General features: G+C 37.4%; 1 protein-coding gene and 1 pseudogene across 2 annotated transcripts; one reads left to right on the top strand and one right to left on the bottom strand.

Moving 5' to 3' along the window:
* The first annotated feature begins 8,512 nt into the window (after positions 1–8,512).
* Positions 8,513–11,836, top strand: LOC133798408 (long chain acyl-CoA synthetase 8-like; annotated as a pseudogene).
* Positions 11,837–40,088: 28,252 nt separating this feature from the next.
* On the bottom strand, positions 40,089–54,431 carry LOC133798407 (AP3-complex subunit beta-A). 2 transcript variants are annotated; one of them, XM_062236678.1, is made up of 11 exons: positions 54,001–54,431; positions 53,798–53,874; positions 53,339–53,588; positions 52,323–52,940; positions 51,534–51,707; positions 49,720–49,846; positions 49,528–49,637; positions 48,897–49,097; positions 42,580–43,565; positions 41,608–41,877; positions 40,089–40,703 (listed from the first exon to the last, which is right to left on the bottom strand). In XM_062236678.1, the coding sequence occupies exons 1-11, from the start codon at positions 54,214–54,216 to the stop codon at positions 40,334–40,336; spliced, it is 3,399 nt and encodes a 1,132-aa protein (XP_062092662.1). In that variant the 5' UTR covers positions 54,217–54,431; the 3' UTR covers positions 40,089–40,333. The 2 variants fall into 2 exon arrangements, with proteins under 2 accessions (XP_062092662.1, XP_062092663.1); XM_062236679.1 differs by having other exon boundaries at positions 53,779–53,874; positions 54,001–54,072.
* Positions 54,432–72,089: the final 17,658 nt, after the last annotated feature.

Raw genomic sequence — 72,089 nt, 5'->3', positions numbered from 1 at the left:
TATGTAGGAAGACTCAGAACTCTTCCACTAAGCACATGTAATATCCTACCCGTCGAAGGAAACTCCTGCCCTCTGAGGCATTCTTTGACCTTGGTAAATCTCCAACTGAGAGTATACCACAATACCGTCGATCAAGATGATCACAAATCCAATTCAGATAATCTTTGAATACTATGTTCATCTAATCCATTAAAACAACTCGACATTAATCAACTCCACAAAACATAACTCAGCACTCCCATTGCCCTTATCTGATATAAAAGTACTCTTCTGCATATCCTTCTCCCTGATTTTCAGCTTGTAATAACCAGATCAAAGATCCATCTTAATGAATATCGCCTTACTCAAACATTGAACCTTTATTTCTTACAACTCTGCTGAAGGCGTGCAATACAGTGCCCTAGACTGGTTCTATCCCCGGCACCAACCTAATCACCATTTTATTTCATTATGTAAAGGAAATCCTGACAAATCCCCTGGAAACACATCCAGAAACTCAAAGACTAGTCTAGTCTGTCCTGGTCTCACTGGCACGAACTAAGTGGTATCCACCACACTAGCTAAGAGTATGCATCCTGCTGCAATAGGATTCTACCTCTAAATACATATGTCATAAGCACATAAGGTCAATGCATAGTGCCAACAAATACAAGGATTTTTCACCCTCAAACCCAAGGATTACTATCCTTTCCTTACAATCTATCATTGCCCCATGCTTGGCTAACCAATCCATATCCAGGATCATATTGAAGTCAATCATAACCAACCCCATCAAATCGACTAATGAGTCCTTTCTCACCGCAACCTAACTGTAACGACCACAAATTTTCTAATAAGGCTTAAGGGCCTTGATTAGCGTGCCAGGAGGGCATAATTGGTATATGTGTGATGTAAATGTTTAGATGCATGATTTTTTGGCATGTATGATTATATGGATATGTGAAATACATGTTTATGAGTATTAAACATGCATGTGGGCCCTGTCTTGCTTATAAGGGCATATTTGTAAGACCACATTATTATGTGGATATATTCGCATTATATGGCTCGAGACGGTCCTAGTGAGTGAATTGACGAAATAGTCATAATGGGGATTAATACACAGCTCGCGAGGGGCCTAGAGGTATTTTTGGGAATTTAGGGAATATATAGGGGATTATTAGGTATTGAATAAATAATTGGTAATTAATTGGATGATTAGATTAATTGGGTAATATTAGGAGCATTTGAGGAATTAGTGGGAACTAGGGGGAAAATGACTAATTTACCCTTAGAATAATTAAAGGATTTAATATAGCATGAGAGCAAAATAGTATTTTGTCTATCAAGTGATATACTCAGTTTATACTTAGGAATCAAGTTAGAAAGTGGTAGAAACCTCAGTACACTCCCTCATCTCTCTCTCACAGTTTACTCATCTCTTTCAAACTCTTTCATCTGTTTTGAGGCTAAGGACGGAAATGGAAGGGAAAGGTTGGTTCTAGCCTGGGAAGGCATGAGGAATTGAGGCTACTCACCTAGAAAATTCAGCTTAGGAGCTTGGGGACTTAAGCTCAAGGACAAGGATTGGAAGCTAGTGGGAAATTCAGCCATAGCAGAGGTAAATTCTTGTCCATAGTTATGTTAAGAACATTCTGATTATTTGGATGATTTAGACTTGGTTTGGGTAGAGAATTTGCTGCTAAATTGGAGTACTAACTTTAGTAATATAGTGTAATTTTTTTGTTTGAATTGGGGGTATTGATTCTTGGGTAATTGTTAGGAATTGTGTTTTTAAAGTATGTGACTTAGTCTTGAATTTGCAGCTAGTTTGGTATTGAATTAAGGTGGTTTCCTAGGGAAATTCAGGGTTGAAATATTGTTGTGCTTGGTTGGGAAGAAGGAGGAGAAAACCTAGATTTTTTGGGTTTGAAGGGGGCGCACCGCGACCCAACCTAGGGGCGCCGCGATGCGTGTGGCCTTTTGGCCTGGGGATGCTCTCTGAGATATGGGCGCACCGCGACTCACTAGGCCAAGTCGCGACCCGCCTCACCCTTTGGCTTGGGTGTTTGCTCTTTGACTTGGGGGTAAGTCGCGACGCGCCTCGGAATTTTAGCCTTAGAATTGTTTCTAGAATTGGTAAGGCTCGGGGGTTCGAACCTAGGCACTCGGGACAATTTCTACTACCCGGTTTTGTAGAAATTGAGGTCCCAGAGCTAGTTTATGTCTCCTAGGTATTTATTTGGATTGGAAGTTAACAATTACCCATTGGACACTGTGACTAAGTTTATCGCCAAAGCTTGGGGTTGAGGATCATGCTCGGAACCATTTTATTTTCTCCACCCGGAATTAAAGGTAAGAAAACTACACCCTTTTGTGGTTGTTTTGGGACTGAGGTTCCCTATATCTGAATATAAATGTTGTACGATTATAATATGCCATCTAATCATGGAATAAACAGCCTAAGAGATCCGAGGCTGATAATTTGCGCACAGGACGCAACTCAGCCACTAGAGCTGGGGTCAGCTAGATAAACACTGGACTCGGCCTAAGCGAGTCGGAGTCAGTGGGTTAAATAGAGGGAGTGGCCTAAGGGCATCGACCCTGATTATTGTATGATGATTGTGATAAACTGTAGAGTACAAATTTTCTTACTATTGTTAATCTGATGCTTATAGCTTATTAAATACCAAAGTGATTGGCTTGTGATTCATTGACTGCCATCACTGATTATGTGTCTGCTATGGCCTGCAGAATATCCAGTTATCTATCTTGTGAATTATTTGATTATCATTATTGATTATGCTATGATGCTATGGTTTTCTTGTTGAGCCTTGGCTCATAGGTACTATGTGGTGCAGGTAAAGGCAAGCGTAAGATGGACCAACCATGAGTTGGAGAGCTCTGGGGCGGGGTGTATATTGTCAGTTGCTCATCCGCCACGATCAAGGGATTTGTACAGGGACAGAAAACCTAAAATGTGTATTTTTCCATTAGAGTGGCGTTTGGATTGTATATGACTTTTGGAATTTTGTAAATTTATCCTTTAAACCCTGTTTTTTGGATCCCATGTTCTAAACATTTATTTAAATGAAAATTATCTGTTTATGACCAAAATATTTTAACCCTAACTTGTTTATGACTTTAGGATCACACTTTTATTCAGATGACTTGATTAACAAGTCTTGCCTTATTTTAAACACACAGTGTAACGGTCTTGGTTATCCAAGGTGTTACAACTTGGTATCAGAGCAGTCTAGGTTTAAGGGTTCCTACAGATTGGCTGGACATGTACACACGCTGCTAAAGACAAGCTCGACTTAGGGTTTGGTAATTTTATACATGAGATTGTATGCTCAAGTGCGTGAATGAAATGTGAATGCTTTACTATATAGGTAGCATGAGATACTGATAGGGCCTGGCCCTTGACTGTTGTGTGATGATATCGAGGCATGCTTATTAGCATTGCTATTGCGTGTGAATGAATATTTGAATGATTATTTGCATATTGATTGCATGTGGATGAATATTTGGATAATTTTTTATATCTTGATTGCTTGTGGTTGATTGAGTTTCAACGATGGATCATGGAAAGATTGTTACCCTGTCATCATAGTCTGACCTTCGAGTCGTTGACTACACATAAACTTGGATAGTTATGCATCCAAGGCGATCCATACAACCAGCCGGTATTGGATCTAAGGCTAGAGACGATGATCAGGGTTTAAACCCTCCGCCAGCCCCTGAGAACTGGCAGTAGATACTTACAGACATGCAAGCTCAATTGTAGAGTCGGGAAAAGCATATTCGTTTATTGAGACAACAAGCTCTGTCAGGGAGTGCTGCTCCTTCTGTGCCATCTTTTATGGCACCAGCCATTCAGGCACCTGAGATTGGGAACAGGTAGGAGCCACTGTATGAACGGTTTAGGAGGCAGCATCCTCTGATCTTTGAGGGAGGACCAGATCCACTGATGGTCGAACAGTGGATGAGTATGATTAATTCAATCCTAGATTTCATGAGGGTAGAAGGTAATGACAAGGTGGCCTGTGCCACCTATATGCTGAGAGAGGATGGCCGCATTTGGTGGGAAGTGGCATCACAGACCAGGGATGTGTCTGCTTTGAGTTGGGATGGGTTCAGAGACTTGTTCAGCCAGAAGTACTATAATGTTTCCGTCAGGGCAGCAAAGGTTAATGAATTTGTGGGATTAGTACAGGGCAACATGATAGCTATAGAATATGCCCAGAAGTTTGACAAGCTTGCAAAGTTTGCACCAGACATAATGCCTACTGACGCAGCTAGGTAGGACATAGTTATTAGAGAGCTTAATGCTATGATATCCCGGGATGTGAGGATTACAATAGTACCTGGGGGGATGACTTATGCCTAGGCTGTTGAGAAGGCCCTTACCGCGAAGGAGGCGAAGAATAAGATTTGGAGGGAGAACGCTGCGATACGGGAGGTTCGCAGGGCGGTGCCTCCATATTCAGGGTCTGGTGGGGGTGGAGGCCCCAGTGATTTGAAGAGGAAGGCCCTTGACACTTCGACCACTACTAGTCCTGGTAGGAGGGGTCAGGGTTCTTAGTGTGGTCGCCTAGGAGGCGGTGATACATGGAGAAGCTACCTAGAGTGCACAAGGTGCAAAAGACACCATCCAGGAAAATTTCGGGCAAAGGCCTGATATGTGTGCTGGGTGGTGGGACACCTCAAGAAGGACTTCCCAACAGTGAAGAAAGAGGAAGCAAGGAAGGGCTCCAACTTGAGTGTTCACCTTGATGCAGGCAGAGGCCGAGGCTAGTCCCTCGGTGGTGACAGGTCAACTTGCTAGCGCTGGCTCTCCTTTTACTGTATTGATTGACTCTGGTGCTACGCAATCATTTGTTTCAAGTAAGGTGATCGATATATTATGTAGACCTAGTGAGTATTTTATGGCGGGGTTCGGGACTATATTTCCTACAGGGGAACTGGTGGTTTCTAGAAGATGGATTAGTGCACTGCCAATGATGGTTGATGGTAGGGAGCTATCAGTAGACTTGATTGATTTAGGTATGGAGGATTTTTGACATGATTTTGGGGATGGATTGGATGGTCAGATATGGGGCTACCATTGATTGCAGGAAGAAGATGGTGACTTTTGAGCCTAAGGGAGAGGATCCCTTTGTTTTTGTAGGTGCGGTATGTGGACCCTGCATACCCATGATATTCGCTTTGAAAACTAGAGACCTACTATAGGGAGGTTGTGTAGGTTTCCTAGCTAGTGTGGTGGATACTACCAGAGTTTTGCCAGCAGGACCGGGAGAGACTAGACTAGTTCGTGAGTTCTTGGATGTGTGCCCTGAGGATTTACTAGGGCTGTCGCCGCACAGGGAGATTCAGATCGTCATCGAGTTAGCGCCGAGAACTGAGCCAGTGTCTGGGGCACCATATAGAATGGCTCCAGGAAAGCTGACAGAATTGAAGATAGAGTTACAGGAACTTTTGGATTTTAGGTTTATCAGGCCTAGTTACTCGCCATGGGGTGCTCTGGTTTTGTTTGTGAAGAAGAAGGATGGCACTTTAAGGATGTGCATAGACTATAGGGAGTTAAACAATTTGACCATCAAGAATAAATACCCTTTACCAAGGATCGATGACCTGTTTGATCAGCTGTAGGAAGAGACGATGTTCTCGAAGATTGATCTTCGATCTGGTTATCACCAGTTGAGGATCAAGGACGAGGATGTACTGAAGATGGCTTTCTGAATGAGGTATGGGCATTATGAGTTTCTGGTCATGTCGTTTGATTTGACCAATGCCCTAGCAGCATTCATGGACCTAATGAATAGGGTGTTCAAGGACTTCTTGGATCAATTTGTGATTGTCTTCATCGACGACATCCTAGTATACTTCAGTTCAGAGACTGAGCATGAACAGCATCTCCGACACGTCTTGCAGAGGTTGAGAGAGCATCGGTTGTATGCCAAATTTAAGAAGTGTGAGTCTTGGCTACCTGAAGTGACATTTCTTGGACATATCATTAGTAAGGATGGGATTATGGTGGATCCATCTAAGGTAGAGGCAGTGAGATATTGGCCGAGGCCAAGGAATACCTCAGAGGTTAGGAGCTTCCTTGGGTTAGCAGGATATTACAGGGGGAATGTGGAAGGGTTCTCGAAGATTGCTGCATCGATGACAAAATTGACACGGAAGAATCTGAGGTTTGTCAAGTTAGATAGGTGTGAGAAAAACTTTTAGGAATTGAAGCGACGACTGATTACAGCACCTTTATTGAGTCTTCCTTCATAGGGAGGAAAGTTTGTGGTATATTATGACACATCAAGACTGGGACTAGGTTGTGTGTTGGTGCAAAATGAGAAAGTTATAGCTTATGCATCACGATAGTTGAAGGAGTATGAGCAGCGGTACCCTACCCATGATCTGGAGTTGGCAGTAGTGGTATTCGCACTAAAAGTATGGCGACATTATCTGTATGGAGAGAAGTGCGAGATATACATCGATCACAAGAGTTTGAAGTACTTCTTCACCCATAAGGACCTGAACATGAGGCTGAGACGTTGGCTAGAGTTGGTAAAGTACTATGATTATGACATTCTTTACCACCTAGGGAAAGCTAATGTAGTGGCGGATGCACTGAGCTAAAGAGGACGGGGACAGTTGTTTAGTTCTACTAAGATATCGAGAGAATTGGCTGAGGAGATGTCCAGACACTACAACAATTTTTAGTATATATTACATTAAAAAATAGCATTTATTTAGAAGTGCTATTATTGGTGGGGATTAAAAACACACGGAACATATTTTGGCGCCATATGAATAAACCTCAGGCGCCAAAATGAAATTTTTTTTTTAGTCTCATCTACTAAATTCCCTAAATCTAAGTTACCCGAAAGGTTTCTCTCAGCCTCCATCTCTCACTCTCGTCTCGTCTCTCCGCCTCACGAAGTCTCTCTCTCGTCTCGTCTCTCCGCCGTCTCTCCGCCCTCTCCGCCTCATGAAGTCTCTATCTCGTCTCGTCTCTCCGCCTCACGAAGTCTTCTCAACTCATCTCTGCCTCACGAAGACACGCTCCAGAGTGGAGCTCTTTCTCCGCCTCACGAAGTCATGCTCCAAAGTGGAGCTTCTCTGCCTCACAAGTTCTTTCTCTACCTCAAGAAGTCACGCCTCACGAAGTCACGCCTTCCAGAGATCTATCTCTGCCTCACGCCCACTATCTCAGGTTCGTTTCTCTCATCCCTGATAATACAAATTGTTGGCTGAATGTTGTAGTTGATTTGCTTACTTTTGCTCCTATCCTTTTCTTTTTCATAGCTGTAGTTGATTTGATAAAAAACCCATCTTTGATAGAAACTAGATTTATATGAAATTTTACAATATTTTAAGTCAAGAGAAACAGCTATGAAGATTATAAGATATCTTTGGCTGACGAGTATAAAATATTTTTTTTATGAAGCTGAGAGAATTTAGTCTGGTAGCAATATGATATATACATGATACGATTCAATTCTTTATTGACAGGTAGAGTGACACCAGAAAGTGTGGTTTACAGCTTTGGAATGTTGTTGCTGGATCTTCTGAGTGGAAAACATATACCCCTAGTCATGTGAGTTCACACTTTATTCTTACTACTACTAGTAAATATATGTACATCAGTTCATAAGCACATATCTCTGGTTTTAACTGGATAATAAGTTGGATCAACATTGTTGGTTTATATTGTTTGCAGGCACTTGATCTAATTCGTGGCAAGAATTTTCTGATGTTTATGGGTTATGCTCTAGAGGGTAATCTGCACTTGATCTTATTTATTCTTGTTTTTCTGTTTTTCTATCTGGGTTCAGGAGATTATAGCTAATTGTTTCTGTTTTGTTTTGAATATTATATGTTGTAGCTTTGCGATGGTGGGATTTAACTGATCAAAGTACTAGGGTCTTTATTTCACGAGTGAAGTGCATGTAGGACAAGCGAAAACCAAGTCTTAAAAGCCCAACTTCATTTGGAGTAAGTTTTGTTGGAGCTCAATTCTTTTCTTCTTCATTCATGTTCTGCTTTTGTAATTTATCTATTAAGAAAACAAAAGGTGGGCAACCAAAGATCAATATTTTCTATATTTTTATTATGTATATGTGTATATATAAAATGACAACAAGGGGTTTAATTTGTGTGTCTGTTCTTCCTCTTTTTTAATAAATAATTTATTTCGTTTGCCGTTGTTGTTGTAAGTGATATAACATTGGATTTTGTTTTCTTCCCACGATTCCAGTAAATATTTATACAGAACCAAAATGATTTGTGAGCTACAAGTTATAGGAAATTTAATTTCGATAGATCTATGTTACAAAGACAAAAGAGTTGAGTCTCATTTAATAGTGACTTAATATAAGTGTCAAGTTGTAATATTTCGTTGCAATGTATTGCCAGTTGATTTTGTTTTTGCTGGGGGTACACACACCTTAAGCAATATCTAGCTACATTCTACAAATTGAAATTTTCGCTGCTATGTAAAAAGACTTTGCCTTGAAATTCGATCTATTTCCTTATAAAGCTGCAAAGAAATTTTAGTTTCGGATAACATTACTGATCAACTATAATGGGACTGGGTAATCATTTGTTTGTCAATAGGTACTTTATGTTAATACTTTGCGATGAAACTCTATCTAGATTTCTCATTTGAAGCTTAAGAGAGGCTTTAGTTTTTGACAAAATAATAGTCGAACCACACTGGATAACAATTTGTGTGCCTAGACGCACTTTATGCTATACTTCATTGTGAATTGTATGTCGCGGACAATATGACTATTTACTCATAACTGCTATATTCAGAAAGGATCTACTCTTTCACTATACGAGCATTCAGAAATGGGGAACTCAAAGGGATGTTTTATTGAATATTTTAATTCTGGTGATTATTCATCACTTTGGAAAAGCCATGGAGCATATGGCATTGTCGGTGCTGCTGTTGTTGGGATACTTATACCTGTATTTATTTCCTCTTTCTTCATTGGAAAGAAAAAGGGAAAACAAGGAGGAGTTCATGTAGATGTTGGTGGGGATTCCGCCTATACCGTACGCAATAGTCGTGTAACTGAATTGGTTGAAGTACCATGGGAAGGAGCCACAACCATGGCAGCTATGTTTGAGCAATCTTGTAAAAAGAATTCACACAATCAATTTCTTGGAACAAGGAAGCCTATCGACAAGGACATTGTTACGGCTAGTGATGGTAGGAAGTTTGAGAAGCTTCACTTCGGAGAATATGAATAGCAAACTTATGGTGAAGCATTTGATCGTGCTTGTAACTTTGCATCGGGTCTTATTAAATTAGGCCACAACGTGGATACTCGTGCTGCATTATTTTCTGAAACCAGGGCAGATTGGTTAATAGCATTCCAGGTTAGCTACTTGATGCATTTCTACATTCAATTCTTCTTGCCGTATTTGCTTTTTGTATTAGTTTACTTTAATCTTCTCAAAACTCAAGACAGCACTAATATTTCTCGGATTTCAGGGATGCTTCCGACAGAATATTACTGTTGTTACTATTTATGCAACTCTAGGGGAGGAGGCGCTAATCCATGCACTTAATGAGGTATGTTTGAATGACATAGCAGTGTGTGTATATTTTAGGAAAGTTAGCATAAGCTAGGGGATGGAGGATTCATGGCTACAAGCTCATGTATTTGTTAGAATACATAAATAATATACAAATGTGGACACATTGAATGGTCCCCATGATTGTTAATAGCCCTAAAGGAAAAAGAAAATGGTTCTCATCTTAGAAATTTGACATTTGAACAGACTTCAACTTCGACCTTGATATGCGATTCAAAGCAGCTGAAGAAGCTGGCTGCTATAAGCACAAGCCTCAAAACGATTCAGAATGTTATTTATTTTGAAGAAGATGGAACTTCAAAAGAAACTGGATATTCTGAAAGCATGAGCGGCTGAACAGTTGTGTCCTTTTGTTAAGTTGAGAAACTTGGTAAAGCATGTCCCGTTCCACCAAGCCTACCCTCTAAGAATGAAGTTGCTGTTGTTATGTACACAAGTGGCAGTATAGGTCTGCCAAAGGTTGGTTTCCTGCTATTTGTTTCTTTTGTTTTGTTTCCTGTTCTTTTGCATGAGCAATAGTTAGTACTGATCCAAATTTATATTAAATGTTAGATTGTACAAATACATTGTATCTTAGTGCAACATGCATATTAATATTAATTTGTCTATGTGTGTGAATAAATATCTATCTAAATATATAGGGAGCTAGTTCGGTAGGGGTGTTTTCCCTATTGGCAGGGGTCAATTTTTTGTATGAAAAATGGTATTTGTTATTTATTTGACATTGATGCTTTATCGATAAAGTGATTTATTATGACTGCTAGATTTAAATAAAATGGTCAAAATTGGTTTTCCTATTAATAGTGATAAAATAAAATTTCAATATGTAATGATTCCATATGTTTGTCTTTATTCATTGAAGAAGGCTTCTTTTGAGAAACTTGGTTGGAAGTGAATAATTACTGTACATTTTAGTTCAAGTAAAAATGTAATTTGGAGTTCTTCTTTACAAGTATATATTCTGAATTGAATACTTGTTCAATCATCTTCTGAAAGTATTGAAACTTGAGCAATTAATTTGTAATGTCCAAGATTGCATGATGACATTTATTGGTGTGACTGTCTAGGGTGTTATGATAACACATGGAAACATTGTAGCCACTACTATAGCAGTTATAACAGTCATTCCAAAACTAAATTGCAAAGATGTCTACTTGGCGTACTTGCCCCTGGCTCACATTTTTGAATTGGCAGCTGAGGTACCCACATATGTTCTTTTACTTGTGCATGTTAGACACTAAAATTTGTTGTAACACACTCGTTACTTTCCATTCTGTCATGGTGGCTATGGGATGTAGAATTGGTTATGGTTCCCCCATTGACTTTAACAGACATATCAAACAAAATTAAGAAGGGAACCAAGGGAGATGCTTCTGAATTAAAGCCAACTCTCATGGCAGCAGTTCCTGCTATACTGGATCGTGTTCGAGATGGAGTACTGAAAAAGGTGCTTATTGGTTGTATAATTCTTTCCCTCCTAGCTTTGTGGTGATTTCGGGTGCATGTACTCAATGGAATATGTTTTTATTTATTAATTAATTATGTCCATAAATATCAGGTTGAGGATACTGGGGGTCTAGCGAAGACTCTTTTTACATTTGCATATACATGTCGACTGGCAGCTGTAGAAGGAAGTTGGTTTGGGGCTTGGGGACTGGAAAAAATGTTGTGGGATTTAATCATCTTTAAGAAAATACGCTCTGTACTTGGAGGAGATATTAGATTTATGCTCTGTGGTGGAGCTCCTTTATCTGCGGATTCACAACGCTTCATCAATATCTGCATGGGGTAATTATTTCATATTCTTGAGATTTACAATAATTGAATTTGAGGTTTAACCTTGTTATTTAATACAATTAAAAGGTTAAATTATTGGATTGCAAACTCTACTAGATTAGTGTGTCCACGTGTGAAGTTATATGTCATACTTATATGCACGCAATCACTTGTCCAAATTCATTTAGATGCTTATACTTCCATATTTAGTTCCATGCTAGACTAACTATGCACTGTGAAATTCTTGCAATGGGTCGTGTTATTTTTCATTTCATGTGTATCTATTGCTTATTATTGCATACTTTTCTTTTTGGTTGATTATGCTTAAATAGGGCTCCTATTGGCCAAGGATATGGCTTGACAGAAACTTTTGCTGGAGCTGCTTTTTCTGAGGCAGATGACACAGCAGTGGGCCGTGTAGGGCCACCCCTTCCTTGTTGCTACATTAAGGTATATTAAGAGTTGATCATTTATGCGTTAATTTCATCTAATATAAATATTCAATTGATTGCTTTTTGACATAGTGGTTATATAATAATTTGTATTGATTGCTTTTAGCCAGGTCTTAATGAGAAATTAAAATGCATGAAGCAACATGCTTTTAGATCAGTTCACTTAATATTATTGACTTCGATTTAAAAGGAATGGTTTCTTTTTTCTTATTACTTTTAAAATAGATTTTGGGAGATGAAAAGAGTGGAAATGGATTATGCAAACAATGATATTCTTGAAAAAACATTTGAGAAGAGTCTTAGCATCATTCTAGCAAGTGAGTTTTATTTAAAGATGCGTGTTAGATTTAAAATTGTTCAAAAATCTTATTATTTGCATAGATTGATATGGTAAATAACTTAAATGTATTGAAAACTATATTTTATGTTATAATAGAATTTGAAAACTAATATTGGTGGGGCTTTAGTATGATTTATGCTTACTTAGTTGTGGTAGAGGAATTGGTTCGTAGTAATTAGTTGGAGGATGCCAATAGGGTTCTCTTGTGGGGTGGTGGTTTATTCTTGTCCCATGTGCCTTTTTTTTTATTTTTTTATGGAATATACGTGTACAAGTAATGTTAGCATTTTCTTTTTTATAAGTTGATGCAATGTCTTGAGATTATTCCTTTTAAGGTTGAGGACTTCAGCTGTAGTTGTCTGAGTTATGATTGATGTTTACAATAGTGATTGTATATAATTGCTGCATATATAACATGTTCAGTTACGTTTTAATTGTAGTCATAAGGTTTCTTGTTCTACTGATTTTCTGTATTGATTAAGATAATATATAATGTATTTTCTTAGCTATGCATATACATGAACTGTTCTAATAGGTGATAATAAATAAAGCAATCTACATTTGTTTTGATATGAGTTTTTGCTGCTAAACCATCTAAGGGCTTCTCTTTTCTTCACTCCATCCCACTCTTGTTGAATTTGATTGTTGGTCTGTTTAATCAAAGAGGTGTTCTCTGCATTTTCTTTTCTACTTGGCTATTATTAGTATTCATTGAAAGGCTTATATGGGAATAAAATTGGTCTCAAGAGTCAAGACAGTCCATGGTGGTAAAGCAACTGTACATGAACCTATCATTTTTAATATCTATTTCCACTGAACCATTGATAATGAACCAATATCACTCTTCTTTGTTGTTCTTTTTATTTTGTGAGCTCTAGTTTCCAAGGACTCTATAGTGGGTTTGGATAGTTTCTTGGTTGTAATAGTTGTCATTTTTTTTAATGATGACACCTAATTAAAGGTCGAATGATGTTGATAGTTTATTAATTGGTATGTAATTTTGCTTTTATTTTAGTGGCTTCATTGGATTTCAAATTGGAGGGAACTTTATTTGCAGCAGTTTGCAAGAGGTATGTTTTCTTTTATTTTTGTTAAAATACTTTGTAAATGTTAGAGGAGTTTGAATATCTTAGATATTCATCCATAGTGAAATAAGTTCTGAGATTATTATTATTGTGTGCTGCGGTGATAACGGAAGGTTGAGAACTTGTGTGTGTTAGTGAAGTAGGTTCTGAGAAATTTGTGTGCTGCGGGGAGATAATGATTGATGGTTGATTAATAAATATGGTTGGAATGTTTTCTGATTTTCTGTTAGTTATTTGATGTATATCTAATAAACTTCAAAAGATTAGTATCCCTTTTGTATACACCTATAAAAGATTAGAGGATCAATATTATTACCCTATATTAATTATCCATTTTCTTAAACCTCTGTAAACATGAAAGATTTAATGTAATATGCTTCATAAGATGTAATGTAATAACCAATATTCACGAGTTCATGAGTAGGTGACAAGCCAAAAACATCAAACAGTGCAAATAAATCTTCTAAAGTACCTGTATACGTAGTTTATCAACTTCAATCATTAACAGAGATCCTAAATTCCCAGTGAGAATATCCAAAGCATCCACATACTTTGCTTGTTGCTCCAATATAGAAATGTATACCATCAGAGCTGCACTAATTCAAGGTTTTAGCATATAATCAATTGACAATAGAACAAAAAAAATATATTTGGTGATATATTAATAAAGAGAATATTAAAGCATGTATGGATGGAAGAAGATGATATATAAAATTGTTTTAGTACAATATCGTTGTATGAATATACACAGATCAAGCTAGCTAGCTAGCTCTAGTCTTCCCGTTCACACATAAAATTGGGAATTTGTTTTTTGTCTGTTCTAGCAGCTAGTGCCTTTTGAGTTTAATTAAAGAACAATGGTTAATTTATTAAAAAAAAAAGAGAATAAGAATTCATGCCTATAATGTCTGAAGTGATTAGGGCACCCCCTAGAGGTTTTTATGACATGGAAAATTATGATGAGCAAGAATTCATGCCTATAATGTCTGAAGTTACTGAATCTAGGTTAGATAATGTAGTGGAAGATGAACAATATGTTAGAGATGATTGTGAGGGTATATTAGTTTGATTATTGTTGTGTTTTTTGTAAATTGTAGAAGATGTTGCACTTGACATTTAAAGTTGTAATCAATGGAAATTTCAGTTTATACTTCAGCTCATTAATTGGTTGTTTCTTATTTGTGTATTTTTAGTGAAGAACTCTTGAAAACATATGTCTTTTATTTATTTACTTAGTTTTTGCTGGCAGTGGCTAGACTGTAATACGGATGATTTCCCATCATCTCTTTGTAATATAATTTGGTTTCTTATAACAAAAAATAAATCTTAATAAATACCTAACAGTATACACTCAACATCATAGCAGCCAAATAATAGAAAAAATAATAGTACCATAAATCAACAAAAACGATTGAATTTAATTCAGCGATAAATTCTAGATCAGTTCTCAACACAAACACCTAAACTTGCAAGAATTAGCTGACCAATTAGCAGTAGACATCAAAATTGCCAAAGCCCTCAAGCTTAAACTGCTGGTACATATTCTTCTCTATTTTTTGTAAAAGCAATGTATGATCTCCCTCATTCTACAACTATTTCGTTAATCAATAAATGTTGTGTTTGTGTCCTAGGTAGGCATGTTCATTCCTCAAATACATATTGCTGGATACATGCATATATGGACTTTGTGTTGAAAACATATACCCACAAATACAAATACTTTACATTTATAGCACATTCCTAAAGGTGTTTGATATAATATTTATTACTATTTCTCTCTATCTTTTGGGAAGTTGAAAACAATATCTTCTATCCATAGCAATGGAGTTTTGTTTTTCTTATTTTTGGAAGGCTCCCAAACATAGTTTTTGCCTTTCTTATAAGCTGCAATTTATAGTATCCAGGCATGTTTCTATTTATAATTATGTTACCAAGCAAGAAGGCCTAAAAAGTGCAGTCATTTGAAAACAGTTTAAGCTGGAATGTGTATGAAAACAAACTTTCAAAAACAAAACAAAATTATACATGCATGATAGCAGCCAAATAAAGAAATGATACGCTTCTATAAAATATTGAACAGTTAACAGAAAAGTTGCCAAAATAAAAGTCTTAACCAAGCCTACCCAAAAGAGTATTCTGAACCTTTGAATCATTATCAACCACCTCTTGTTCCTCTTCAATTTCTTCATCAAAATTTTCATCATCAAATACAGATACAGTAGGTTTCAAAGTAGCCAATGAATTAGAAATGCATGCCTTTTTGGGCAAAAGATAGTCCTCCTCAGTGGCCACTTGAACCTCTTGTCCTTCATATTGCTCATCAAAGTCTTCATAATCAACAACATCTTCAACCTTCTCATCATAATCTATGTGTGAGAGAAACACAATGAACATAATCAGAAAGTTTGACAAAATGAAATGAGCTAAACCATAGACTTTAGAAAACATATTATTTATACATTATTTTATTTTGTTTAATAAGAACTAGACCCTACTATTGTCAAAGACAAAATATAAAGGAGATGAAAAGTCCACTGAGATGCCAATTTTAGCCCAAATAATATCAATCTCTTTTTCAATATTAAAAAATTTATCTTGTCCCTTTCTAAATACAATGACCAACAAATAGCCATCACAGCAGAATCCCACAGCTACTTTCTATTTTCGTTACCCACTCCTAAAAATTGAAACTTAACAAATTTACAGAGTACTGTAAAGTAATCCAAAAAGCCTCCAACTATAAATAGTTTTACATTTATCCACAATCTTTCAGAAAAAGGCAATGAATAAATAAATGATTGACTGTCTCATTGCTGGTTTTGTGCAAAACACCAGCTCTGAGACAGAGCAGAATGATCCTTTCCAATAGACATAGTGAGTTCCATTCATGTAGAAAGTAAACAGCTAAAATCTTAGAATTTAAAGTTGTCCTTTAAAAGTACTTCCTCAATTTCACAATCGTCCCAAAATCCAAGTCTTTCTTCTATTTCTACCTTAACCCTCACCTGAATATGCAAATATTGTACAGTGAAGAATCATGTTGCTTCTAGGTTCTCCAAGCAAGAGTTTTCTATGATAGCTATTGTGATGTAATACTAGTGATCTACTTATGGGTTCAAATCAAACTATTACACTAAAGAAACTGAGAAATGCCAGGGTCCTCCAAAAGTATAAAGAAACTCTTCAAGAGGAGTATAGCAATTTGGCATTCTATACTTGTCAGATATACACTTATAGGAACCAAAAATTCTACAAAGAAGTACATAGGATATGTAAAGCTACCTCACATATATATATTCTCTTAGTCACTAAGTAGACTAAGTGTTGGCACTAAGAATATTCTCTTAGTCAACATATGTCTTTTATTTATTTATTTTTTGCTGGCAGTGGCTACTAAAACAGTCGTATGTAATGTAAAAATTCTACATTTTTATGGAGTGGAAAAAGTAAATATAAAATAATATGAGGATAAAAGTGGCAAAAATGGACCAAGAGATGCTTATCCGCTCTTTTACTATTAGTATGACACTTTGAATTTTTATTTCTTTGATGCCAAGAATGACTGTTTATTTCTTTCTTTCTGACTTTTATTATAAGTTTTTTTTTGTGATAATTGATAATATGTTGTTATATATGACTTTTGTAACTCATCAAAATTCGTACTAATTATAGAAACGGTTGATCAGAAACTAGTCAAAGAGTTTGCCAAGTACAAGATATGTCACCTCCATCTACAAAAGGAAAGAGGTCAAAACACATACCTATTGAAGGATGATGAATTGAAGGATGGAGCAAGTTTCACGCATGGTTTACTTTTGTGTATCTTGTAATGTTTCTATTTTTCATTTTTGAAGTAAAAATTGTTCAAGATTATAAAACTTTATTATGTTATGCTTTCAAACTTAAGTTAGAACTAAGATCTCATGAAGTAGACACATTCATGGTTTGAATTAGTTATTGTTTAATGTAATACTTATGGTTTATCAATCTATTGAGAATTGCATTTTATGATTAATTTTGAATTTTTTTTTATCAAAATACAATAATGAAAATCTTTTAATTAAAAAAAACCATATAAGTATACTTATCAAAATAAAATTTAAAATTTTATTACTATATGTTATGATTTAAAAACATATTATAAGCGTAAAAAATCGTTATGGTTTATATAATATAACAAACTAAAAATGTTATCAAAATAATCAAATGTAATAATTGAAAAGTGTTATGAAAAAAGTACAAGATTAAACTTCAAATTTATAACCAAAAACTCTATCTAAATGTTATTATTTGAATATTATAGCACCTAAAAATGTGTTATTGAATAGTTTAAGATAACACCGAACATAACATTCAAAAACTGTTATAGAAAAGATTGGACTTTTAATAACAGGGGCTATGTTAGCATTTTCAGAAGTGTTATCAATAGTCCCGGTTAGCAGTTTTTAAGTGTTATGAATACTGTTTTTTTCTTGTAGTGAGAGCAAGGATAGAGTTGGTTGTGGGGAGGTTAGCTAACATTACTTTACAGTTGACTCTGCTATATCAGATTAAGGAGGGTCAGTGGGTAGATGCACAGTTGCAAGAGGTGAGAGGAAAGGGTCTTAGCTGGAGTAGCTAAGGACTATTCTATTTGAGAGACTGGATTATTGCGATATAAGGGTCGGATCTATGTTCCGAGTGATATGGGGATTAGACGTGAGATACTAGATGAATCCCATACTACATCGTACTCAGTCCATCTAGGCACCATGAAGATGCATCAGGATCTATGGACGTTGTATTGGTGGCCCAGGATGAAGAAAGATGTGGTGGAGTATGTGGCCAGGTGGTTGACTTGTTAACAGGTAAAGGCTGAGCATCAGTGACCAGCGGGGTTGCTACAGCCTTTGGGTATTCCTGGGTGGAAATGGGAGGATATTACGATAGATTTTGTGGGAGGCTTACCCAGGATAGTGGAGCTACATGACTTGGTGTGGGTGATAGTAGACAGATACACCAAGTCAGCTCACTTTTTGCCAGTGAAGACGACTTATACTGTGATTCAATATGCGGAGTTGTATGTGAGGGAGATTGTATGTCTCCATGGGGTTCCCAAGTCTATAGTGTCAGACTGAGATCCTATATTTACCCCAAACTTTGGGGTGGATTGCAGAAGGCTATGGGGACTCAGTTGAAGTTCAGCACGACCTTTCATCCTTATACTGATGGACAGTCCGAGAGAACGATTCAGGTATTAGAAGACATGCTCAAAGCATGCGTGATATACTTTGAGGGGTCTTGGAGTAAGTATCTCCCGTTGATTTAGTTTTCGTACAAAAACAGTCACCAATCAACTATTGGAGTAGCTCCATATGAAATGTTATACGGGAGGAAGTGTAGATCACCCATTTATTGGGATGAGATGGGTGAGAGAAAGTATTTGGGACCGGACATGGTTCAAAAAACCAATGAGGCTATCGAGAAGATCCGAGCTTGAATGCTTGCTCACAGAGAAGACAGAAAAGCTACGCTGATCCTAAGCGTCGGACGTGGAGTTCCAGGAAGGGGACCACGTGTTTATTCGAGTCTCACCACTGCGAGGGGTGAGAAGGTTTGGGAAGAAGGGTAAGTTGAGCCCTAGATTCATTGGAGCTTTCGAGATCCTAGAGAGGATTGGGTAGGTGGCTTATAGATTAGCACTACCATCGTCATTGTCAGGAGTTCATAATGTATTCCCTATTTCTATGCTTCGGAAGTACGTTTCAGATACAACTCATGTGTTGAAGTATGAGGACATGGAATTGCAAATAGATTTGTCTAATGAGGAGCGACCGGTTCAGGTCTTAGACAGGAAAGACAAGGTTCTACGAAACAAAGATGACCCCTCTAGTTAAAGTGTTACTCCCAGCGCTACTTGAGCTGGTTGGAGGGATAGCTCTCTTCGGCAGGCTGCTCTCTAGAGTGTAGTCTGTCAAGCGTTCGGCAGCAGCTTGAGCGATGGCTAGGTCAGACACGCGCTGTCTCTGAAGTTCTTGTTTGGCCCACGATTTCAATCCCTCGAGGAAGCCGAAGAGCCTGTCTACTTCGTACATGTCCTTTATATCGAGCATCAGTCCCGAAAACTTCTTCACATATTCTCGGGCTATATCGACTTGTTTAAGCTCTCTCAACTGGCGTCGAGCCATGTCTCTGACATTTTCTAGCAGAAATTGTGTCTTAAGTTCTCTCTTCAAGTCTCCCCATGATGTGATGGTTCATCTACCATTCTCAATATCGTCATACTTTGTCCTCCACCACACCTTGGCATCCCCAGAAAAGAACATGGTATCCATAGCAACCTTTCCTTCTTCAGAATCGGCCCGCATGGCTCTAAAATAGTGTTCCATGTCGAAGAGAAAATTTTCCAAGTCCTTTGTGTCTCTAGCCCCGTTATAGGGCCTCGGCTTAGGCACTTTAACTCGGCCATATTCCATACCTATCAGCCCCGTTGCAGGTGCATTCCCAACCACTCGCATAGTTAGGTTTACCTTTGCAGTTAACTCATGTAATGCCCTGGATAATCAAGGACTGTTACACTATGTGTTTGAAATAGTGCAAGACTTGCTAATCAAGTCATTTAAATAAAAATGTGAATCTAGAGACATAAACAGGTTAGGTTTAAAAAAAATTTGTTATAAGCGAATAACTTTCATTAAAATAAATGTTTGGCACATGGGATCCCAAATCAGGGTTAAAATAACATAATTTCATAATTTCCAAATCTTATAAATAATCAAGCCACTCTAATAGCAAAATACACGTTTTAGGTTTTCGTCCTTATACAAACCCTCGACCGTGGTGGCCAAGTAGCTGACAATGTACACCTCACCCCTAGAGCTCTCCAACCCATGGTCAACTCATCATACACTTGCCTTTACCTGCACTACGTAGCACTCATGAGCCAAGGCCCGGCAAGAAAACTATAACATCATAGCACAATCAATATCAATAATCAAATAGATCACAGAGCATAACCAAATGATTTACAAGACATTAATCAATTAACCAGCAAGCCATAGCATTCACTTAATCAAGGACATCAGTCAATAACCAATGATCTAGTTCCCAGATATTCAACATATCATATACATCAAATTAACAATAGTATACATGTCAAAAAACAACTAGGGTCGACGCCCTTAGGTCGCACCCTCTATTTAATCCACTGTCTATGGCTCACTTAGGCCAAGCCCAGTGTCCAACCCACTAACTCCAGCCTACTTAAACCAAGCTCAGTGATTATTAAGCTGTCCTCAGCTACTAGTGGCTGAGCCGCGCCCTGTGCACAAGTATTGATTCCGGCACTCTTAGGTCATTTATCACATGTCCCCATGGCATAACACCACCTCATGACAGTCATACAATTATAGGGAGCCCTTAGTCCCAACATATTCACATGGTTAATCACAATCATATAACAGTGCACGAATATTGGGAACACTTAGTCCCATCTTATCCACATAAACGAGTGCAGTTTTCTTACTTGTGTCCCGAGCTTTTTGAGCACCGAAATCCCGAGCATAGTCCTCTATCCCGAGCCTTGCCAAAAACCTAGTCACAACACATACATAGCACTTTCATTACTAACCAATTCATAATCATCTCCCGGAACAAACCCCGTGCTCTCGGGACCTCCCGTTTCCCCACACAAGGTAGCAGAAGTGTCCCCTGAGCCCCCTCAGCCAAAACCCTAAAAACTCAATTTTTCCCTTTCCTGAAATTAGCCTAGCTCTGCGGCACAGCCCTATGGGGGTCGTGGCGCCCAGAATGATCCCCATCTCCTAATTCAACCTAGTGTCGCGGCACAAAAGAATAGGTTTGCAGCGCTCATATGCGAACCCAGAAAACTAGGTTTTTCCCAGCATTTTTCCTGAACCAAAACTCTTCCAAATCAATACCAAGGTACACCCAAGTCCCCAATTCGACCTAGAACTTCGTATAAACAGTATAACAACTTATGAATACCAGAAACACACCCAAACACTCCTCCAAAATCAGAATCACAAAGTGGTTTCAAACTTTATGAAACTTAAACCACAAACCAGAAAACTTAAACCACACCAGCTAATAACTTCAAAGATGCATAGAACCCTTACCTTGAGTAGAAGTTCATCCCTGAGCCTCTTTCAAATTCAACTCCAAGCCCAAATCCTCTAATCCCCAACTAAACCTTGCCAAGTCTTCACTCCAATGATCCATAAAATAAACCTAATTCATCTCACACCCATAACATATCTCAACATAATTTAATCCAGAAACTGAATTAGAACTTACCTTAGAACCTAGCTCAGTCTCCCAAATCCAAGCCTTGAATTCCTTCCTTGATCTCAAGGACAACTAACTCCTCCTCTCCTTTTAGCTTCTTGGTTCTCTAATCTTTCAGCAAAACTATAGAATAATCCTAAGTGTAGAAAAACGTAAATGACTTCCTCTCAGCCAAGGTTATCCTCTCCTAAAGCCAGATTACCAATTTTCCCTTTCCCTTAATAAAATCCTTATACAACCTCAAGGGCAATTCCGTCATTTCACCCAAAAATTCGCTAAGTCATCAAGTACTCCTATAAATCCACATTTAATCCCGACATACCAAATTATTAATAAGCTACTAATCATTACTCAATAATTCTCGAACACATTATAATATTCCCAAAATACCCTTAAGCTCCTCCTGAGTCAGGTATTCGACCCTGTTTTGACTTTCTAGCTAAACGGCTCCCTAGGACCGTCTCAAGTCAAATGCTGCAAATATAATTATATCCACTTAATAATGTGATCTCAACAGTTTATCACATTTATGCCCTAATGGCCAAAATTACAGTTATGCCCTTACAGACTAGACAGGGCCCGCATGCTTATGTAATACTCATAAACATGCATTTCACATATCCATATAATCGTAGGATCATGCATATCACATAATCATGCATTTTCACCATTAATTCACATAACTTCCAATTATGCCCTCTCGACACACTAATCAAGGCCCTTAAGCCTTATTAGTAATTTTGGGTCGTTACAGCTCAGTCATTTCTTCTCTGAGCACACCAACTGCCTCCCTGCAGTCTTCCGTGGTGTCATTTATGGAGACTTGTTGTTCCTTCAGCATTCGCTCCATCGTCACAATGCGTTCTTCCAACCAAGGGGTAGCATAAGTACTTGTTGGAGTGTTTATTTGCTCCAACGCAATTATTCTAGATAGCAGAACATCATTTTCCTTCTCTAGCGTAGCTATGCAATTGCTTGCATCTAACGATCCAGAGTTACGAATTACAGAGGAAAGATCCCTGACCCTCTCATCCAGGCCATCTAGTTCCCCCACACGCTTCTCAAGCGCTTCGATCCTCTAAGTGTTGCTCACCATTTGTGTGTTCTGCCAAGCTTTCTCTAACCTGGCTCTAATACCAACTATCACGGGCCGGCTATTTGGGTACTCCAAGTAGACGGAACGTGCGGCACTTGCAGACACTCCAAGCTAGTAAGTCAATCTACAACACACACATGCGAGCAAGCAAACTCAGTGGTTAGCCACAAACACATCTCATACATGCAACGGGCAACAACGAAGTATGAGGAAGCACAAAGCAAGTCATTCCTTGGAACGTCCACACAACACAAATCACACAACAAGGCAAGTGGCATGTGATGGTCCAACGAAGATGACAAAAAAGTAATACATAGGCAATAAGGAAGCATACAAGGGCAAGTATGGATAAACAGCGTTACATTAATATATAGCCTTGATAGGGCAAGGGAGTACACAGCTTTGGCCCCTATTTGCTGGTGGCCATGGTACTTCCCTAAGTCATCAGGTCACCTCCCCCTAAGGAGCTTTCTAGGGATACAAGATCTTCCCAGTAACATATATGATTTTTGTCTGGGAGACATATGCATAATTACAAAATTGCCACTACCCTACCCCATGAGGTTGCTTAATGCAAGACTTGACTAATGATCAAGCACCAAGGCATGTTCACTTACAAAATGGCCCCATGTGGGTGTTCCAAAGGGGCAGCATGCCACAAGTCGCAGCGCATGTGGCCTTTTGGCTTGGGGATGCTCTTTGAGATGGGGGTGCGCCCGCGACTTACTAGGCCAAGTCGCGACCCACCTCCCCCTTTGGCTTGGGTGTTTGCTCTCTGACTTGGGGGAAAGTCGCGACCCACTAAGCCAAGTAGCGACTCGCCTGGGAATTTTAGCCTTATAATTGTTTCTAGAATTGGTAAGGCTTGGGGGTTCAAACCTAGTCTCTCAGGACAATTTCTACTACCCAGTTTAGTAGAAATTGAGGTCTCGGAGCTAGTTTCTGTCTCCTAGGTATTTATTTGGATTGGAAGTTAACAATTACCCATTGGACACTGTGACTAGGTTTATCGCTAAAGCTCGGGGTTGAGGATCGTGCTCGGAACCCTTTCATTTTCTCCACCCAAAATTAAAGGTAAGAAAACTGGACCCTTTTGTGGCTGTGTTGGGACTAAGGCTCCCTATATCTGAATACAAATGTTGTATGATTATGATATGCCATGTGAGCATGGAATAAACGGACTAAGAGAGTTGAGGCTGATAATTTGTGCATAGGACGTGGCTCGGCCACTGAGAGCTGGGGTTAGCTAGATAAACACTGGACTCGGCCTAAGAGAACCGAAGTCAGTGGGTTAAACAGAGGGAGCGGCCTAAGGGTGTCGACCCTGGGTATTGTATGATGATTGTGATAAACTGTTGAGGATAAATATGCTTACTATTGTTAATCTGATGCTTATGGCTTATTAAATACCAAAGTGATTGGCTTGTGATTCATTAACTGTCATCATTGATTATGTGTCTGCTATTGCGTGCAGAATATCTGGTTATCTATCTTGTGAATTATTTGATTATCATTATTGATTATGCTATGTTGTTATGGTTTTCTTGTTGGGCCTTGGTTCACGGGTGCTATGTGGTGCAGGTAAAGGCAAGGGTAAGATGGACCAACCATGAGTTGGAGAGCTCTAGGGGCGGGGTTTACATTGTCAGCTGCTCGTCCGCCACGGGCTAGGGATTTGTACAGGGACAGAAAACCTAAAATGCGTATTTTACCATTATAGTGGCATTTGGATTGTATATGACTTCTGGAATTTTGTAAATTTATCCTTTGAACCCTGTTTTTGGAATCCTATGTTTTAAACATTTATTTTAATGAAAACTGTCTGTTTATGACCAAAATATTTTAACCCTAACTTGTTTATTACTTTAGGATCACATTTTTATTCAAATGACTTAATTAGCAAGTCTTGCATTATTTTAAACACACAGTGTAACAGTCTTGGTTATCCAGAGCATTACACTAACCTATCTCTTAAAATTACCAATAGAGTATCACATTCTCATCACAACATAACCATGTAATATGCATATCAAATCTATGCCATTCTAAATGCAACAAGCAAAGAACAATCTGGCACCAAAACTAGTGAGCATGATACAAAAATCAAAACTAGAAAGTTGACCTGTCACTACTGAGGAACCAGCCTCAGTCTTAGTCTCAGTCTCTAACTCTGACTACATTGGAGCGAACACTCGAGCTGGAGTTGAGCTGTCCGCCCCTTTTTCCTCATTTTTCCTCCACCCTGGGAAATCCTTAATGAGGTTCCCAACCATCTTACAAAAGAAGCATGCCTTCACTCGGCATTCCTTCAGATGATGCCTCTTGCCCCGATGGCGTATTGCAGCACTTCGGAACCCCTTTCCTAAACCAGAGGTATCAGATACCTTGATAACTCTTCTTTCCTAATCACTGGATCTCTGCCCCTTCTTGATCCCTCAAACAATGGTATCACTACATGAGCACTACGCTCTCCAGCACTCTCCTTCATAATCTTATTTCCTGTGCTCTCAACAGCAAGAGCCTTCCCTACCACCTGAGCATAGGTAAAGATTTCATGCACTGAGGCGACTCTAATGCCTTAAGCTATTCTGCAATTCAATCCCTAGATAAACCTTTCCTTTCAAGCCACATCCGTGGGTACCATATCAAAAGCAAACTTGGCCAACCCATCGAATCTATTAACATACTCTGTTACTATTGCACTTCCCTGAACAAGGTTCAGAAACTCATTCCTCTTAGCAGTCTTGGTTGCATCACAATAATATCTTTCATTAAACAGCTGCCTAAATTCTTTCCAGTCCATCACAGCTATATCTCGTGTCTGGGATACTACTTCCCACCATGTCCAGGCATTATCCCACAATACATATGTAGCACAGATCACCTTATCGTGACCTACCACCTCCATACTGTCGAGGATGGAACTGATCATGCCCATCCATTGCTCAACTCTGAATGGCTCTAGGCCTCCCTCAAAGACTGGAGGGTAGCATTCCTAGAATCTTACACAAAGAAATTCCCACCTGTTCTCAACCCTAGGTTGAGCCAATAGTGGTGCCACTCCTAGCATAACAAAGGAAGAGTTGTTCCCTAACAGAACCTGCTGTTGTTTCAAACACCTAATCTTTTCCTCTTGCCTCTACGATTTTAATTACATATCTATAAACACCTGCTGCAAACTCTGGGGGGCAGGTGAAGAACTCAAACCCTGGCTGTAATTCCTAGCCTCGGTATAACCACCGCCAGGTCTCATTAACTGCCTTGGATACATAACCTCTAATTGAATCTGTAGTCAATAACTTGATCCATTACACATGATGAGCATATTCAAAAGCCTTACCCACGGGAACAATCACACAACACCACACTCACATACCATAAACCACTGCGGTACCAAAATACATGCCCACCACATTCATACATCAATTCATAACCCGACTCTTCCAACATACATACCATGCTCTCAACTCCAACATGCAAATAACACATTTAAATATTCAAGGGCTAAGCCCTAACAGAATCTCATGCTCCCTAATAAGATGTGCAGGCAAAGCATTTACATTCTATTAAAGCAGTTAAGCAAATAACCACCAAAAAAGTTACCATGCCCTGAGTGAAGCTTGTCTTTAGTGACGAGTGTACATGCCCAGCTTGTCTATAGGAACCTTTAACCTTGGCTCGCTCTGATACCAAGTTGTAACGCCTACTACCCAGGGATTGTTACGCTGTGTATTTTAAACAGTGATAAACTCGCTAACCGAGTCATTTGGCCATAATCGTGTAAATAAGTATGATTAACAGTCTAGGATTAAAAATTTTGGTCAAAGATACAACGTTTCACTAAAACGTTTATTGTATACATTGGGATCCCAAAATATATTTTAAAGGTTAATTACAATAAAAGATTTATAACTTGCCGACGTAAGCGGCAAAATAGGGTTTAACCCTAGTTCATCTTTAAACGCTCAGTCGTGGTGGTCGAGCAGCCACATATGTACACATCGTCACCTAAGCTCTCCAACTCAAGGATGGTCCAACTTTCTTTTACCTTTACCTACACCACATAGCACCCGTGAGACGAGGCTTAGCAAGAAAACTTAAACATGCTTATAAACAGTTAACAACAATTCACCAAATCATATCATGCATGCCTAGCAATAATAACCCTACTCATGCATGTGAACAAATACCAATGAATAATTGTGGAGTTCTGCACTCTAAGTAGATGACTAATAAGTCTCTCTCTCTCTAAGGTAGATAACTAATAAGTCTCTCTCTAAAATAGACGACTAATAAGTCTCTCTCTGAGGTAGACGACTAATAAGACTCTATCTGAATAGATGACTAATAAGTCTCTCTGGGTAGATGACTAATAAGTCTATCTCTGAATAGATGACTACTAAGTCTCTCTGGGTAGATGACTAATAAGTCTCTCTCTGTATAGATGACTAATAAGTCTCTCTGGGGTAAACGACTAATAAGTCTCTCTCTGGGGTAGATGACTAATAAGTCTCTCTGAGTCCCACGCCCCAAGCCATGTGACGTTTCAGTCACCTAAGCCTTTTAGCCCTGGCTCTAAGTAACTAGCCTTTAGACTAGACAAGCGTTTTAGTTTTCTTTGACCAATAGGTCGGTCAAGCATTTAATGCTCATGTTAATTAGATTTAATCGTTTCGGCATGTGTTAAGCACGCTAATACTGCTCTTGACGCATATGCCAATACCATACGACCAGTGCTCAGTACTGCTGTCAATCTTGGCTGATAAGTCATAGCTTCACAACTAATACTAAACACCAATATCGTTCCCTGACTAATAAGTTAGTGTCATTCACAAGTAAACCATGCTGCCAGACATATGTAATGAAATCAATGTCCATTTATAGAGCACTTAACATGCCTAATCAACATTCATCAGCATAATTATAATCATGCACATTCAAACATCCAGATATAAGTCATTCAACCTGCTTAACCAATAATCACAAGCATAATCATAGTCATGCACAATTACAGAGACTCAAGCTCTGGTCAATTCCATATTCAACATTTATGCCATGCCATAACTACATGCATCACATACTGGGTGTAGTTTTCTTACTTTAGGCTTGAGCATAAAATACGTTAAGAACGACCCTTGAGAACGATCCTCACCTTACGCCCTTAGTTTTAACCTAATCATAACCAAATACAATAACCTCATAAGATTCAATCCTTAAAAACAAACTCCGGGACCATTCTCGTGCTCTCGGGACTTCCAATCCACCCAACGGGGTGGTGGAACCATCCCCCGAGTCCCCAAAGTCCTCCCAAGCCCTAAAAATGGGTCTTGCTAAAATAGGCATAGCGCTGGGGCACCCATGGGTAGCATTGGGGCGCTACCCCAAGTCAGAGAGCACCCATGTTCTCCCCTGCCTAGCGCTAGGGTGCTAGTTCGACAAACCAGAATTTTCTAGTTCTTTCCCCTGCATTTTCCCCTAAATTCCAAACTTCAAAACTGACCTAAACACCATCCAAACTTATAATTTAACCCCAAAACTTCATCAATACCTCAACCTCATCAAAACCCAAGTCCAAACACAATCAAAACACCATTAAAACTCAAAATCACTACTTTAGTTTTGAAACACAAGAACAGCCCAAGAACACCACCAGAAAACTCTGAAAAACCATGAATCAAAGGTTAAAATCATTACCTTAATAGTTGTAATGGCCTCCTAGCTTCACCCTAACAAGTTTTTGGCTCAAATCCTTCAAAAACCCAAACTTTCAATCAAAGCTTCCAAGAGATAGAGAGATGGAGAGATAGCCGAGAAAGAGAGAGAGGAAACACTCTGTGTTTTTTTTTTTTTTTTTCTGCTGTGAGATTTCCTTCAGCTGAGGGTTTTAATGACTAAGTCACTATATTAGTCTAAAAGTTCAATTTTCCCCTAGGGCCATAACACTCTCCCAAAGGCCTTCAAGGGCAGTTTTGTCATTTGCCACTTACCCCGTTAATCATAATTAACGTCTCACAATTCTCGTTAATTCCAATATCCTCAAATAATTTCTCTCATTACCCGATCCCAGTAATGTACTAAATTACCAAATTACCCCTAGGCTTGCCCCGAACCCGGTATTTGACCCCGTTATGACCAAACCGCTAACTTGCTTCCTAGGATCGTCTCATGCCGAAAATCCCAACATATCCACATAATAATGTGGTCTCACCCATATATCACATACATGTGCATAAATATACAATTATGCTCTCAATAGCCAAAATTACGAAAATGTCTTTCTAATAAGAAGTGGGCTCACATGCATGCAAATATCATTATATAATAATATAATTCACATAATCATGCATATAATCACATAATCATATATTAAATCAGTTATGGCCCTCTTAGCCCCTTAATCAAGGCCCTAAGCCTTATTAGAAAATTTGAAACATTACATATTAGCTGTCCCCGCAAAATCCATGTCTGTCGGATCAAAATCAACTAAAAAGGAAAAATCTTCATTAATCAAGAATATCTTAAAATACTCTTTACTTTTATTAGGAGATTATTTCTCAGCCTTTCTGAGCACGAAATAGTCTCTATAAATAGGCTTCTTGAGTCTTGAGAAAAAGTGAACTCTTTGGTACATAGTTTGTGAGTGAATTGTAATATTTGTGAGAGTTCATTGATTGTATTCAAGATCATTGTATTCATGTGAACTTGTAGTAAAATGAGTGTTTAGTTTTGTGGTGAGTTTATACCACTTTCATTAGTGAATACAAGTTGTAATTTGAACACAATTCTTATAGTCTTCGAGAGAAGATTTTTACAAGCCTTGTGTCGGGAGGATGCAAGCACTCGCTGACCATTGAAGGGAGTTCAAGTGGTTGAGCGTTTCAATCAGAATCAGATTAGTGAAGAGAAGTATAACAAAGTTGCAGCAAATCTCAAGAAAGAGTATCGTTTTGTTTAAGTCAATATTTTGCACTTGTGATTCTTTATTATTGGTTTTATTCTCTAGGCGTGGCTCCAAAGAGTAGGTTATCCAAAAGGGTTTTTGAACCTTGTAAAAATTTGGTGTGTTCTTTATTGTTTTTGCACTGTCTTTTTATTATGTTCAGCTTCTGTCGTGACAAGTTCTTATTATGTTTCGACAGATCTGAAATCTGTTTCAACATTTAATTACCATTCCACACCTTAATTAATTCACCCGATTTAATTAATTTGGTAATTACTAAAAATGTAATTTCAAATAGGGTCATCCGTGCCCTCATGTGGGGATCCGAGAATATCTCTTGTAAGCAAAACACTACTGAACTTGCTGAAAACCTCAATTGTCAAAATTCTCTAAAGTCTAATACTAGTGACTCATGGACTAAGCTCTTTAACGCCTCAACCACGTAAAAACTGTGATCTTGTTTATTTCTTAGTCTTTCTTTCTAGCTCTTACGAAAAACTCGATAAACAGACTTGATGAAAGAAGAGCAAATTTTAAAATTTTCTTTTTTTCATTATTAATTATGCATTAATTGTGACCCTTAGATTTCATTTGATCTAAGGGTGTGAAATTGATGTAAAAAATAATGTATAAAATGATGTACATGGAGCGTGTCCCAAATTAAAATAGATAAATGACATTATTGTGTGTTAGTCCTCTCATTTAGCACAGTGGTATCCTACCCCTTATTTTTTTTAGTGTTCAAGTACCTGACATATTTTATATTCTTTTATATATTTAGTCCTTGATTCTTTTTCTATAGAAATGTCAAAAAAAAAACCTTGACTGGCAGATCACTATGAGACATCGTCCCGTTAAGTTAGATTTGCAACACTGAGAAGAGTGATAACCCCCCGTTGAGTTAGATCTGGTGGAGAGAAATTTCATGTCCCTTCTCTCTGTCCTAATTATTGTCCCACCACTTAAAAATTAACACATTGTTTAATATGCCAACTAGAAAATTAACATAGTGAACTTTTTGATGAATCGTTTTCCTTTTTTATTTTAAGTAAAAAATGTTTGATATTCTTTCTCCTCACTTTGAAAAAAAAAACAAAAATATTCATTTTATTTCATCCTCTACACTTTTGCGCAAGAAGAACAATCATTTACATGCTTATTTAGAGCACTCCCAATAAATGAGGTAAAATACTTTATTCTCCAAAATATAAAGATAAAATGATTAAAGTAGTCTTCCAATGAGTGAGGTCAATTTGAGCTAATTTACATTTTTTTTTTACCAAAATAGATAGTGCTTCTCCATATGTAGACAATCACTATTCATTAAGTTATAAATATTTTATTAGTTTTTTCATAAACTTTTGTATAGTGTGTGTGATACTATTATATTTAATTATTTTATTTTTTTACATGAATAAAATATATTAAAAAATATATAATATAAAGTAGATAATCCATTAAAAGTTTAGATGATGTTATTAACCAAATAGAGAAACTGATGTATACTGAATTGTAAAAATTGAAGGTAAAGTAGAAAAAAATGTGTTTTGGTGAAGTATTTTAAAATATAGAGTAGATAATCCATTAAAAGTGCTTTAAAACAAAGTAACTAATTAAAATTTACTGCAAAAAGATTTCTCCTTTTTTGTATATTGAATAACGTAATATCTTTTATATATAAATATATATATATTGAATAACATAATATTATATCTGATATTTGTAGTCATCGAATATTTTTTTTTTTTTAAATAAAGTATTGGACTTTATTAATAACTTTCTTGGAGTAGAATATCCAATACATTAGAGGATAAGTCCTCTATGGACAATACACGATCAGCCACGGTAGAAGAAGCTCGTGCCATAACATGAGCTGCTCCATTGGCAGAGCGTTTTACAAAGAAAATTGAGGCAGAACCCAGCTCCTTCCAGAGGAGTTTACATTCATCAATAAGGCACCCAAAATAGGATTCCATAGAAATATTGCTTCTCAAAGCTTGCACAGCTGGGAGACTATCAGTTTCAATCACTATGTTCACCTATTGTTTCCTCTTAACCCAGCTTAAAAGTCATCGAATATTAGTAAACTGGGTTACTAAAAAAATTTATTTAAAGAAACTATTGGTTGGGTGAAGCCAAGTAAGTACAAGTTTGCTTTTTATTTTTCATTTAATTTAAAAATATTATATATAAAAATATTAAAGATTTGAAACATTAGCAATTTTAGCTTTAAAAGTGGATTCTGTATTTTCATTTATATATATATATATATAAAAGCATAAATACTTTAAATTTTTGGAGTAATTCTTATATCTTTTATTGTAATGTGTTTATTATATTCAGTTGTGATTGTTTTATTTAATCTTTTGAGTTATTATGATAGTTTTTTTCCATTATTTTGCTTTGGTGATCTGTCGATTGACTTTATAATTAGTATTAATTCTTTTATAAATTATAATTTCATTTTCTTTTCATTGAAGATATATAATGGATGATACTATTTTGTTGATAAAGATTTGCAATCACAATAAAAAATAGATTTTGAATGTGGAGATAGGATGTTGTCTCCGAATACTAATATGGAGTCAAAAGTTGAGATTGAAAGTGAAAGAAAAAAAACATACAATGTGTTCATTCTAAAATCTCTAATGATGCAATACCAAAAGTTGGTATTGAGTTTGACACAGGAGAAGAAGCTTATAATTTCTATAATGCTTATGCTTACAAGATATGTTCCAGCATTTGAAGAAGTAAAATGCATAAAGATTTAGAAGAACGGATAACAAATAGAATATTTTGTTGTTCATGTGAATGTTATTATGAAAAAGATAAATGAGATGTCACGGTGATATTTCATCGTGCTGAAATAAGATTTGGTTGTTTAGCACGAATGAAAATTTATCATCAAAATGGTGAATATCGTGTGGTTGAGTTTATTATTGAGCATACACATATGACATCAAGTCCTAGTAAATGTCATTTACATGTATCTCAAAGTAAATTGACTCTTGCTCAAAAAGCTGAAATTGATTTAGCTGACATCTCAGGGATTCCTCCCAAGGAAAGTTATGACTTGATGGCTAGGTGAGTAGGTGGGTGTGAGAACCTTGGATATGCCATTGATGATTGTAGAAATTATTTGTAGACCAAACGAACAATTCGAATGAAATCAAGAGATACTGGTGGTACTCTTGAATATCTTCAAGGTATGTAATTAGAAGATCCTGCTTTTGTTAATGTCATACAAGCTGACGAGGATGATATGAGAACCAATATATTTTGGGCAGATGGAAAAATGATGGCAGATTATTTTCATTTTGGTGATGTTATATCTTTTGATACGACTTACAAAAAAAAATAAAAAAGAAGGGCAACCATTTGTTATGTTTCTTGGAGTAAATCATCACAAGGAAACTATTATCTTTGGAGCTGCACTATTATATGATGAAACTACGCAAACCTTTATTTGGTTATTTGACACATTTGTTAAGGTAATGTCAGGAAAAAGTTAAATACTATTCTCACAGACTAAGATGTAGCAATGACAAAAGCTTTATCTTCTCAATGGCCAGAAACAACTCATCGCCTATTCATTTGGCATATATATCAAAATGCTGCAAAAACATCTTAGTGGAGTTTTTGAACATTTTCGAGAATTTACTAAGGATTTTAGTAGTTGTATCTATGACTATGAAGAAAAGGATGAATTCTTTGAAGCTTGGAATAATATGCTTGAGAAATATGATTTTAGCAATAACAAATGGTTGCAAGATATGTTTGATTTAAAGGAAAAATTGGCATTGGTATATGAAAGAGAGACATTTTGTGCAGATATGACAACCACTCAGCGTAGTGAAAGTATGAATAATGTGATTAAGAATTATGTTAGCTATAAGTATGACATTCAGATATTTTTTCAGCATTTTCAAAGGTTAGTTGAGGATTGTTGACATGATGAATTGAAAGCTGATTTTAAAGCAACACAGCATGCATTGTCATTATCTTTGCCAATAGAAATATTGAAGTATGCATCCATTTTTACACTCTCGTTGTATTTAGAATGTTTGAAAGAGAATTGTGCAAAGCTTATGATTGTGCTATGAACATTCGGAACAGTGATAGAGTGTAAAACTACCCACCATGGAAAACATTTAAAACATTCTGTTAAATATGATTCTTTCAATGGAACAGTGACATGTAGTTGCAAGAAAATTGATTTTGTAGGAATTTTGTGTGTGCATATTTTGAAAGTACATTCATCTAGAAATGTCAAAAGAATTCCTTCTCAATATATTTTGAAAATGTGGACAAAGTATTCGAAAACAAGAAATTTTGCAACTGAGCAAGGTGAGAGTATGTCCGTTGGGGATGCAAAAAAAGATATATGAGAAGACGTTATAAGGAATTGTGCATAATGCAAACTCATATAACAACAAAAGCTGCAGAAGATGAAGAAGAGTACAAGAAGGGTCTTTCTAAGTTTGATGAGGTCGTAGAATATTTGAATGGACATTTTAGAACTCATGGGAAAAAAATTTCTACTATCATATGTAAGGACATTGTGAACAAGAATGCTAATGGAGGTTGTAAAAAATTTAAAGGAATCAAAACTAAAGCAAAAGCACACAGGGGATCGAGAAGAATAAAAAGAACTATTGAGAGAGCACTAAAAAAGAAAAAAGTTATTATTCAAAATTATCCTTCAGAAGAGGTAATACTTCCAACTTTTTTTATAATCTTTTTCTTTTTCTTGCAAGTGCTTTTATTTATTTATTATTATTATTTAGTGTAGGTATTTCATAAACAAAACCTGAATCATTAAAGAAATAGTGGAATGTCTTTTCAAGAGAATGTGTCATCTTCTTCAGCAAATGTGGCATCATTGTGGCCTGGAAAAGTATTTTTAATGTTATATATGACTTTTTTTTCTTCTAATTTCTTATTCATTAAACTATTTCTAGACAATTATTCTTACAATAATTTTATGCAAAATTTCATTTGTAGGTTCCTTCATATGCTCATAATCATAATACGTATGTCTAAAAGAGAAAATGAGTATGGTTGAACTATTACAACAGATAATTTATATATATATATATAAATATTGTTTTGTAGTTTTAGTTTGGGTGTCGCATTATTCTATTTATATATATATATATATATTTATATAGTTTTTAATTTGGTGTGACATTGTTTTGTTGTTCTTATTTACAGACTATGCCAAATTCTACCACATTCCAACTTTTAATAGAATATTTTGTCATCAGTGTAGGGATACATATTGATTGAATACACTATTTTGATGCACTTTCATGGATGCACAATGTACTTTATATTTATCCAATATGCATCAATTAGGAAATTCAAGCTTGCGTTCAAGATGTCACTACAACAAAATAGACATTTAATGGCTATATAGAGGAGACATTGTAGACATTTAATGTCTCCCCCTAGGGGAGACGTTGTTGCAGGAGCCATCTAAAGTGGCCCTATGACGTCTCCCAGGGGGAGACGTTGGAAGTCTACAAAGTCTCCCCATGGGAGACGTCATAGGTACCTACAACGTCTCCCATGGGGAGACTTTGTAGACTTTCAACGTCTCCCCCTGGGAGACGTCATTGGTTTTTGTAATTTTTTTTTAAAAATAATTAAATAATTATTTTCAGTATATTAATTAATATAATTAAATATATTAATTTTTTTTGAAATAGAATTAAATATATTAATTAAAAAATCTAAATTATTTGCAAATTTAAATTGTGAATTTTCATTAATAAAACCGAAATGTGTATATAATATGTTTTTGCTAGCTAAATATACAAAATTGTAATATTTGTTGTTAAACATACAAAATTAATAAATATTACTCTAGCTAGCAAGACATATGGTAAGAAATAAAATGTAAAAAAAAACCTAATATGTGGGACGATGACTTTGAATTATCGGTAGCATATGGTTCGCCCAGTGTTGTCGCAGTTCATTAATCTGTGCTGGTGTATATGGCGTAGTGTTTAGCTACAAAAAAATACAAAATAAAATATATTAGTTCATTATTATTTAATTATATATACTTTAATAATAAATAAATTGTTAACTTTATATAAATTTATATATACATACATCTTTCTTCAAGTAATGTCTAGGTCGTGGATGTTCAATGTAATCCTTCAACATCCTCATCACATAATATCCAAATGTCACTTGTCTGGTTGGTGTGGACACTAATATTTAACTAAAAATACTTAATATAAAGAATATTAGTAAAATTCAACTATAAATTGTCAAAATAATTGAAATTGTAGTTAGTTACTTTAGGTTACACAATTTATATTTAATTTGGAATCTCGGGATGTTTTGGTAGACTGGTCAGAAAAAGGTTGGCCCCGTTTTTATATTCCACGGATAACCTATTCGTTGACATCAATTTTCTATCCATATCATCTCCTATGTCTATGAAAAATTAAACTAAAAAAAATACTAATTGGGCAGCATTTCCCCTATATTAGTAACCTAACCATCTGTCAATCTAATCAAATCCAATCGAATAAGCACAACACAATACAAATATAATAATAGAATAATAAAATACATAATTCTAGACAAAATCGAGCAGCATTTCCCCTATAATAGTGATCTAACCATCTGTGAACAACAAGTCAAAAAATTTAAATAACACACAATAAATTTCTTCCTTATAGCTCCGCAGCACACAAACAAATTTTCCAGAACCTACTTTACTAAAACACATAGTTCTCAACCTTTTGTTATCACCGAAACACACAATTTTAATCTCAGAACCTACTTCACTATGAATGAATATTTAAGATATTTAAACCCCTCTAACAAAAGTTTAATAATACTAAAACAAGAAAGAAGATAATGTATGTACCACTTGCAATTAATAGTCCTTGCTAACAAATTTACTTCACTTTGCAAAGAGCGCACTTTGTTATTAAATTCGCAACCTACAAAATTAAATTAATTAATAAATAAAATATTAATAAACAAACTTCATTAAATAATTAGATTAACAATAATTTATTATTGAAATTTTAGAAACTTAAAAACCTCAAATGTGTGCTTGAAATCGTAAATTTGAGGCAAAAATCTCAGTTAAAACCACAACTTAAAAATTCAAATTAATTAATTAATAAAATATTACTAAATCAATAAAATAACATAACGATATATAAATAACCTAGTTAAATTTTAATAAAGATTACAAATATATATATATATATATAATTTTCTAATTAAATAATAATATAAATTTAAAAAAATTATAAACATTATAAACTCGAATTACTATTTTTTTTATGTAAAATTAAAATTAAATTATTTTTCTTATTTTAGACAATTATTAAATACATTTTAGCAAACACATATTTACATATATATGCTTAACAAATATTAAAAATTAATTAAAAAATGTATAATTTTCGGATTAAATAGTGATAAAAGTTTTAAAATAGTAAATAATGTGGTATCATCTTAAAATTAAACAATATAATATCTCAAATATACATAAAAATTATTTTTCATACTTTAAACTAATATTTCTAATAAAACCCACAAATCATATAAAAAAATGCACAAAAATAATTTTTTTCTACCATTCTAACTATAATACATTGTTTAATCTTGAAATCCTATCTCAAATATGCTTTAAATCCACTTTGTTGAGCCAAAAATCACCAAAAACCGCAACTCATAAACCCTAAAATCTCAATATCAATTCCTTAATAACTAGAGACAATAAGCATGAAAATTATCCTAACTATTATACAACACTTATAAATAATAAAAACTTACCTCAAATGAGACTTTATAGCCTAAAATCGGCCAAAATCGTCAAAAGAATGGCCCTGAAATCGCCCAGAAAATCGCCCTTCTCTGCCTCTCGTTCGTGCGCTCGGGGAAGAAGAAAGAAAGGCTGAATATATATATTAGGCCAAACATTTAACATCTCCCCTGGGGAGATGTCCCATGTGGCACGTCTCCCCAGGAGAGGCGTTAGATGTCTGGCACATCTTCCTAGGGGAGACGTCAGATGCTCTTACAAGTTTGATATTTTATAAATAAATAATTTTATATTCATATTTTTCAATTAACGTCTTCCACCACTTTTAATGACTTACCTTAGTAGTCATCAACAATAACTTTTAATGACTTACACCATTAGACTTTAAATATCCCTGAATATTTTTAATGACTTACACCATTGGTGTAAGTCATTATAGAGAGTCATTAAAAGTGAAAATTGTTGTAGTGTGTAAGAGATTTCGCTGGTCATTTGTTTTGTTTTTATTTGGTTATTGAACTTCCTGATTTTTTTTAATTTTGTTGCTCTATAGCTTACTGGGTATTATTTTATTTTCACTATGGTGTTATTGATTAGAGTACTCTACCTTTTGCAGTTGTGAATGATATCATATTTAATTTACTTAGACTTTCCCTCTTTCGAGACCTAATGAATTTCAACGACTTCAAACAAAAAAAAAGTATGGATCTATTTTGATACTTATCAAATGTGATTTTTATTGATATCATTGATCTCCTTTTTTGTGTATAAGAGAGATCATATTATGATGATGCTATTACTAATTTCATATTGACTGTAGAGAGAAAACAAATCAAAAGCTAACCAATATAAACACTTGTATAATTAGACAAGTGTGCAGTTTTTCATTTATTCACGTTCTATACATCATATTTAGTCCTTTCCTGTATATCACATCAAGCATATTTGGCCTAAACTCCCATCACAATACACAAATTGCCACTAAAATATGACAAAAAAAAGACTTTTTATAAGGCCATAAAAATATGTTACCAGATAGATTTAAGTATTGGAGCCAACATCAACAATTTATATATCATTCAATGATATTTTACTTTTAAATCTAAAACAAGCAACCACCGTATCAATCTAGAAGAATCACCTACTAAATTTTACAATATTAGTCTATTGAAACATTTTCACAAACACTTGGTTTGCATTAAAAAAAAAAATAATCTAATTAATACAATAGTATACATATATATTTATACTAGATACAAACAACGTACAATGCACATTTGCTTAACTTTATTTATAAAATATTTATTAATTATTTTTATTAAATTTGTATATTGGCTTATAAATTTCAAATAAATAAATAATATTACATATAAAAAATGACATAAACATATTAAAAGAAAAATTAAACCAAAACATTACTTATTGTTTTTTTAAATATATATATAATATGTTAATATTTTTAAATATAAATGATGATGTCTTTAATAAAAATTAGCATTATGTATTATATATTATTGTCGTAATGATATTTTATAATATTTAAATTTATATTAATATAGGTATTAAATATCTAGTTTTGTATTTAATATTATTATAATAATAATATTTGAATTCATATTTATATAGTTATTAAATATTTATTTTTGCATTATATATTATTATAATTATAATATTTTATAACATTTGAATTTATATTAATATAATTAATAAATATATATTTCTATTAATTTTCAAGATATATTCTATTAAATATTTAAAATATTTTATTAAATTTAACAAAACCAACAATTTTAATTATCTACGCATTTTTTTTATATAGAAGAGACATATACATGTAACATATTAGAGAAATAAATCAAATCAACAAATGACTCAACATTTAAACTAAACAAAGAATAGCTTGTCCTAAATTCGTGGACTTAGAAGTTGGAGAGGATAAAGAAAAATTACACTTTTTTGTTTTTTGTTCGGAAAGTGATGGAAAATTATTTTTCACTTAATAAAAAATAAAAAAAATAAAAAATTGTTCATCAACTCACTGTTAATTATGAATTTAACTCTGTTAATTGTCTAGTTTGTATTTTAAATGATGTGTTAATTTTTAAGTGATGGGACATGAAATTTCTCTCCGTTCCTGGTGGGTAAAACTCAGTTGAAAAACAAATTGAGAGGAGAATGAAAAACAAATCGAAACATATTTAAATTAATTGGGAAAAAGCCGAAAAGATTTGGATTTTTATTTTCTGTATACACAACTTTTTCACAAAACTTTCTCAGCTTTCTCACAAATATTTTAAAGAGTTCTGTGCATACAGATTCATCCCAAATGATTTAAAGAGTATCAACTTTCTCCCAAAATGATTTAAATAAAAGTTGTACACACAACTTCATTAATTTTTTTAAAAAAAATGGAAGAAAGCTAATATTTATTTGCTATGCATTTACAAAATTGGTGTACGCTTGAGGTTGAATAAATCTTCAACAATCAGGAAAGCAAAGTCTTTAGGATGAAAGGAACATAGGACAGAAGAATATCATTTTCGTTGCTTTATTAATGTTTTTTTTCCCCTGCAATGAATTAGTACATCCTTCTCTTTTTTTAGCACTTATAAGTCCAAACAGACACAAATATCCTCCCAAGAATCAATTAATTAGAACACCACTGGTCTCGTGCAGCTATAAACAAAGCTCAGGAAAACTATAAGACAAAAACTCCAGTAAAAAAAAAAATACAAACTAATAATATACAAATCGACTACAGAAGAGTTCAGTCAATATTTAAACTCAGGCCCAGAGCAACCTCACAAGTTAATCTTCAAATATGCCTTACTCTTGCTTCTGTACAATACAGGGACAAAAAACAACTGGACATTCAGGATCTCAGTTTGGAATAAACAGCATACAATCACACTTGGGTCAATAAGTCACGTTCTTCCTCTTCCTTTTTCATAATCAATTATTACAAATCACAAGTTGGTATGAGATGGCTCAACCAAGAAATTGACGACCCTGTTCAACAAATTCAAGCCGAATACAGTTTCTTCACAATTCACTTTAATGAAAATGTTCAGTGGTTCCGTGCATTTACCATTGACAGTAATTGTAATTAAGCATGGTTTCAAGGTGCTTAAGATCTCACTGCTGAACCGTAAGCACAAACCTGATGCATCGTCGAGGTTTGCAGCAATCGGCATATCGACAGATACAAGAAAAATGTTCGCATTGCTTAGCATTTTCGATGCCAGACTTCTGCATATTTCAAGGAATTTGTCTGTCACTACCGAGCCGTCAATTTTGTCGTTATTTAACCCTCCAATGTGATCGCTGAAGGTGCAACTGTTGAATATAATCAAAGATAAACAATTTTAAAATACCAACAAAAATAAAACACAAGGGGAATATCAGCAGAGAAAGATGATTTCTTCCTACTTTAATCTGATGCCGTAATCAGAGAACATGTTAATATGATATTACATGATACAATCAGAAACTAATCCGTATGTACTTGTAAACTTGGTTTCTTCAATGTGGCACAAAACAGTTTCAATATATTCAAAATGAAACTTTTCTCGTTTATTCAAAAGGGAGCTAAATTGGAGCCATGACTTAATTCTCCCACATACTACCTCCCCCTTCATTTTTTCAGATCACTATAACCATCCCCAATCACTATCTACACCACCCCAAATAACAATAATTGTGCCTAGACAGTAAACAACACACCATTAAGGAATACATAAGCAATAGAATAGATTTGTATATACGACCAGCCAGAAGTCAGATCATCTGTACAAAGTGAAAGAATAGGTTGTAGGAGATGCAAACAATCCCTCTAAAAAAACTATTAATCAAATAGAAAAAGTATATGCCAAAGTTTGAGTTCCTCATGCACTTGGTTGGGGTTTACCATATTGCAATGGTGTTCCACAGTTTTAGAAATAAATCAAATGAAGAAATAAAAATATGGATTGGTTCAAATATTGTGGTGACAATCTTGATGAAGCGTCCTGAAAAGTTCTTCCCTCAATGAATTTACTTGATTGTGTCAAGAAGCCAAAAAAATTATTTTCTAGGCAAGTTATAAATGTGACTTCATCAATAGAATATGTAGTTGTGCTTGTGCATATATTTCTGCATGCTTCTGTGCATCCGGTCCGTGTTCACAGGGAAGCGAAGGTGAGTGTGTGTGAGAGAGAGAGAGATTTCTTACATATTAATTAAGAAAATATGAGTAAATTACCTTCTCGTGTATTCAAACATTCCTTTAAGATGAGACTCCTTATTGATGAAGGTGTCTACATCCAGGGGAACAGCTTTTATAAAGTATCCAATATCTGGCCATAATTTAACAGGATGCCTTGTTCCATTACAATGTAAAGCTAGCTTAAGAGGCAAGAGGTGGTGATGGAAACGAACTTGGAGGATTCTTCTCACTGTCTGATCAGGTTCCAAAGAGGTGACCCCCTCCATAGGCACTAAGGTTGGCACCTCATCTTGAGATGGCATGGAGCTGTCATATCAAGTGGGATGCAAATCAGAATTCACTAAAGCCATGATTATGCGACATTGAAAAAATAACAATTATGACCACAGATTCGAAATATTTATGCTGATTTCGATGAATAGGTGAACCTAGACATCTATGGACCTTAGTGTGACTGATGGTTTCCAGAAAAACGACTAAAATTACAAAGAAAAAAAAAGTAGCAGTTAATTTAAGAGAAATGCAATCTAATTTAATTCAATAACTTTCACACTTACAAAAACAATGCAAGAGGAAGATACAAATAAGGAAAACAACAGAAATTTGCCAAGTTGCCTCAAAACCTGACACAACATTAAAACTTTAGCCGGACAAAACTATGCATGTGAGACTGCACATGATATCAAGTTATTTAAGCATCAGCACAAAAAAAAAATAGTCAAAAGTATGGTTGAGTAGTTTCAACCTTAACATTGGTAAGGAGATATGACTCTTAGCTCAAAGTATCCATGAATGTTAATAACTTATATAACCGTCTTATTTCATGACTAAAGATTACTAGGCCATCAACATTGCCACTTTTTGTGTGCGTTACAGGCATAAACATGAAGAACTCCCACTAAACAAAAATTTAGGAAATAAGGCAATGCCTTCCTTGGACAATTATGATTCAGCATTCTCACTTGTTGCAGTGAAATTATCATTTCTTAAGCAATTTTAGTTTGTCACCTGTCAGATGCGGTCGAAGCTTGATCTGCACTATCCAAGGCATTGCCAGATTCTTCATCAACTAAAGTTATACTTGACATAGGCTCTGTTGAACAGTTCTTGAAGAAAACTTCTATACAAACAAGTATAGTTGAGATGCTTGAAGTCTCAGATGAAAAGGAATAGTCCACCTTTAGGCCATTTCCATTAACAGGATCCAAGAGCACATAGCTTTTACGTTTTATTTTCCCTCTAATATCCCCAATGGAGATTCTTGCTGAAGATCCGTTTCTTGGACTTGGTTCATTAGTGTTCACATTTGACAAACCAGGCTGCTCATCCAGCCACGACTCTAGATCTCTCTTTGACATCAATTCCTCAAAATCAGCAGAACCTGACTGAGAAGCATGATTTTGGGCTTTGTAAGCATTGCCAGCATCTGAAAACTGAATCAATGGGTCGGTGTTTTCGCCATTTTCACTTGCAGAACCAGTTTCATCGCTTTCACGACCACCATTTGAGCCAGTACTGGAGTGCTGAGAACTATAATCTGAAGCAGTTTCTTCATCCAATGATCCAGATACTGAGAGATCATCCGTTACTGAGGGATCACTAGTGGCTTGATTACCAGATTCATTTGTTTCATGAACGTCAATGGTTAAACTACAAGGCTTTGGCAGAGGTTCATAACCTGGAGCAGCATGAAGTACTATTTGAGATAAAGAACCAGGAAGATAAATTCGATGATTATTTGGCTGGGGAAGTGCTGATTTTGTTTGTCCTGCAAATAAGGATTTTGCAAGTAAGCATGACAAGTCTCTATTCTTATATAGGCAACCTGGTTCTGCATCTACACCTTGGTGATCTACGTACGATGATAGAAGTTTCTTCAGAAAACAAGCTCTATCACGAACATCATAATTCAAATCACATTTGGCCAATTCAAGCAAATAGCTTAAAACTTTTTCAAATGTCATAATGTCTTCTCCACTTGCACACAATAAAACCTGCAGAAAAGACCAGTTGAATAAGTAAAGTTCATGAAATATACCAAAAACATGATATCAACCCAATCTTAGGAGTAAGGGTACGATTGGTTGGGAGTAATGAAAACAGAGAAATAAGAATGAGAATGGTAATGGTAATAAGAATAAGAATGGAATGAAATAAAATTTTATATGAAAATAAAATTGATAAAAAATATTATTAATTTCTTTTTTCATTGTGCATTAGAATGGTCTTTCCTCCCACTTTTGAAAGGAATGGCTATTCCACCAAAATGATGACAATGTCATTCCATCGGAATAGCATTCCAATGCTTCAAATTGTAACTAAACAAAGGAATGGAATGAAAATTAATTCCATTCCATTCCTTTCTATTACTCCCAACCAAACATACCCTTAGAGGAATGGATATAAGATATAGCACTACTTTCAGAACATTTCTGTAGAAATAGTGATAGCATATGTGTAAATACCTAAGGTGTGTTGTACAGATATGTGTAAATACCTAAGGTGTGTTGTACAGCTAAGCATAGGCTAAGGTGTGTTGTACAGCTAAGCATAGGTTGTAATATTTATTTCTTTCTTTTTTAGCTATCTTGTATATTGTAATTTGCCTATATATTGGCCTTTCTATTCTTCAATAAAATCATATTAGAAGAATTAATCCCAAAATCCTACACAGTATCAGAGCCTATCTTTCCAATTTTTTTTTTTTTTGCCATTTCTTTTTAAAAAATTTTGGGTTTAGTTCTTTGAGGCTCAAACTTAGAAATTACTTTTAGAGTTGTCTCCTAATCTCACCTCCTACCCAGAAAGCTTGCCCGACCTCCGATCGGCAAAACCCCAACGTTCGGTGTCCAGAGGAGTGGTGCGTGAGTCACACGCGCCGCCACACTCCCCGGCGTCTTCTCCCACGCGCGCGCGCATGTAGGCGCGTGGCAGCGCCGCTGGCGACCTTTCTCCAGCATCTTTCTCCTCGGCACTTCCTGCTTCGGCTGTGACTCTTCATCTTGGGTTCTCCCACCATTTCATCATAGAGTTGCATTTTTGTGCTAAGTTTTTTCCATTTATCTTGAGTTCATCAACATCTTTCTTTTCCCGCCGCCCATTTTATTGCGCTGCCCATTCATACACCCTTCTGCAACCCATTCATCATGAAAATCCAATCTCAAAATTCCATGGCTGCTTAATCTCATAAATTTATTTCAACTTTATGGGAGCCGTCTACCAACTAACTATCACAAAGTCAGCCACATCTCAATTGAATAAAGTTTGCCACCTCTCAAAATACCTCTGAACCCTCTTCGACATTTTATGCAGCAGCCACGACCACATACAATTGAGGCAAATGTCTGTATAATGTGTCATCAAGGTTCTTCATCTCACACACTCACTACATCTGCCAACAAAGGTCTTTGGATAGTGGATTCAGAGGCTTTTGACCACAAGACGGGTGATTTACAAGTCTTCACCACCTTCAAACAATGTGCTCATTGCCCCACCATCAGAATTGCCAATGGCTACCTCTCAAAAGTGATAGGGATTGGTTCTGGAATATTATCAATTGGTCTTCTCCTTTCATCTATTTTATTTGTCCCTAAATTAAGTTGCAATCTTCTCTCAATAAGAAAACTCACAAGAGACTTGAATTGTGTGACTAAATTCTATCCAAATCTTTGTGAATTTCAGGTTGTGGGCTCGTCAAAAGTGATTGGCAGTGCTGAAATGCATGGGACTCTATATTCTCAAGAATTCTCCTAAAAGTAAACAAGTTCACCAATCAAGTTGCGGTAACCATTTCAATTTTGTTTCTCATTCTGTATCTGTTTTGAATGACAACCTTATCATGTTGTGACATTTTCCTTTGGACATCCAAATTTTGGTTATCTTGAAAAACTCTTTCCTCACCTAAAACAATCAAAATTTCTTCATTGTAAAGCCTGTCAACTTGCTAAACACACTCGAAACTCTTATCCCAATTTTTCTTACAAACTTTTTTCAATGATACACAATGATATTTGGGGACCCTCACGGGTAACAAATATCAATGGATCTAGATGGTTCGTATTCTTTATCGATGTTCACAGTAGGATAACATGGACTTTTCTCATGAAAGAAAAATCAGAAACTGCTTCTATCTTTAAGAATTTCCATTCCATAATTCAAAATCAAGTCAACCAAAAAATCCAAAATTTGAAACTAACAATGGGAAGGAATATTTTAACTCCATTCTTGGTCCATACTTGTTAGAACAAGGGATTGTTCATATTAGTTCATGTGTTGATACTCCACAACAACATGGGCTGGCTGAGAGAAAAAAAGACATCTTGAAGTTTCTAGATACATCATGTTTTCAAATCATATTCCTAAACAGTTTTGAGGGGAAGTCGTACACACAACCACCTATCTCATAAATCGTATGCCTAGCCGAGTATTACAATTCAAAACCCCAAGAAATTTGTTACTTGCAAAATTCCCTATATCTCAACTTTCTCCTCAAATCTTCCGCTCAAAGTCTTAGGTGTACTGCTTTTGTCCATATTTATGGTCACAAAAGAACAAAATTTGATCCAAAGTCTCACAAATGTCTCTTCATCGGCTATTCCAACACTCAAAAGGGATACAAATATTACTCCCTAGTTACAGATGGTTTATAATACTATGGATGTCACCTTTTTTGAACACCAATCTTTCTTTCCCAAATCTAGTATTCAGGAAAGCATTCAAAGGAATATCAGTTTTGGGAAACTCTTCAAGATCATCAGGCTGCATTTCTTCAACCCAATGTATTGACACATAAACATCATCAAATTGCTCAACCCTTACATGTGTTGTCACTCAACTGGTTCTCCCTTGCCTTCTTCTTTGCCTATCCAACCAGATCTCAGCCCAGAAAACACATCCAACCCGTCCTCACTTCCTATAGTCAATTCGACCTCATTTTCCTCCTATGAAAATCCAAACACTATCTCAAACATACTACCACTTCAAACTCAAGCACAATTTGATATAAGTAACAAAGAACTTCGTGTTTGTAGCAGGATAAAAGCTGGGAACATAGAGGTCAACATGCAAAACAAGGACTATTCAAATACTCATTCGAGCTCTCGCGACCTTGAAAATCATGAAGGTAAGGATTCTATGACTCATGAGTTAGCTTCTCCTACTATTGATGACATTGACCTGCCTATTGCTCTTCAAAAGAGTGTTAGAACTTGTACTAATCACCCAATAGAGAAATATGTTGCTTATGGGAAACTAACACCTATGTAACCAACCTTTGTCTCTTCTCTTGATCTTATTCAGATTCCTACAGACATTTATGAGACCTTGAAAGATCCTAAATGGAAGATTGCAGTCGATGAAGAAATCAATGCTCTTGAGAAAAATGATACTTGGGTTTTCACTGAGTTACCTCAAGGAAAGCGGACATTTGGTTGTAAGTGGATTTTCACCGTCAAGTATAACTCAAATGGAAGTATCAACAGATTCAAGGCTCAGTTGGTCGCGAAAGGGTTCACTCAACCATATGGTATTGACTATCAGGAGACCTTTGCTCCAGTCGCCAAGCTTAATACTGTAAGAGTTTTGTTATCACTTGCTATAAATTGTGATTGGGCCTTATATCAGTTAGATGTAAAAAATGTCTTCTTAAAATGGGGAACTCGAAGAAGTCTATATGGAAATTCCACCAAGGATGAAAAAATACTCTAGTGGTCAAGCAGTGTGCAAACTTCTCAAATCTCTTTATGGCATGAAACAGTCACCTTGGACATGGTTTGATAGATTTGCAAAGTCAGTTATTAAACATGGAAATACTCAAAGTCAGGCTGATCATACCCTGTTTGTTAAGTTCTCTTCAATAGGGAGGCTGGCAATTCTCATTGTCTATGTGGATGACATAATACTAGCTAGAGACGATTCATGCAAAATTTAGAGTTTAAAATCAAAGATTTAGGAACCTTCAAATACTTTCTTGGAATGGAAGTAGCCCGATCCAAAGATGGAATTGTTATATCTCAACGAAAGAATATCCTAGACCTTTTAAAAGAAACTAGAATGATTGGGAGTAAGCATGTTGACACTCCAATGGATCCAAACTTGAAAGCAATTCGAAGTGAGGTTTCAACTCCAATAGAGAAGGGGAGTTATCAAAGATTAGCAGGGAAACTAATCTATCTCTCTCGTACTAGACCTGATATCGCTTTCTTAGCCAGCGTGATAAGCCAACATATGCACAATCCTTTCGAGGAGCACTTGGAAGCAGTTCGCCGTATACTACGATATTTGAAAATGACACCAGGTCTCAGTTTGCACTTCAAAAAACACAACAATCGAGATTTAGAAGTCTACACAGATTTTAGTTGAGCTGGAGAGCTGACCGACAGACGATCAACCAATGGTTATTGCACCTATGTATGGGGTAATTTAGTCACTTGGCGTAGCAAAAAACAGTCTGTGGTCTCAAGGAGTAGTGTAGAGTGAGAATATCGTACTTTGGCATTAGGTATATGTGAAGGAATGTGGCTCAAAAGGCTAATGAATGAGTTGAGAATCGACTCTCTTGAGTCATTTAAGATGTACAGTGATAGTCAAGCTGCAATCAACATTGCTAAGAGTCTGATTCACTATGATAGAACTAAACATGTAGAAATAGACCGACACTTCATTTTTGAGAAAGTAAATTCAAAGGTCATTGAGCTCAACTACATTCCCACAAAGAAATAGATTGCTGACATCCTAACAAAAGCCCTACCAAGAGCGACTTTTGAAGAATTTAATTCCAAACTGGGTTTGTATAACATATACAACTCACCTTGAGGGGAGTGTAGAAATAGTGATAGCATATGTGTAAATACCTAGGGTGTGTTGTACAGCTAAACATAGGTTGTAATATTTATTTCTTTCCTTTTAGCTATCTTGTACATTGTAATTTGTCTATATATTGGTCTTTCTATTCTTCAATAAAATCATATTAGAAGAATTAATCCCAAAAACCTACAATGGTAAAAAAAAATGACAATAAGATAAGAAAGATGGTTCCAAAAAGATTTTGCTTACTTTGGAAATAAATAATTTCTCCCGTTCAGATGCAAATGACCTTAAACATGAAAATGCATCCTTTTCCTATTTATGGTAGGATTCAAAACCTCAAAGAAGCACAGAAATGAGTTTTAAAGTAATTCAGGCCACAAAAATAATGCTTAATTTATAAGCAGTCTGTTTTGGTTTGGCGTGCATAATAAACCATCAGAAAAACAGTCTGCTTCAAAATCTTATCAACTATATATAATAATAAATAAATCTGACAGCAAATATAGTTTCTAAAGTACCTTGACAGTAGTATTAAGAATCTGAAGCTTTGACTCTAAAGCTTCAGAAGGGAAACACCATGCAAGATATTTGAGTACTGTGGTTAACATTCTTGGAACTAGCTCCCCTAAAGAGCTGTACTCCCCCACCATCCAGATGATTATTGCACGAGCTGCAGGCACCTTCATTGTATCTAAACTACGAACCAGCTGAATAATTACCTTGAAAATACAACAAAATCAGCTTTAATTAATACAACATATAGCATGATACCATTAAAAGCATACAATGTTTTAAAGTTTACTCTAACTATACAAGAATTGAACATTTAGGTCTCACAAATGGCATAGAATAACTAAATAGACGTACCAATTTTGTTTATTATTATTAGATGTGATTTGACATAATAGCATGCCATAGATTGAAATGCAACATCCTCATAATGTCACCATAATACGCATATAAACATATATATATATATATAATTTAGTGTCCAATTCAAGGCACAAACTCACTGACCACTAATAGCTCAGAGCTCAGCTTAGTAATGCACAGATGCTTTCACAATCACCCACAAAGAAAATGACTATATCACATGCTATGAATAACAAATAAAACATATCAATATAAAAAATTAGGAAAGAAGTATACTTTCTCATGGCGGAGTGGATCGTCCCTAATGATTGATTTAATAGACATTATTGCTTGCACCAAAACATTAGCTTCTCCATCAAAAGATCCCAAGTCACTAGCAAAAATTTCTGCAACAAAACGTAATTCAAGGAATAAAGCCAAGCAAAATTTAAGAAAGATATACATTTCTTGGTTGTCATCTTCACAAACCTTGTCTTGTCAAAGCCAAGAGTCCTTCTAAGCATGTATGTGCCATCTGTGGAAGTCGTTGCACACATATGCCAATTGCAGCAATGGTGTCGGCAGCAAACCTCCTATCAGGATCTCTAATATAATCCTGGAAAATACAAAAAGAAATCAGTTCAATTTTTATGACATTAAATCCATTTACCTATATAACATAGAATGATTTCAAATAAGGTCAATGGTAGACAAGTAAAAATAAACCCCAAGTTTGAAACAGAATCCAGCAACAAATAGGGGACTACAGAAAACCAAAAACACAATAGCATTAATGCCCTACAAATGTATGTTGAACTTTCGCAAATGAATCAACTAAAGGATTATCTCAGCAATCAGGCTCAACATTTCTCGTAAACTGATTTTTAGGAGTTTTTTTAACTAGAATTTGTATTTGTTAGTTGACAAGGCCTTAGAATTAGACAGTATGGGATAAAAAATTAGGTATAAGAGTTGGGGTGATGTTATATACTGAGTTAGTTTCAGTCTCTGTTTAATGACTCTTTTACTTGTTTATTGGATGTTTGTGCTGATGTGGTATAGAAGAGAGAGGAATGTAACGAAAATTAGTTAGAAACATACGAATTTTGAGGGGGTATGTGTGCGGTCTGGAATTAACTTGTTAAGCTCTGGGGTTCTTGGTACAAGACAAGCCCTAGTTCATCAATAATATTTATTTCCCCGGCGGAACTATGACTACTATCAGATTGTGCCCCAAATGATTTATAAATTCCTCAAACCATACACGTTATTAAAATGTGGGACTTCTTTTAGATTTTTATTTCCACGACATTTTGGTCACTGCTTTGGCATTGCCACATCAATACACGTGTAGAATAATTAGCAATTTTGCCCCCCCCAAACTTTAACCACTACCAAATTGCGCCTTTTTTCTTAAAAAAATTGATTTAAAAATTAAAAAATATATATTTTCTTAAAAAAGATAATTAAAATCTTACAAAAAAAAATCATTTTAAAAGATTATGAAAATCTTACTCTCTGTCATGTCTTCCGACCGACCATTTCGCTGCAGAACCTAAGGTGGTTGGGAATGATGGAGCAGATCTAATGAAGAAGAGGAGGATGAGGGTGAAAAATCTTAGTTTTATGATTTATTTTTAATGTTTATTTAAAAATAAATATATTTTATATTGTAAAAGAAAAGAAAAAAAATAGTTATTTTTTATTAATTAAATTTTTAATTTTTTAATATTTGAAAATTTTAGTTTTTTTTATTTCCTTATCTTTTAAAATGATTTGATTTTAAAATTTTTTAAAGTTTTAATTATTATTTAAAAAAAAATAGATTTTTTTTTAATTTTCAAATTAATTTTTTTAATAATAGGGAAACGATTTGGGAGTAATCAAATTTCGAATGGCAAAATTGCTAGTTATTCAACACGTGGCATTGCCACATCAACAGCCAAACTACCACGTTATTATTAGCCACTTATGGCAAAATCTAACAAAATACTTACATTTCAGTAACGAGTATAGTTCGGGTTAACATGACAAATCATTCAGGAAGCACGATTTGAATAGATGATAGTTTACGGGAAAAAAATGCTATTTATTCTAAAAGAAAATTATTTAGTTAATTTGTTCTGCTTTCTGTGATTTTCCTGGTCAGTGTGTATAATAATAAATCAATAAAAACTACTAGTGCATGCATGCATGCTTACTTCTGTGAGTATACACATCATACATGGGATACTTCCTCACATAAAGCTATAGCTGTACCTTTTAACCAAGAAAAAGGGGATGGAAGGAGGATAAGGACTTACCTGGAACTCTTTATATATTTGTGAAATTGATGAATCTATTGCAATAGAAGCCAGTATGTCCAGCTTCAATGCTTTTATATGATAAGAATCTGAAGAGCATACGAAAAAGTCTTCAAAGTAGGGAGCAAAGAGAGAAGGCACTGCTTTGGCAAACACTTGAATATTGCAAAGGACCTGTAGAGGTCAACCAACAAACAACAGTCACTATCAATGTCCACAGAAAAATGATAGAAATATTAAAGAAGATTGAGAAGAACAAGATCTTTATAGGATTACTGGCCAATGAAGGTGTCCAAAATTTCTAAACTGACAGACCAATATAACATGTACCAAGAAAAATGAATCAATGTATGTTAAAAGCAACAAAAAAGCATACTAGTAGCAATAATACAATATCTAATGATCTTACAACTTACACATTGAGAATCACCAATCAGCTTTTCTCATGCGCAACATTTAAGAAAAATGAAGCAATGTATGCAAACAACAAAAAGCATACTAGTAGCAACAATACAATATCTAATGCCCGTACAACTTGCAAGTTGAGAATCACCAGTCAGCTTTTCTCACGTGCAATATTTAAGAAAAATGCTTTCGAAAGAATGTTAAAGTTAGGGAAGGTTGCTTATATAAAACATAATAAACTAGGAAGAAGCAATGCACAACATATGAACATATCGCTAAAAAATCGAACTCAACTACACAAAACACAATAGATCAGGAAGGAAGCAACATACCCGCATGTCAATTAATCTACAATAATGAATATAAGAAGATATATGTATGTACCACATATTTTGAGGCAATGGATGATCTTAGGACAAACAATAGTGGTTTAACAATCCGCCTAACATCCTCCCTTGATCCCATAATCCAGTGCACCCCAGCAGCTGCTAGTAATACTGCACTATTATGGCTCCATAACAATGGTGAGGTACACTGCAGAAGGAGCTTTACATCCTCATTACTTCTGACAGATGTAACACACTGCGAGCTGATTTCGGAAAAATCTTTATTCATGAAACTTGATCTTGATAAATATTCTTCCGGTCCTTCAATATAGCACTGGGAGACCATGTGTGCTAATTCAGATTCATAATTACTGTCTTCTGCTAATGGGAACTTCATCTCTGACTCCAAGCTACCATTTTCAGATTTACAATTCTCTGAATGGTGCAAGAAAAACAAAACTGATTCCTTTACAAGTCCATGTTTTGCAATAACATAGCGCAAAAGAACCCCAATTAAGATTATCTGACCCCATTCTTCAACATCAGGAAGAATTTCACATAATCTTTGAAAGTTTCTTCCAACCAGAGGCAAATTATTTGGACAAACAGAAGCAAATGCTGCAGCAGCAGCTCCAACAACACTAGGGGAATGATCATTTAACAGTATTCCCACAATCTGCAAAGAGACTGAACATTGTCAAATTCATTTATTTTAATTTTCCTAAGAAACTAGTATAGGCCTTTCAAAAAAAATTTGATTGCATCAAATAATCTAACTCAAAATGTACATAGACAGCTCGGTTTCTGTAAGACTGCATCTAGTGATGAAAACTATGATTACAAAAGACACTATCTCTGGTATATTTAAAAGATAAACAATAAATCTTGAACACAATCTATTTCGGTAAGCGATAATCATCCAAGCATTTTTAAAACTTAACATATAAGGTTCGTTATACAACTATAGCTATCCATATTATTAAAGAAGAAAGCGAGTATAAACAACTTTAATCGGCCTAAATAAACACAATAAGTTAATGGCAATCCACAAATCAAAATAAAAGTCAGCCATACCTCTTCAATCGTCACTGTGTTTTCCTCTAGGCGCAAATCATGCAGCTTGGGAAGCGCATTTGCTGCACATTTTCGTACATACACAGATGGGTCTCTTGCACATTTGCCAACTGCAACTAGAACAATAGGTGCAATGACATGGAGTCTGATTCCTGCCATTGTACGAAGCGCCCATGCCCTCACCAATGGGTTTGGATCCCCTAAATCTTTTTGAAAGTAATTTATCGATAGCAATGCCTCATTTGGGCGCCTAATTTGCAAAAGAAAATCCCATTATCAACAAAACCAAAGATAAAAGAATATAAATTGTCATGCAAGAAATATATATTAAATAAGAATATCTACTCTTTTTCGACAAAATGGGAAATTTTGAGAAGCATGAGATAGTTCATGTTCTCGTGACAATAATATGAAATTTTTGGTAGTGGTTCAGAAATTACAGTGTGCAACATAGCATACTTTTCAGCATAATGCAACAAGTATAAGTAAACCAGCTTCTTCACTTCCAAAGACTGCGACGCCACGTTTTTAACAACCTGGAATTTCCACATTAAACCCGAGCATAATTTAGATTTTGATTCATTTTCATTATTTTCTTTTCTAAGCAACCAAACAGGATCTTAAGAATAAAATTCGACAGATCACGTATTAAGCGAGCGGACCTGAGGGAAAAAATTGGAGTCATCGAAGCCCTGAGCGATGAGGGCGAGCAAGCGCTTAAGAGCTTCGCATTTTTCCGAGTCGAATTTGCTGTCGAGGAGAGGAGCTATGTTGACATCTTCTGGATCGTCGTAGAGGTGTGCGTCCGTACCGATTCGAAAAACCATTGTTGAGGCCTTACTCAAGGTCTCCGCAGTGGCTCCGAATTGTGGGAACATTCTTTAGGATTTTGGTTCCAGAACTCTGATAAAATCTCGATTTCTCATTCTATAAAGTTCGACGGAGAAAGAAACAGTGGGAAAATATCGCAACTGTAAAAGGTGATCAGTGACAACTAATCGGAATCTCAGTACCGTGACTGTTCAACTGGGGACGGCATCTTATTTAGAACTAATACGTACGTGAGAAAAATGCCGAAGTTTTTGTTGGTCATTCCATGATGATTAAAATGCCTAATTTGCATCATGATGATTAAATTTAGAGGAATTTACATATATTATTTTTTTATGGGATTTATTTTTGAATTGGTAATGTTTGTGTGGCTTTTTGTTAATTTTTTGAAGGTATAAACTCATTTGATTTGTTATCTTTGCTTTTTTATCCTCATTTTGTGAATTTAAGGCTTGTTCAATCTCAATCATCATTTTCTTTTAGAAAAGGCTTCAAGCATCAATAGTGCTCAAGAAATAGAGTATTAGGACAACTTTAAAAAACATGTATAAGCCTTAGATTTGTGGTTTTGCTATGTTCTAAGGATTTGCTCAAAGTGTTGGTTCTACAAGGGTTTTAGAGGTTTATCAAAGTTGAAGAAGATCATTTACCAATTTGGGCTTGCATAATCTTTCTTGATCTTTATTTAGTCTCTGTCAATTCATTTTTTGTGTAGATTCTAAATTTTGAGGTGTTGTTATCTCACCCCCCAACATTCTAATACTTTATAATATGAGATAGCATATCATGGAAGAATCTAACACTTTTTCAGCATTGAAATTTGTTATCCGTGTTTTCACCAGAGGACGCGTGACATTCATTAGATGAGTAATTAAGCTCCTCAAGCGCTTGTAAGGTTTCGTACTATGATTTGGCCAGACACGAATGTCTCCAAGTGAGGCCACTCCCCGAGTTATGTCCTCGAGGCATGGATGTCCCCAGGCGAGGCCACGTCTCGTGACCCGTCTCCAAGGCGTGGATGTCTCCAAGTAAGGTCAGGCCCCGAGGACCATTTAGATGACCCTCGCTCTCTTCATTAGCCAATCTCTCAGGTCTAGGATTCTTGTCCTCGGACCTGGAGTAGCTGCCAAGGTCAGTCACTACAGTTGTGGCTCACCAGAAGATCATCTGACAACTTTTAGTGAGCCTCGAGTAGTGGTGTCAAGATCGTACACTCGGCAGTTGGCATTTCCCACAACGCCGCCTTACCTAGGAGAACGTGTGTCGTATCTTGACATGGTCAGATACATGTTCCCCATAAAGTTGGTAGGCATCTTTCTGCAAATAGGCCCCGTGCAATCTGCATGGGCCCATGGTCTTTATTAGTGCATCCCTATGTAATTAATTAGTATTTTACTCCACAAATAATGAGGAATGTTGTATTAATTGTCCATTAAGGGCATTAATGACTCAGGCCTCTATAAATAGGCCTGGGATATCTCCTTGTAAATGGTTCAGAACTTTGGCTAGTTAAGCATTGTAAACTCAAAGCAATATATACGATGCTTGAGACTCCATTGAAGCTTGCTAACACAAGCTTCAAACTCACTATTACCAAAGACTCGTGGACTAGGGCTCTTTTATAGCCTGAACCATGTAAAACCCCAATGTTATTTTCTTCTAATTTCTGTCAAGTTCATAGATTAGGTTGATAGCCAAAAATGCAGTCAATATTTTGGTGCTTTCATTGAGAGCATGAAAAAAGCTTGAAGAAAATGACCATGGTGACCACTAGACGGAATGCACCAAGCGATGCAGCTCCTCCGACCAAAGTCGAGGGAGGAGAAAACAATCGTCCACCTCCACAAGACCTCTCGGAGATGGCCCAGGAGGATTATGACGAAAATGCCGATTACGATGGCATAGACGACAGTGGCAATGACAAATATTATAAGGAGGACTATCCTCAGCCTATGGACGCGGAGGACCCACTAGAGGTGGTGGTGCTTCGCGACTAGGTGGATACCCATCAGCAAAAACTCGATGCCAAGAGGGAAATATTGGCGCCCTGTAGGAGATGGTTAATGCCATGAGGGCTACTCTGGCAGCTCAAGGGCTACAAGTGGACCCACATGGTGAAGTACCGTCTAGGCAGCTAGCTGGTGTGCACCGGTTCACCCAGTTGGAGTGTCACCTGTTAATGAAAGAGGTGCACCTCCCGAGCACCCCGCTGACGTGGCACAAGATCTGCCAGCTAGTGTGCCGCCTACACATCCAACTGGAGCTAGAGCCCCACCTGCGCCACAAGAGCATGGCAAGGGCAGAGTCAATGACAACCCTGCTCCGGGGCAAAAGAAGATTCGTCGAGCCCCCAAACACATTAAGGCTCTGAGGCCAACAAGCAAGAAGAAGGGGCAAGGTGCCTGAGGACGTCGCCATGCCGCCAGCGCCTGTGAGGCCACAGGCGTTCCGCCTAGGCACGCAGAGACGGACTGTGCTAGGCCTGGAGGAGGTGTCCCCTCAGCACCTTGCCAGCCTTGTAGAACCCTTGGCCCAGGGGCCAATCGGACGAATGTCTCCGTTAACTAAGAAAAAGGCTTTAGCATCTCAGTTAATAACGAAAACATCGAGTCCAATGGAGATACCAAAGTAGGATATACTAAGGACAGTGGTTTCCACCAAGGTCAACCAGATCTACAAGATGGCTTAAATGCTCGTAGGGGTATATTAGCTCCTGGGGGGAAACCTCGGGGGAAGAGGTAAGCCAGATCTTCGGGACAATCTTTATAGCGGCCCAAAAATGCTAATACGGTTTAGCGCCTTGATTAGCGTGCCAGAAGAGCATAATTTGATAATATGTGATTAATTGATTAAATGCATGACTATGTGGCATGCATGATATATATGATGATATGAATATATTTATATGCATGTGGGTCCGTTATTGTTTATAAGGGCATACCTGTAATTTTGGCCCGTTAAGGGCATAAATGTGATTATATGTGTTAAATGGTTGAGACCACATTATTATGTGGATATATTTGCAGTATACGGCTTCGAGGCGATCCTAGTGAGCGAATTAGCGGAATAGTCACAGCTGGGTATAATACTTGGCTCGGGGTGAGCCCAGGGGCATTTTGGGAAGTTTAATGTATATTTGAGTTTTATCGAGTAATGGGTAAGTATTTGGTAATTATTTGGGCATGTTGGCGTTAATTAGGAATTTGTAGGACGACTCGAGGAATTAGCAAGAAATAGAGCAAATGATTATTTTGCCCTTATAGGCAACTAAGGGGCTGGGATAGTTTAAGGGGCAATTTGATCTTTTAGAGTTAAGGGATAAAATCAGTGGGAATTCTAGGCATAACTAGAACCCACCAGAAACTACTCAACTCTCAAACTTTCTCTTCCACTTGCCCTCACGTTTTCTCTCTCCCCCTCATATGTTTTGAGGCTGAAGGAAAACTTTGAAGAGAAACTTGGTTTAAGCTGGGAATTTGGCTTGGAAAGTCTCGAGAATTAAAGCTAGGATCAGTCAAAGGATTTCTGAAGAGATCAGGCTATCAATTGAGGTAATATTTTAGGTGTTAATAGCTACAATTTTGTTGTTGTTGTGGGAGGTTATAAGCTTTTAAGTTCTAAAGGGATTTTAAGGAATTATGGGTTTGGACAAGGATTTTGGGTTAGAAATTGAGGAGGTTATGGTGAATTAAGTAGGCTATTGTGATATAATGATCGAATTTTGGTTCTGGTGTAAGTTAGGATAGATTTTTTATGAATTAAGTTAGGGAAAAAATGCTAAGAAACCCAAGGATTTCTGGGTTCGTGGGGCGCACCGCGACCCAATTCATGGGCACTGTGGCCCACGTGCCGAAGAGGACCTGGGAGGGCTTGCTAATTTGTGGGCGTGTCGCGACCCTGGGGGGCAAGTCGCAGCCCACCTCCCCCCTAAAGCATAAGGCTGGCACCTTTAACTTTAGGCGCACTGCGACCCTTAGGGTTAGGTCGCGACCCACTTAGGCAGCCATAGCCTAGGTTTGTTTTTAGGCTCGGGGATTTAAACCTAAGCACTCGAGAAGAATTCTACTACCTAGTTTAGTAGAATTTGAGGTCCCGAAGGCTAATATGTATTTCCAAAACATTTAATTGGATTAGAATTTGATAGTTATCCATTATTGCGTGTGACTAGGGTTATCGTGAAGGCTCATGACTGAGGATCGTGCTCAGAACTGTTCTTTATCCAACGCTCGGGACTCGAGGTAAGAAAACTGCACCCAAGTGGTTGTAAATGGTATTGAGATTCCCTATAACTGAACATATGTGTTCTATGAATTATATATCTGTTATGTGTAATGTGAAAGTATGACCTAAGGGAGCTGGGGTTGATGATAAGTGTATTGAATGCAGCTCGGCCTAAGTGAGACAAGATCAGCTAAATAACCTGAGGACTCGGCTTAAGGGTGCCGACACCTAAATATTGAGTTATATGTTTGGAAGTATATGTTTATTGTTGCCTAGCTTAATACCTGTACTCTGTTGATTAATTGAAATGGTTGGCTTTAAGTTTGTTATATACATTTGTTGCTGTCTATGCTTGTTGACTATGGTTTTCTTGCTGAGCCTTGGCTCACGAGTGCTACGTGGTGTAGGTAAAGGTAAAGAGAAGCTGGACCAACCATGAGTTGGAGAGCTTTGGGGGCGGAGTGTACATCACCAGCTGCTCGACTGCCACGGGCGGGGGAATTACAGGAACTAGAGCTCAAAAATGTATTTTGCCATGTAGACTGGATTTTGTTGTATTAACTTTTGAGGGTTGTTTTCGCCATGTAAACCTTATTTTTGGGATCCCATGCATCAAACTCTTATCTTAATGAAAATCAATCATTTTATGATCAAAATCTTTTAACCCTAACCAGTCTCTTGACTCTAGAAACACATTTATGTTCAAACGACTTGATTAGCGAGTCTTGCCCCATTTTAAACACACAATGTAACGGTCTTGGCTATCCAGGGCGTTACAAGTTGGTATCATAGCAGTCTAGGTTTAAGGGTTCCTGAAGATTGGCTAGGCATGTACACTCACCACTAAAGATAAGCTCGACTCAGGGTTTGGTAACCAAATATGTGATCATATGTTTAAATGTTTAAATGAAATATAAATGTTTTATCTATACGATTAATAGGGAGCATGAGATATACTGATAGGGCCTGGCCCTTGACTGCTATGTGAATATGTTAGAGCGTGCTTATTAGCATTGCTATTGTATGCGAATAATTGTTTAAATGTCTGCTTGCATCATGATTGTGTATTATTGGCTTGGATATTGGTGTTGGACCGTGGAATGAAAGTAAACCTCCTATCATTGCCTGACAAGCTGAGTCATTGATTGCAGATAAACTTGGATAGTTATGTGTCCAAGGTGATCAATTCGACTAGCCGGCACCTGGTCGAGACTAGAGATGATGAGCAGGGCCAAGCCAGGACTCTCCACTAGTCCCTAAGAATTGGCAGTAGTTGCTTGTTGATATGTAAGCCAGACTTCAGAGTTAGGAAGAAGAGATTCGCCTTATGAGGCAGTAGGCTCCGTCAGGGAGTGCTGCACTGATAAATGAGTTTTAGACTTGTTTATCTATGTATTTTTCAGGTAAAGTATTAGGTGTTTGTTTTGCTTTGTTCTATTTTACGCTGTTTTTTTTTTTTTATGTTTTTAGGTGTCGAAGGGCTTAGGTGACGTAGGTGTGGAAATATGGTGGAAAAAATGATAAAATGACAAAAATTGGTGGAAAACGGTGTTTCGGAGCACTTCCTGTGACTGTAGGAAGGGTGTCTTGCGGCCGCAACTCCAGAAGAGTTTTGCATTTCCAGGGCATTCCTGCGACCGCAGGATACGTCTACAAATGAGAAAAATGCAGATTTTTAATTAAGGGAGTTTTGGTCCTTTTATGTTTAAAAAATCGCTAATTAGGTTTAAATTACGATTAAGGAGAGAAAAGGAGGCACTTTTTGCATACCTAGACGGGGATAGGAGGCTGAGGAGTGGATCTATCATTTAGAGTTCCTTTTCTTCTCTTCTTATTTTTTAATTTATGTTAGTTTCAGGTTTATGGATTTCTTAGTGATGTTTATGAACTAAATTCTGTTTAGTTTTTCTGATTGACTCTCTTGAAACTCGGTTATGATTTAATACATTTATCTATTTCTTCTTCATCTAAAATCTATTCAATTTGTGTTTATTGTGTATGTGATTGACTGCGCAACTTTTACATTCGATTTATGAATTTGGATCAAAATTTGAAAAGTGAGATTTGAATATGCTAAAATTGAATAAACATAGATTTCAATTTAGAACGAGAGTATCACATTGGTTTATGTGATTTAGGGTTGTATTCATTGCTTCCTATTGCTTGAATTGACCATAGAATATATAGGGAATTCACATTAGGTCAAGTTTTCTATTTCTTAACTCGAATAGTTAACACTTTTGCATGTCTATCATTTTGGTGAGAAGAGTTTCAGTAGTAATTGAATTAAAAAATTAATAGAGTGGATAGTAGAGAATATTAGGATTCCTAATTGTTTCATAGGGAATTTAATCCTTGTGTTCTTGTTATTATTTGATTTCTATAATTTTCATTTATTTCTGTTTTCTTATTTTCAAATTTCACAAATCCAGTTTTTATTAGCCAAATAGAAACTAGAAATTAATTATTTGGTAATTGATAAATTAGTCTTCGTGGGAAGATACTCGTTCTTATCGAGATTTATTACAAATTGCAATTACGTATACTTGCGTAGCTATAAAATTCGCAACAAGTTTTTGGCGCTGTTGCCGGGGCATCCCAAATTCATTTAAGTTCTTTGAGTTTTTAAGCAATTTTAGTTGAGACAATTTTTATTTATATATTAGTTTTTGGTTTATTTTATTGTAAATATTATGGATTTTGTCATCGTGAAATACGTGAAGAAAAAGAGAAGGAAGAGAAGAAGAAGAATGAAAATTGATGAGGTTGTGGTTTATAGAGCAATCCTGCGACCGCAGGAATCATTTCTTGTGGCTGCAGGACCAAAGATCTGAGCAAAATGGGAGTAATCTTGAGATCGCAGGAACCACTTTCTGCGGCCGTAGGTCCAGAGGTCCACAAGAAATGGGGAGATTCCTGCGACTGCGGGAATGGTGTCCTGCGGCCGCAGGATCACATATTTTTTCTTTAAAAAAAAAATAATGTATATATATATTTTCATTAGACTCTTTCCTCTTCTTTTCATTTTCATTTTCTCACTTTCATTTTCTTTTCATCCCCAAATCTCATTTTCTCATTCATTCTTTCAATTTTTTTCAAGAGGCCATATCACTCCAAGGTTTTGTAAGTATAGTTCTTTTATAATCATTCTCAACTTTCTCTCCATCATCATCTATCATTGTAAGTCTTCTTCATCTTTCTCTTCTTAAGTTTTACATTGTGTTCTTAAGAATTTTTTTTCATGCTAATCTCTTGAATCCGAAATTTGTGTGTGGTGTTTGATAAATATATGTTATTTTTGGATTCTTAAGATATCATTGAAATAATTGTATTGCATGTTGGTGGATTTGCATTTGTATTGAGATTCCTTGATTTTGCAATTGGGAAATTTTGACCTAATTTTGGGTCCGAATTTTTTAGATGATTTTGTGAAATTGAATTGAAATTGATGAAATTGAGAACTATAGTTGCTTATTTTTATGTTCAATTTCATTCGGTCTTCAATTTATTTGGAGAATTTTACCATTGTCCTATTCTAAGGTGTAAATTTGAGGATTTTGCAATTTGAAGGAATTGCTCATTGTTCTTGGGCTTGTTTTAATTGTGGAATCTTATAAATTGAACATTGCTATCACTTTTGCAATTGGTGCCCTTAAGTAAATTGTTGGTGGTGTGTGCATTATTTTGAGTAGTTTTGGTTCTTGTGTCAGAATGTCCACAAGTAGAAAACAGACTAAAACTGGAAAAACGAAAAAAACACCATCCACCTCCCCCACCCATAGAAAATGAGGACGACCTAAATTTTGAGGATGTGCCTAGGTTTGTCAACCCAACGGCCAATTCTAGGTACATTCAAGATAAGGAGCATAGCCTTGTTAAAGAGAGAGGGTTTGTTACTGTTATCCCAAAAATTTGAAAAGAATGATGCGGCAATAAAATTGGCACATGGCATGAGTTAGTGGGGTGATCTGGCTTAGTAGTGGCCCAATACACCAGTTAAGAAATTGGACAGATAGTCAAGTCAAATACACCCGACGAAAGAGAATATTTGGTCTAAGGGTTGCTTGACTCAGACCCCAGTTTGAAGACCCTAGTAATTGATTTGAAGCCAAGTCCAAGAAGATTGAAGGAGAGATTTGGATTTTGGTTCAAAGGATAAAAGCAACAGGACCGATCGGACCTAAGCTTGGGGAGCCTCTTGATATTTTGGTTCGAACGTGTCCAAAGAGAATGACTAAGACTTAAGTTTTAGTCAAGGGGAAGGCCACATAATAGCCGATCGGATATGCCATGGAAGAGGTATGCTTGGGCTTGTATGAGGTGAGAAGGAGGAGGAAAGTAAGCTCGGACCACCTTGGTCCGAGGAGAGGATTACAAGGTCCGATTGGACTTTGCTTGAAAGAGAGGCTCGGACCACTTTGGTCCGAGGAGAAGGGTGTCATGTCCGATCGGACATGCCCATAGGAGATGCCTTGGATCATTTTTGGTCCGAGGAGATGGTATGAAAAGATGACTCGGACCACCTTGGTCCGAGGAGAAAAACTACAAGGTCCGATCGGACCTTGATTGAAGGAAATGGGCTCGGGCTTGACCGAGGTGAGATGCCAAAGAGGGTGGTTCGGACCACCTTAAGCCGAGGAGAAGACCATTGTGTCCGATCGGACAAGTCATGGAGGAGCTTACCTCGGACTTGCCCAAGGTAAGGAGCAAAGGAGGTGGGCTCGGACCACTTTGGTCCGAGGAGAGCCATGCATGTACCACCTTTGACCCACATAAAGCTTGAAGGAGTAATCAACATGCATGTGAGACTACGTCAAACTTCCCGAAACGACTTCAGTGAGAATTGGTCTAGGCATCCGGGAATCTCTCACTCCTCACTCGAATTTAGGGATCAGTTGTATTTTAAACATTTATTGTAATATAAATATAAGGTGAATAATAAAATATCCCTATCTAAAGGGGATATCAGTTGAGAATCCCAGGTCTATAAATAGAGAGTTGGGAGGATCGTAAAAAGACTTTTTTAAAAAAAAATTAAGAGTTAACCTGTGTTCTAGAGAGAGAAAGCGTTTTTTCCTGAGAGAACCTCTTTTTTGTATTTTGGAATATTTGCATTGAAGAAACTCAGTTGACACTGGTTCATCTGATCTTGAGTGTGAATACAGTAATAAAATCACCAAGTGGATTAGGCTATTACCGATTATCGGGGCTGAACCACTATAAAATCTCGTGTTATTTATTTTCATTGATAAAAACTGTCTGTTGTCGTTTATAATTCTCTTGAAGGCTTGTCGTATTTGACATTCTTACGTCGTTGGCTAAAATCACAGTCAACATTTTGGTGCTTTCATTGAGAGCCTGAAGAGAAGACAGACAGTCCCTGAAGCAATATGGCGCCTAAGAACACCACCGCGCCCTCCAAGAAGGCAAGCACCTCTGGGGAACATGCCAGATCAGAGGGTCCCAGCGTTCAAGATCATGAGAATGAGCCTAGGGTCATGCTCGAGGATGTAGCTCCTGAAGTTGAGGAGCTCCAGGAGACCATGAGCGCATTCCAGGAGGAGCTAGCCCAGTTCAGTGCTAGGCAGGAGACCTTTGCTGAGGAAATGGCCAAGCAGAGACGGGATATGGACGCTAGGAGCGAGGAGATCCGTTGATAGCAAGAGGAGGCCGATAGGCGACATCGCGAAGCTGCACTCGCTCTGGAGGCAGCTACGCAATTGACCCGAGCCAATGCTCAAGCTGCGCCTGGGGTGACACCCACCCCAGAGGCAAGGACCACAGAGGCTGGTCATAAGAAAACTGATAGGCCAGGCAAGAATGGTGGTAACCCACCTGGTCATGAGGAAGAGGGAGTCCGATCACGCACTGCCTCAACCTAGAGGGGGAACTCCAAGACCCCCTCAAGGAGCCACAGATCAGAGACTTCCAGGTCAGGAAGTCATAAGTCAGGCAGCAAGAAAACACCTTCTGAGCAGGGGCACAACAAAGCTCCTCGTGGCAAGGAGACTTCCCACTTCAAAGATGGACATAGGCGTGATGAAGCTGATAGTCACCACACCAGCCAGTCGAAGGAGAAGAATAATAACCGACGAGGAGGAGAGGATCAACCGGCTCAAACGGGGAAGCCACCACGGCATCCCAACCAGCGTAATGGAAAAGAGCATGCTCCACCTAGTAGACCTTCCAAGAAGACTCGGAGTACAGTGTTCAACCGGTTGGGAAAGAACACTGCTCAGAAGGACCTAAGGGACGTCATTGATGACAGAAGGAGGATCGTTCCGGTCGAAAGGCAGGAGCCAATCCGTCCTACCAGTCGAGTAGAAATACTCGATGTTGATACGCCGGATAGGAGTGCCCGACCAAACGGTCCCGAGGGTGCGTCCCCAGCAGTAGCCCCGGGCATCCAAGCCCAGCTTGATGCTTTGACGGCGGCAATCCAAAGCTTGTCAAAACAACCAGTTATTGATCTGGTAGACCACAGAAGTGGTAGCCCTTTTTGTGCTAGAATAAGAGCAGCCCAACCACCAAGGAAATACAAAGCGCCGGTGTTGCCAGTTTATACAGAAAAGGCAGACCCGGTAAGACACGTTGGAAAGTTCGAAGATCAGATGGAGCTGCTTGGGGTGAGTGATGACTACCGCTGCAGAGTCTTCCCCACCACCTTGTCAGACACTGCCCAGGAGTGGTATTGGAAGTTCAAACCCGACTCCATCACCTCTTGGGAAAGCTTTAGGAAGGAGTTCTGCAGGCAGTTTAGTACTGCCCGAACCCCTCCTGTTTATGCCAACCACTTGGTGGACATTAGGCAGGGTAAAGATGAGTCTCTCAAAAACTACATTCAAAGGTTTATGAGAGAAGGCAATCGGGCTACCGCAGTGGGAGATGAAGGGAAAATGGTAGCAATCTCTTCCGGCATTATTTATCGAAGTCCTTTGTGGGATAGCATTCACCGCCATCCAATTTCAACTTTACAGCAGTTTTTGGAGCGGGCAGATAAGTACATGAAGTTGGATGATGCCATTGAGAAAGGAGAGAATGGGTTGAACAACCCAAGTGGATCAGATGAAACTCCAAAGGATAGCGGAAATGATCAAGGCGGTAGTAAGAAACGTGGGAATAACGGGTCTGACCGCCGCAATGAGAAAAAGGCTAAGTCAGGATCGAATGATAAGCCAACGAAGTATGAACCTCGATTCACCAACTACACCACTCTTTCGGAAACCCGAGCGGAGATCTATCTAGCCAGTCATCAGGAGATCCCTTACCGGAGACCCCCACCAATCAAGAAGGAAATGAGTAAAAGGGATAAGAACAAGTTCTGTCGTTTCCATGGAGACTATGGTCACGACACGAATGAGTGTAATCACCTTAAGGATGAGATAGAGTTTCTCCTCCGTCGGGGAAACTAAAAAAGTATAAGGCAGAGAAGACCCAAGGAGAGGGGAACAACAATAATCCTGGGTTCAAGCAGCAACGGTCCCCACCTTTGCAACCTGAACCTGTGGACTTCACACTAGATACAATATGTGGAGGACCACATCTTGCTGGGGATAGCAACAAGGCAAGAGAGAGGTATGCTTGCACCCTTCGTCATGAGTTAAGTGCGGCATCCACCTCCGAGGTTATGACAGTGGAGGAGCGACCATCCAAGAACCCAAGGTATGAAAGTGAGTCCCTCACTTTCACTGAAGAAGATGCTAAACACGTGAGGTATCCTCACAATGACCCTCTTGTTGTGACAGTCCAAATAGCTAATATGAAGGTGAAAAGATGTCTAATTGATATGGGAAGCTCCGTAAACATTATTTATAAGTCCTCTTTTGAAAAGATGAAGTTATCCATCAATGACTTGAAGCCATGCTCTCACGTCATTTATGGGTTTACTGGAGAGGGACTGTCACCAGCTAGGACAATCAAGTTACCAGTCACCACGGGGGAAGCCCCCAAGCATGAAACCGTGATGACTGAGTTTTTTATTGTTGACTGCCCGTCCGCCTACAATGTGGTTATTGGTCGACCACTACTCACCAACTTGCATGCAGTAGTTTCAATTTGGCACCTATCTATGAAGTTCCCGACCAGCGCTGGCATAGGTTGCGTCCAAGGAGACCAAAGGGAAGCTAGAGAGTGCTATAATGCCTCGATAGCTAAGGCGAAGAGAGGTGCCAAGGAGAACTACATGATTGTGTGTGTTGAAAGAGAGGAGGTGGATGAGATGAATGTAGACTAGAGTCTTGTAGTAGTGAACGATGAAGAGATGTTGGAGGAGTGTGGCCAGGAGAGCACTTCTAGTTTAAAAGAGCAGAAGACCCCATTAGGTGATGAAGTCACCAAATAGGGCGTTGCCCAAAGCGAGGGAAGAGATATTGATCCTCGCTTTGGGGATTATGAGAGTGATGTCGGACCGTCCGAGGAGTTAGAGGAGGTCCCCATAGATGAGAATGACCCGACAAGAGGGGTCAAGATTGAGAAGAAGTTGAAAGCTGAGGTGAGAGTACAACTGATAGAATTCTTGCGAAGAAATCAATATGTCTTCGCCTGGTCTCACAAGGATATGGTGGGTATCTCACCAACTGTGATCAACCACGTGCTCAACGTGGATGAAAGATATCCAGCGGTACAGCAGAAGAGGAGGTTGCTTGATAAGGATCGAGCAAAGGCTCTTAAGGAGGAGGTAGAGCGATTGAAGGAGAACAGGTTTATTAGAGAGGCATACTACCTAGCTTGGGTTTCAAACCCAGTCTTGGTGCCCAAACCCAATGGAAAGTGGAGGACTTGTGTAGATTTTACTGATCTAAACAAAGCGTGCCCGAAGGATTGCTTTCCTTTACCAAGAATAGACCAGTTGGTAGATGCAACCTCTGGTCACGAGACTTTGTCCTTCATGGACGCGTATTCGGGGTACAATCAGATCAGCATGCATCCTCCTGATGAAGAGCATACCAGCTTCCGAATGGATATAGGGCTATATTGCTATAGAGTGATGCCCTTCGGATTGAAGAATGCAGGAGCTACCTACCAGCGCTTGGTGAATGGTATGTTTCGTGACTTAATCGGCAAGAGCATGGACGTATACGTAGAAGATATGCTGGTGAAGTCAAAGGAAGCTGAGGGGCACGTGGGAGACTTAGAGGAGAGCTTTGCAATATTAAGGAGGTATAACATGAAGTTAAACCCCCTCAAGTGTTCATTTGGAGTGGGTTCTGGAAAATTCCTTGGGTTTATTGTTAACTCCCGAGGAATAGAGGCAAACCTAGAGAAGATTAAGGCTCTCATAGAGATGAAGTCTCCGACAAGAATAAAGGATGTGCAAAGCTTGATTGGGCGGATTGCAACTCTAAGCAGGTTCGTTTCGAAATCAACGGACAAGTGCGTCCCGTTCTTTAACCTGCTTAAAGGAGGCAAGAAGTTTGAGTGGACCGCAGAGTGTGAACAAGCCTTCCAGGCGATAAAGGAGCATTTGGCCAAACCTCCTGTTCTTTCTAAGCCAGTGGATGGAGAAGACCTATTCATGTATCTAGCAGTCACGGAACACGCTGTTAGTGCTGCCTTAATACGTGAGGAGGATAAGGTGCAGCACCCGGTATATTACATTAGCAAGCGATTGATAGGAGCAGAGTCCCGATACCCCATGATCGAGAAGTTGGCTTACTGCTTGGTACTTGCGTCACGAAAATTGCGGCCATACTTCCAAGCACACCCCATCAAGGTCCTTATTGACCAGCCTCTTCGCCAAGTTTTACAGAAGCCGGAGTCGTCTGGTCGGCTACTTAAATGGGCGGTTGAGCTAGGCCAATTTGAAATCAAGTACCAACCGAGGACTGCTATTAAAGGGCAAGCTTTGGCAGATTTCATCGCCGAATGTACCGAAATCGTTGAGGTCACCGACCAGCAGGAGAGTGTTACTAGGCTAAAAGAAGAAATTCCTACTTGGCAACTTTTTGTTGATGGATCGTCGAATGAGCACCATTCAGGGGCTGGGATTATACTAGTCACACCAGAGAAGCACCGAATTCATTGTGCACTAAGATTCGGATTTAATGCTTCTAACAACGAAGCGGAGTATGAGGCCCTCCTAGCAGGCTTGCGACTGGCTAGAGATGTACGTGCCCGGTCAGTGGAGATAAATAGTGATTCCCAATTGGTGGTTTATCAAGTATTGGGGGAGTACCAGGCAAGGGGCCTACGCATGGTGGCATACTTAAACAAAACCAAGGATTTGCTAGCCCAGTTCGAGGAGTATACCATCAAGTTAGTACCAAGGGAGCAGAATTCCAATGCTGATGCTCTAGCAAAGCTTGCTAGTGCAAAGGATGCCGAAACTCTAAATATAGTACCAGTGGAATACTTGGCGGAGCCGAGCATTGATAGACAAGAGGCCATGCCAATTACGATAGCCGACACCTGGATGACTCCCATCATTTCTTACCTTGAGCAAGGGACCCTCCCAGATGGTCGTAATGAAGCAAGGAAGGTTATGAGGCAAGCTGCTAGATACACCATGGTGGATGGAGTGTTGTATAGGAGAGGATACTCCTTACCTCTACTCAGGTGCATAACGCCCGACCAGTCAAAGAACTTATTAGCTGAGGTGCATGAGGGGTTTTGTGGATATCATGCTGAGGGGCAGAGCCTATCTAAAAAGATCTTGAGGCAAGGATTTTTCTGGCCTACTATGAACGAGGACTCTATGGAATATGTGAAAAAGTGTGACAAATGCCAAAGATTTTCTAAAGTGCCTAGAGCGCCCCCAAATGTTTTGAAGCAAATGCAAAGTCCGTGGCCTTTTGCAGTGTGGGGCATTGATCTAATTGGGAAGTTGCCCAAGGGAAAAGGAGGAGTGCAGTTTGCGGTGGTCGAGGTAGATTATTTTACTAAGTGGACTGAGGCCGAGCCATTAGCCACGATAACATCGAAGAAAGTATTGTACTTTGTGGTTAAAAACATAATATGTCGCTATGGTCTACCTAAGAAGATAGTGTCTGACAATGGCACCCAGTTTGACAGCGACATATTTACCAATTTTTGCACTCGGCATGGCATCACCAAAAGTTTCTCCTCGGTGGCCCATCCTCAAGCCAATGGGCAGGTTGAAGAGGTGAACAAAACATTGAAGGACACTCTAAAGAAGCGCCTGGAGCAAGCTAAGGGAGCTTGGGTAGAATAGTTACCAGAGGTCCTTTGGTCATATAGGACTACTGCTTGGACGGCAACTGGTCATACTCCTTTCTCTTTGGCATATGGGTATGAAGCCATCAGTTGTTAGCAGAATCATTGGACTTCCTCGAGGAAAGAAGAGAGGAGGCAAGCCTCAGAGTAGCCGCTCATCAGCAAAAAGTGGCACGCTACTTCAACTCCAGAGTGCGAGATCGAAAGTTCCAGGTCGGAGATTTAGTCCTAAGAAAGGTGTTTGTTAGAGACCTAGCAGCTGGTGTGCTAGGACCAAACTGGGAAGGACCGTATCAAATTGAACAAGTCTTACCACCCGGCTCGCTCGGTTGAATGGAGAGCTAATCAGGAACTACTAGAATGGCGAGCACTTGAGAAAATATTATCAATAAATGCTGCTTGCAGAGTAGTAGCTTTGTATCAAGTGCTTAACTTGTTATTTAAAGTTTTTTGCTTGTGAACTGGTTATTTGCTACCCAGTCGCATTATTTTGAACAATGTTTATTTTGTTTGGAACTCGTTGTTAGACACGTTTTGTCACTTATTATTACGAGTAATAAAAGAGACCACGCGCAGCGTGGTCGCATCTTGCTACAAATTTTGCATATGTGTTGATTATTTTTGCTTGGCAGTGTTCAACTATCATAATGATTTAAACAAAACAGGTCTTCTAAAAGCTAAGTGTAAATGTATACCGGACAATGTTCAACTGGTCGATATCATGATATGAAGGACCAACGTTTAAATAATGTTTTTGTAGTGATCAACTACTGAGATATTTAGTATATTTTATGTGTTTCACGAGTAGTAACTACTCGGACAAATTCGGTCAAGTAGCAAGTGATCAAGGATTTATCAACCCTCAATCACTTAGGGGGCACATAGGGTATACTGATATGTATTTCAACACAGGCAATAAAAACACGAGCAAATATATTTGTTTAGGCTGACTTGTAAGCTTGGAAGTCTAAAAAAAAATCCATTAAGCTAACTTGTTTTACAAAGCTTAAGTAACTTAGAATTTTTCAAATTTTAAGTTAGAAACGGATATTCGTGTAATAAAAAATTTATGCTCATAAAAAGTTAGAGCAATAAGAGCATGAGGAAGTATATTTAGTATGGACTTATGGAATGGTAAAAATTTCTAAGTTCAAAAACTAAATACTTATGTGAAATGAAAGGCATCTAAGAACTTTGCTATGTACAATAAAAACTTAAAAGTTTAAAGTTGTCGAAAAAGAAAGAGTGAAGTGCTAAGTGTCAAAATAGCTCACTAGTTCGAGCAACAAAATACAAAGTAAAGTAAACTATGATGAACTACGAGAGGGAGTCACTGGCGTGCTCCTCTAATGGGTTGATCGATCCCCTCCTCGGCATCAGCTGCCCCTCTCGCTCGGAATGATAAAGCAGAGGAGGCGGGGGTGAGTGCAGGAGGATTGGCAGCTTCTTCAGCGGCCCTTGCTTCACATCTGGCAAGCTCCTCTGCCTGGGCCTCCTTGGAAAAACAATCAAGATTAAGAGGTTTGTTCAACTTCCAGACCTTATAAAAGCAGTCGAAACTGGCCTCCTCAAAGCGAATCAAGTGAAGCTCCTTTTCTTGTTTCAGCTCTTCGTTTTCGCTGATTAACCTCTCATTGTCCCGAGCTAACTCTTTGTTCTCGAGGGACTGCTTCTCCAATTGAGTTGTCAAGGAAGCGTTGTTTTGAGCCTGCTTCTGGTTCTCATCAGAAAGCTTCTTGAGAGACTCATCCCGTTCAGCTACGGTTCTCTCTGCTTGCTCCAGCTTGGATTTGGCCTCCACCAGTTGATCGTTCAGCACCTTGATCAACTCCTTGTAGTCTACGGCTCGGAGCTGAGCGTGACCAATGGTGACAAGTGACTGCATGGAAGACAAAAGGTTATTACAAGCAAAAATACTAATAATAAATTGTCTTAAGAAAAAATACTTACCTTCATCAGTTGGGCAAGCCCTCTTTTCAAGACGACTTCAACACTTAGCCGAGGGTAGGATTCTAAGCTTTGAAGCGTTGATGCATCATGGCCGATATCCTCAAGAAGTCCCTTGCCTAGGTCACTAACAGCACGAAAGAGCTCGCTCGAGCTACCCTGGTGAGTAGGAGTTAGGCTCGCAGAAGGAGGAAGGGAAGAGGGAATCAACGGCGGAAGTGTAGTCGGTCCCTCAGTTTTCCTCCCTTGACTGGGCGGTGCTACCTTCTGAATCTTCTGTGGGGGCATAGAGCCACTTCCATCACCAGTTTTCCTCTTTGAAGCAACGCACTCTCTGAACATGTCTGAATCTGCAAAGGAGGAAAACACAAGGTTGTTAGAGATATAAACATAATGAAATGTGTACAAGTGTATGCTATAATTTTGTTACTCTCGAATCACCAAGCTATAAAAAAATTTCCTATGTTCACTAGACATGTGTTACCTGCGTTGAGGATCTGATCAAGGAACTCATCCTCGTCGTCCGAGGATGAGCTAAGTTCCCCCTCAACCTGGATAACCTTTCCTTTCCCAGGCTGAG

This window comes from Humulus lupulus, chromosome 8, assembly GCF_963169125.1.
Source record: "Humulus lupulus chromosome 8, drHumLupu1.1, whole genome shotgun sequence".
Lineage (NCBI taxonomy): Eukaryota > Viridiplantae > Streptophyta > Magnoliopsida > Rosales > Cannabaceae > Humulus > Humulus lupulus.
This window is presented reverse-complemented; position numbering and strand designations above follow the sequence as displayed.

Bases quoted from the DNA above. Each gene is read 5' to 3' on its own strand.
- LOC133798407 (XM_062236678.1), bottom strand. From the start codon at position 54,216: ATGTTCCCACAATTCGGAGCCACTGCGGAGACCTTGAGTAAGGCCTCA. The intron at 53,875-54,000 runs GTCCGCTCGCTT...TGGAAATTCCAG, and splicing joins ACTCCAATTTTTTCCCTCAG to GTTGTTAAAAACGTGGCGTC. The intron at 49,098-49,527 runs GTATACTTCTTT...TGTATTTTCAAG, and splicing joins ATCCACTCCGCCATGAGAAA to GTAATTATTCAGCTGGTTCG.